The 72,089-nt window shown below is 44.0% G+C and overlaps 1 long non-coding RNA gene across 1 annotated transcript; it reads right to left on the reverse strand.

Moving 5' to 3' along the window:
• Nucleotides 1-22,049: 22,049 nt before the first annotated feature.
• LOC138266975 (uncharacterized) lies at nt 22,050-59,142 on the reverse strand. The gene is made up of 3 exons (XR_011199764.1): nt 59,040-59,142; nt 23,578-23,637; nt 22,050-22,389 (listed from the first exon to the last, which is right to left on the reverse strand). It is a non-coding gene; the product is annotated as an uncharacterized lncRNA (long non-coding RNA).
• Nucleotides 59,143-72,089: the final 12,947 nt, after the last annotated feature.

Genomic DNA, 72,089 nt, shown 5'->3' on the forward strand with positions numbered 1-72,089 from the left:
CTCCACACTTATGAAATGGTGGTGGGCGTTTGTATCAATTTACATTAATCTTTAATACTCAATCTGACTTTACCTACCCAGGACACAGAGATCCTGATACCCCTCTTTAATGTGGGCTAAACAACACATCACTTACTTGGGCATCAGACTCACCCTTCAAATGGTGGATCTTTATCAAGCAAATTACCCCCCTCTTTTTCAAGAACTAAAAATATACCTCAAACATTAGGCCACAATGTACATATTGTGGTTTGGTCGCATTTATAGTAATAACATGACTGTCCTGCCTAAATTGAATACCTACTTCAGGGTCTTCCAAATTAATTTGACCGAATGTTTTTACCTACTCTAACATCCCTTCTTAAAAGCTTAATTTGGAAAGATCACAGAGAACGTCTACCTTACAAATTACTGAGACTACCCAAAGATGCAGGAGGTCTTGCTCTACCAGATCTTCACTTGTACTACAAGGCAGCACAATTACGAGTTGTTTCTGAGTGGTCCCTGCATGAGTCAGGAAAACGCTGGCTCCATATGCATAGAGGCACTGGTGGGCAAATATATTTGGGATTTACTATGGAAACCAAAGGTGCAGCGTCCACCTAATACTTATATTAGTACTCATTTTAGGACAACCCTCAATGTCTGGGAAGTGGTAACTCGAACTCGAACCACTGAACGGACAACTTTTACCTCCCCTTTTACCCCAATCCACTTTAACCAAACATTCCCTCCCACAATGCGTCCAGGACCTTTTGATCATTTGAAAGAGGGTGTTTGCCTCACTTTTTCTGACTTATTTAATTGCTGGGACATTTACACTTTTGCACACTGCCAGTGAGACCTTAATCTCCTAGACTCCGAACACTTCTTCTACACTCAGCTGAAGCACTCAGTAATGCAGCCAGATATCTGGCAAGTGGCAACAACAGATTTTACACACATTGAACAATTCATTAGATGGTCAGGAGGTTCCAGGGGATGCATTTCATTCTTGTATTCTCTACTTCTCTCAACAACACTTACCCTGCAACCCTGATACATGACCTTACAGGAACAAATTCTAGATGGCTCAGTTTCAGTACAGAAATGGCACAAACTGTGGAAAGACATCTCTAAATTTAATCACTCTATTACTATGTGAGAAGCACACTATAAACTCTTATTTGACTGGTACCTCTACCTGACCAAACTGAAAAAGATCTTCCCAGGTATGTCTGACCTATGTTAGTGGTGATGTGGCCTTCTCTGGGACTTCTGACGTATCTGGTGCGATTGCGCGACCAATCGCCTATTTTTGACAAACATTCTCACCTAGATTAAGAACGTTTTGGGTGATTCAATCCTGAGCCACCCCTAGCTCTGTCCATTTAGGCCTCCAGGATGACTCACTCAAGTGTTAAATGATGGGAGACAGGGCAACAATGTGGCTGTGCCTTGGTGCAGCCAAGATGGCCATAGTGTCTGCATTGAAGAAAAAAGGCGTGCCTTTACTAACCCAATGGCACACCCGGGTATCCGTTACCATGGAAAGAAGGACAGATATTTTACGGGACACATATAAAACTTTTCTGTGGTGGAAAAGCTATCAAAGGGACTCCCTCAGTTCACATGCCCGACACGTACACCAGTGCTCCATCTTTTCCAATTTCAAATGTCAGCAAGCACTATCTCTACCCTTCTCACCACTACCTCCTTCACTACACACACTGCCTTCCCAGAACTACCTGGTTTACTCCCTCATCACGCACTACCGTTCATGCCTGTTACAACCTTGATTGGTTTATAGTGGTTTTTCATTGGTGAGGGGCTATTGGGATTATGCCTATTAAGTTGTAGTCTGTTATCTGATTGAAAGAATGTATTGCACTAAGATACAAATATAATCAATGACACTCTGTTGTTACCAAAATTGTTTTGATGCTTTAGCTTCTCCTCTGTCTATCACTGGTGCTGGATGCTGCATATGCTGTTGATCATCATGTTATGTATGGAAAACTGATAAATAAAGTTTGAAAAATAAGGTACTGAGACTTAATTGGGCCTAGTAAGGATTAGTGCCATTATTGCATGAAGAGGTCTACCCTCCACTTCAACTAATAATCCACTTTCTCACATATGATAAATGCCAAGAACAATTTTTTAAACATTGTGAGTATGAATATAACATTTGCACTTTTTCTGTCAGTGTCTCTCTGCACCTGTGGTTTGTCAAACACATACAAGTATTACTAGTGTCATCTCTAGGATAAAAGGTACCGGTGATGTCGGATAAGGAATCTCCTGCTGCATATTATTAGGATATTGCCTGTCACAGAGTAATTCTGTGACTTTAAAGAGGATTGAGGCTGCCTTAAAATGGCCATTTAATGTATGGCAGTGAGTATTTTATTTCTTCTAATACATAGTCACACCATCACTCACTCCACAGGCTGCTTAAATCATTGTTGTCTAACTCCCTCATGTGAAGGGAACTGTACAGGTGCAGACATAATAGCACAATATATAGTGTGAAATAAAACACACCAAAAATCAGTTAGTAATTTGTTGCAAAAACATACAAGCAAACCTTTTTAATTTAAATTAATTCTGTAGCTCAGAAATAGTAGAAACATATAGAGAAATCCATACAGAGAAATGACCATTCATTTCTCATCAGTGCAGATCACTGTTCATTTTAGAAAAATAGATCACCATAATGAAAATCCAGTTCCTATTTCATTTATTAAACTGTAGCTATAATTAACCCTGTTACCTGCTCTTTAGCTTCACTACTGGATCTGGCTCTAGGCTTTATGATGTCACCTTAACTTTACAGTTGAGCAGCTGCACCATTGTGTTACTATAGGTGACTAGAGGAATCAAAACTCAACTGTAATACAAACATTGAATACCGGCTTTTTGAGGATTTGGGTGTACTAGATGATATAACTGTGGAGCTTTATCATGCAGTACACTCTCAAATACTGCCTTGGGTCCAGTCAGGCACGTTTGGTTAACTTTATGCTCAACCCTGAGTAGCTGTGGCTGTGAGCAGTAAGGCTTGGCAAAGGAACATAATGTGACGCATTTAACAGCACCAAACAACAATATAAGAAAGCCACACAACAAGAAAGAAACATGGCACCAATGTATAAAAATAGAGCATATGAATGTTTAGAGTCCTTGAAAATCAAAATCCACTGGAGGGTTCCGGAGATATTGATTTTTAAACATTAAATAACTTTCTAATTCAAGTACAAACAATCATTGGTCAAAAAATGTTTGTAAACTGTTGAATAGTTTGAAAGAGTTTGTTGGACAACTCTGACCAAGTTGGGTGACCACTTCCAACAGGGCAGGAGTCTAGGAGGTCAGTAAGGACACTTTGGAAAGTTACCTGGCCACCAGAGCCTTTTTCAGTCCAGTTTCAGCCTTTATGAGATGACCTCTATGGACAACACTGGAGTGGTCCTGATGCTGGTGATGTAGGAGAAAAAGATGCTCAAGGCTGCTTGTTGGAAATGGGATTTCTAGTTGGCAAAGGTATGCACTTCAGCCAGGCAGAACCCACCACTCTAGTAAGGGCAAGTAAGTTACACATCAAACATAACCTGTGCTCACCTCCTGGTAGCTTGGCACAGAGCAGTCAGGTTTATACCCAGAGGCAATGTGTAAAGCATTTGTGTAATACACTTACACTAGTGACACAATAATTACCCCACAAAAGAGACTCCACACAGAAAAATATATAACCATATGTTTCTTATTGTTAGAAATTGGGACTCTAGTTGGCAGACATTTGCACTCTGTCCAAGTAGGTACCACAATCCTAGTCAGGGCAAGTAAGATACACACTAAAAGTTTACCTGTGCTCACCCTTTGGTAGCTTGGCACAAAGCAGTCTGGCTAAACTAAAGAGACAATGTGTGAAATATTTGTGCATTCACACAAAGTAACACAATTAAATCACAACTAAAGGACTCCACACTAGATTAGAAAAATAGCCAATATTTATCTGAGACAAACAAGACCAAGATGACAAAAAAACAACATTCACAAGTCAAGGTATGAATTTTGAAAGGTTAGATCAAAATTAGTTGCTTAGAAGACAATAGCTCCAACCGGAGCTATCTGGTTGCACTGGATCGGGGCACATTCAAAAGTACAGTTCGACCACAATGGAGCACTGCCAGGTACAGAGGTCATGCAAACCCACTGACAGCACTTTTGTTGCATCGAGGCTCTGTGATGATACGTTGGTCCAAAGGAGGGGACGCATCAAGCTTGGAGGCCATGCATTGTTTCCTGATCGGGCAATGCTGCTGGTGCCTCGATGTCCAGAATCTAGGACTACTAGTTCCCATGTGTCCGCCTTGTGTCAGCCACCCCAGGGACATGTTGTAAGTAGGGGTTGTTGCATCACATGGTTGGCAAGTGTTGTCAGTAGCTTTTGTGCAAGCAGCAGCAAAGCAGTGTTTCTGCAGCGGGTTGTGTCGGTTCCAAGTGACGCACCAGTGTTGTTGCATCAGTTCTAGGTTGCAGCACCACACTAACCTCCAAAGGCCCAGGGATGAATGTGGCACTATTTGACAGAGTAGGACTTACAACAGAGAAGCCCAGGTGCAGGTAGCAAATGCAAGTGAAGCCTTTGATATCCCTTAGACTTCAGAAAAAGGAGGCATGCTCAGTCAGGCCTTTGGACTAACTTAAGGCTTGCAGGATGTAGAGAGTTAGTTCCAGTTCTCTCATTTCCAGGCAAGAAGTAGCAGGCACTGTCATTTTCATGGAGAATAGTTCTGCTGCTAACTTATCCCTATCATCCGTCATCTAGGAGACGTTTCTTCACTCAGTACTGTTCCTACTGGGCATGTACTGTAGCTGGTGCTCAATTAGTTTACACCAGGCCTCTTCTTTAGGCATGTGACCCATATTTTCATCTTTCTGTTTCCCCCCCTAGGTTCTAGACTTACCATGGTCTGGTGCATCAGGGACTACCGTATACCCTGTTGCATGAACAAGTGACTGACTTTAAATCTACCTTCTGTTACACTTTGTAATATAGAGGTGAGTTCTCAATAAATGTGATATTCACTGTACACAGGTGTCACTTATATGCTGTTCGTCTGCTACTGATCACCACTACTTGTCCTGTTTTAGACACACTCTGTTGTGGTTTTTCCAAGTTAGACTTCGAATACCCAACTAGGTACAGCATTCTACTATGGTTTTCTTGATTCTTTGTTTTGTTGGTTTGCAGCAATGCGTGGTATCCTCCACAATGAATCACCACCACCCTTTACAGGCTTTTCTAGTTGACTAACTCCACTGACTTTGGCTTGGGCAGACTGAGCCCATTCTAGACTGGCTTTATTTGCACTGTAATGAGGCAGGCACACATAGCTTTGGCTTTTTGCTTGCACACTCATCACTGGTAACACTGCTCTATCACTAATTGTCTTGCGTGCTTCACACCATTTGACTTCTATTTGGATATAGGGGTGCTTCACCACCTGGCTCTTTGTTTGGATGGACACATACCCAATTATCAGATTTAACACTTTGATCTCTATGCTATCACCCTCAACATCTGCAGATTAGCTTTTGGCAAACGTATTTCTGTATATCTTGCAGCCTTGAAAAAGTCACCTGTTGTGACGAAAAACGTGTTGGATGTAATTGTGGAACGATACTCATCTTATTACTTTGATGTCCATATCTACAAATAAAAGGAACCTACTACAACCAAATTCATCTGGATGACTTGTTGATTACAAACTATTTTGGAGTGCCTCAGTATCTTTGAAAAAAAGTAGCAGGCAGCAGGCCAATACAGCAGAGCAAACAGCAAAGTTGCAGTGACTCCTGACAGCACAGCCTGGTAAAATTGCCTCAGTCCAGAAGCGTTCTGAGTATGTGTCAGAGGACTAGTACTTATACTCAAAATGGTGTTTGATGTAGGGGTAACTTCAAAGACATTTTCCGAAATTCACATAGTTCCCTTTCAACCCGACCATGGCTCCAGACTACCAGTAGGGGGTAATCATCCTTTTGTGTAAGGACAGGACACAGCCTATTCAGATATAAGTGTGACCCTCCTCTCCCTCTCCCAGCCCAGGACGACTATCAGTATGCAGATATCTTCTGTCACACCCAGCACTTCCTGTTTGTAGATGTCTGGAGCAAATGCACAAATGTAGCTGCCAACTAATCCCAGATGTATATTCAGAGACAGGCTTAGGCACAGAATGGTTAAAGTAGGAAAACACCACTTTCCAAAAGTGGAATTTTCAGACCTGCAATTTAAAAATCACCTTTACCAAATTATGTATTTTTAGATTGTGAATCCAGAGACACGAAACAAATTTTTTCAGTCTTTTTCCATTTGGAAATTACACTTACAAGATGTTCCAAGCTAACCCCAACGTTAGTGTTAGACATAGCATCTTTTGGCGTCTTTCCCATGTCTTTTTGCTTTCTGACCTCTTGTTTTTGTGATATGCTGAATGTATTTTTTGCTGGTCTGTTGTCTCTGTACACTTTATCAGTGCTGATTAGTGTTAAAAGTTCAAGTGGTCCCACTGTAAAGTGTGCTACTGATTGATATTTCAATGACTAGCTTAATTGAATTACTAGTAAGTCCCTAGTATTGGGCACAGATGTGCACAGGGCCTATAATCAAATCCTACTATTGCGCCTGCAGCACAACTAGTGCCTCCCACTCAAGTAGCCTTCCAAAGGTGTCTCAGACCTGCCTCTGCAGTATCTGTGTGTGCAGTTGTCGACCTGGCAAGTGTACCCGCTTGCCAGACCCAAACCTTCCCTTTCAGTACAAGTAAGGCACCCCTAAGGTAGGCCAAAGTTAGCTCCATGGGCAGGGTGCAGCATATTTAAAAGGAAGGACATGTACTGGTGTGTTTTACATGTCTTGATAGTGAAATACTGCCAAATTTGGTTTTCATTCCTGCAAGCTCTATCCCTCACAGAGGTTAACATGGGGATCGCCTTGAAATTTGTTTTAAATGTAAATTTCCATTGGGAACTCACAATTTAAAAATACATCTTTTGGTGAAGTTGGTTTTTAAATTGTAAGTTTGAAAATGCTACGTTTAGAAAGTGGGCATTTTCTTCCTTAACCATTCTGTGCCTCTGCCTGATTGTGGAGTACACATCTGGGTCAGGATGACAGTTGGGCTGTTTGTGAATTCACTCTATTCAGTCACACAAAGGGAGCTGAGGTGTGCCCTGCATATCCTGATGGGTCTTCCTGGGCTAGAGTGGTGGGAGGAGCTCACACTTGCACCTGAATAGGGCTGTGCCTGTCCTTACACAATGCAGTCTCCAAACCCCTAGAGTTTGTCAAGGATCAGGGCAGGAATGCAGGGTCTTGTGCACTACAAAGACTTTCCTTTGAAGTTTGCCTACTTCAAAGTTAGAAATTAGTATAAGTATTGGACCTAAAACACCAGACTTTTAGAACTCGATTGGACTATGGAACCTGCAAAGAAGAAGAGCTGGAGAAGGTGTCAGCAGGTAATTCCACTGCGCTGAGTACTTTGCTGTGTTGGATTGTTGTTTGCTGCTTCTGTCTTGGGCAGAGAAAGGACTTGACTGAACTTTCTGCAACTTATTGCCTGAGTTTCTCCAAGTGCTTGAAGTAGAACTTGCCTCCTGTTGGAAGTCTCAGGAACACCAAGGATTTCAAGTTCATCTTCCAACACCACTTTGAACTGTGTGTTTTGTGCTGCAACAGAAAAACAACAATAAGACAACACCAACTATGCTGCTACCTACAGTGTGACCTGTTGGCACCACACAAAGTATCTGCTACTTCACACCACAACCCAGGTCTAACTTCCGCCACCGCCTGACTCCATCTTCGAGTCACTGCTTGCACTACAACCTGTGGGCACAACACACCGACATCGACACTGCTGCGTGCACTGTGGCCTGTGAACGCCACCCATGAGGTACACAAAGCATCGCCCCATTTCACGCCGCAGCCCTGGTTCACTGATGTCAGCACCATCAACTCCAGCCTCATCAAATTAATTCTCTGTTTGCACCGCAATCTGTGGGCACCACATGAGGTTGTGCTTTCTGTCACAACCTTGGATTAACAAATGACAGTGCTTCAGCAACGATGATGCTCTGCCTGTACCACAACCTTTAGATGCCACACATTACACCGCCCACTTCACACTGCAGCCCTGGTCTCACCGACAAACCCAGACACCATCACTGAGCCGCTGCCTGCACCGTGACCGGTGGGGTCCGTGAGTCACATCTTCCAATTTTGCATCGCAGCCCTGATGCCAGGGCTCCTGACTTCACCCTCTCAGAATTCGATATGCAATGTGTGTGACTTGAAGGGCCCAACGACTCCTGCACCGACCTCCAGAACCAACGCATGCGAATACTGGTGAAGCTGCAAGTTAAGCTCTCATCTCAAAGACAGTGATGCTCTGCATTTCAAAAGTACTGTTTGCAGGTCTACCCGACATCATAGCAGGCCTGTGACCTCGCAGCCGGGCTCACATGTTAGATTTGTTGTTCACAATGCTATTTTCTACACAGGTAACAATTGGCTATTTTAATAAAACTGGTATGGTGTCAGTTTGTTGTGTTCTTACTGTATTACTGTGTGCTATGTACAAATGCTTCACATATTGCCTCTGAGATAAGCCTGTCTGCTTGTGCCAAGCTACCAAGGAGATGAGAAGGGGTTATTTTAGGTGTGTAACTCCCTTATCCTGACTAGAAGGAGGGCCCCTACTTGGACAGAGTGCAAGCCACTGCCAACTAGAGACTCATTCCTAACATTGGTTGTCAGTGGTGAGGACAGGACTTGCATTTGTACTTAATCCACAGTGATTGGTGTACACTATTACCATACCACAGACCATTACCTACCACATACATGTATTTCCTTTGTTCTTTTTTGTCTTGAGTTCAAATTTAACTTCCTACTATATCATGTCTCACTCAAGAACTTCATCTGTTACATCACTGTAATTGGTTTTTGAGGAGGATAGGTTGGAAACCTACACGATAAAGGAACTGAAGTCAGTTTGCTAAATTCTCAAAATCCAAGTTAGAGGCCTCACCAAAAAGAAGGAGCTACAAAAGGCAGTGAAGGCCTGGGTAGCAGCCAGAAATTCCAGTGGGCAATCTGAGAATCCAATTGGAGAGGCTGTGGAACCAAATGGAAAGGAAGATGTGCTGAGGGTGCAGGAGTTGCTGGGGGTGGAGGCACCCCCTGGGTCGGGCAGCTGTAGTGCTTCAAAGGATCTGACCCCAGAAGAGCTGGAGGACAGACAGGAAACTAGGAGGCATCCAATAGAGCTAGAGAGATTAAAAATGGCGTTCCAAAGAGAGAAGCTAGACATGGAGAAAAGTAGGATACTTTTAGACCATGAGCCCACAGTAAAGGAGCTGGATCAGAGGAGTAGATCCAGCACAGATGGTGGCAGCAATATCTTGGTGGACTCCAATAGAAAAGTATACATTCCCAAGAATGTACAAAGGGAGTACAAGAAAGTTGATGATATCCAGATGTGGTTTCAGGGATATGAGGCATCTATCCACATGAATGGGGTCCCTGAGAAGAATTGGGAATCAGGACTGTAGAACCGTTTTGCAAAGGAGGGAGGGACACATTGTTAGCTTTGGGTAAGGGGTACAACCTCACCTATTCTGACATGAAGGAGGCCCTTCTCCTGAGGTATGATCTCACTCCTGATAAGGCATGTGTGACGGTCTTTCTGTGTTCCTGGGGGATCCATTTGAAGGTGTTGCATAGGACGCAGAGTGTGTGGAAGCAGGTGGATGTGACTGAGCTGATTTGGTGGTCCATGTTGAGTTTGGCATCCAGGATGATCCTGAGGTTTCGGACTTGGTTTGTGGGGGTGGGCAGGTTTCCGAGGGTGGGTGGCCATCATGAGTCGTTCCATGCGTCAGGTTGTGGGCCCACGATGAGCACTTCTGTCTTGTTTGCATTGAGTTGGAGGCAGCTGTTTTTCATCCAGTTGGCTACTGCTCCCATGCCTTTGTGGAATTTGTGTCTGACTGTGTTGGGTTCGTTGGATAGGGAGAAGATGAGTTGTATGTCGTTGGCATAGGAGATGATATTGATTCTGTAGCTCCTGACGATGGTGACCAGTGGGGTCATGTAGATGTTGAAAAGAGTAGGGCTGAGGGAGGTTTGTGTGTACAACAAATGCTTTGCACTACCCTCTGATAAGCCTAACTGCTCGACCACACTACCACAAAAGAGAGTATTGGTATTATTTACTTTAGCCTCTGTTAAGCCTCTAGGGAACCCCTGGACACTGTGCACACAATGGGCCTGATTACAACTTTGGCAGAGGGGGTTAATCCGTCCCAAATGTGACGGATATCCCGCCTGCTGTATTACGAGTCCATTATATCCTATGGAACTCGTAATACGGTGGGTGGGATAGCCGTCACATTTTGGGATGGATTAACCCCCTCCGTCAAAGTTGTAATCAGACCCTATATCTCATTTTGATATAGTATATTTAGAGCCAGCTTCCTACAGGTGGTCATTGACATAGTAGGTCCTCCGGACTCTAAGATAGCCCTAGGAAACAGGTTCATCCTGTTCTTGGTGGACCACATCATACAGTACCTGAAGGCTATCCCTCTGAGAATAGTTATGGCACCCATTGTGGCCAGGGCACTGATAAGGATCTTTACCAGAGTAGGTTTCCCCAGTGAGGTGGTATTTGACTGGGGTTCCGACTTTTTGTCCGTGTTTATAAAGGCCATGTGGAAAGAGTGTGGGATGAACTACAAGTTCACCACTCTTTACCACCCCCAGGGTAATGGGTTGGATGAGAGATTCAACCAAACCTTGAAAGGCATGATGGGGGTTTGTGAGACTCCATGAGGCATAAGTGGGACATCTTCTTGACATTCCTTCTCTTTGCTTACAAGGAAGTACCACAGAAAGGGGTTGACTTTAGCTCCCTTGAGCTGTTATATGGGCACCCCGTGAGAGGACCTTTAGGTTTGGAGAAAGATGGCTGACAGAAAGCCCCTTGGAAGTTACCCGAGATGTATTTAGTTACATGTTGGCCTTCAGAAACCAGGCTGTCCGCTTCAGGAAACTAACTCAGATAAACCTGGAATATATTAAATGCTAGTACAAACAGCATACCACTCTGGCTGAGCTTGAGCCTAGCCTGAAAGTGTGGGTCATATCCCCAGTGGAGCCCTGAACTCTACAGGACAACTGGACAGGGTCTTTAAGGTGAAGGAATGCAAGAGCAATGTCACCAACCTAGCAATGAGAGTTATCACACTGTTTTTGATGCCCTGAAGGCAGCTAAGTGCTAAGTGCTGAAGGCACCTGACTTCTCCAAGGAATTTGTTGTGCAGACTGGTGCTTCAGAGCATGGTGTGTGGGCATCTCTAGCACAGCTGAATAAAGAGGGCCTAGGCCAGCCTGTAGCCTTCATTAGTAGGAGGCTATTCCCCAGGGAACAGAGGTGGAGCACAATATCAAGAAGGCCTTTGCTTTGGTCTGGACACTGAAGAAGCTAAGATCCTACTTGTATGGGACTCACTTCCAGATTCAGACAGACCAAAGGCCCCTCAGATGGTTAATGAAGATAAGGGGTGAGTACTCACAACTGTTGAGGTGGTCCATTTCCCTGCAGGGGATGGACTTTTTGGTTGAACACCGCCCTGGCACAGAACACACCAGAACTGATGGTCTGTCCATGTTCTTCCCCATTAGTGAAGAGAACTCCCAGAAGGTTTGAGCTTTTCTCCCTACTCTCCGCTGGAGGGAACATGTCTTAGACCTCCAGCCTTGTCAACCAATGTGGCTGTTTGCACCATGACCTATGAGCACCAAATGAGGAAGCGGACCGCTTAGCATCGCAACCTTGGGTTTACCGACTACATTGCTTCTGTAAATAAGATGCAGCTGCCTACACCATAACCTGTGAATGTCGGACCGCCCACTTCATACTGCAGCCCTGGTCTCACTGATGATGCCACCACCGAACCGCTGTTTGCACCGTGATTGGTGGGCACCGCACGTCACATTGTCCAACTTCGCATTGCAGACCAATGATCCTGCACCATCCCCTGGAACTAAGGCCTGCCAACGCTGATGATGCCGCAACTTCAGCTCTCACCGCAAGGGCCACCATGCTCTGAATTTCCAAGGTACTGTTTGCAGGTCTCCCTAACACTGTAGCTGGCCCACAACCTCACCGCCAGTCTGAACTGTTGGATTTATTGTTCACGATGTCTTGATAGCCCCAAACGGAGCTAGAGACTTCAAGGAACTATATTTTAAGCTCACTCATGCAAAATTTGTACCTTTATTGCTGTATGTTGGATTGTCCTCATTTTTATCTTGTTTTACACAGATAAATATTGGCTACTTTTCTAAAACTGATGTGGTATCATTTTGTAGTGTTCTCACTGAATTACTGTGTTATGTAAAAACGCTTCATACATTGTCTCTGAGATAAGCCTATCTGTTTGTGTCAAGCTGCCAAGGGGGTGAGCAGGGGTTAATTTAGGTGTGTAACTGCCTCATCCTAACTAGAAGGAAGGGTCACCACTTGGACAGGATGCAAGCCACTGCCAACTAGACTCCCATTTCTAACAATTAGCCAATGGAGAGATATTCCTTGCAATAGTTAAAAACAAATTTAAGAGTTTTTCACTACCTGGGTATGTTAAACTTAAAAGTACATATCCAACAATTTAAAATTGCTGCACCCTGCTCTTGGGGCTTACCAGGGCCTACCTTAGGTGTGACTTACATGTAACAGCAAGCATTTTCAATGCAACGGGTCTCGCATTTGCTCGAGTTAGAGCTATTAGCTTTGTTCAGAAAAAAAAGCAGCTCGATCGCACTATGTAAAATGCAGCACGATCGCACTGTGTGGAAAATAAACAGATAAAGTAGTTCGGACACCAGCTTTGTATGTTTTTAGTAGTTTACCGATGCTGTGTAGGTGGGATAAACACCGGAAAAGGCATGACATATGCATGCCTTTCCCAAATGAAAGCAAGCGGATTTTAAAAGGCAAGCCCACAAACCAATGTAAGTGACTGACGTGACATGGGCGTGGCTTGAAGCCCAAAGAGAGATTACAGAATAGGCAGAGCGCTTTGCGTTCACTCATAAAAAGGACAATTTGGGCCTGGCAAGTGGGTACACTTGCCAGGTCGAAATAGCAGTTTAAACCGCACGCACAGACTCTGCAATGGCAGCCTTGAAACATGTTTGAAAGGCTACCGTAGTGGGTGGCATAACCAGTTCTGCCGGCCCACTAGTATCATTTAACTTACAGACCCTGGGCACCCACAGTGCACATTACTGGGGACTTACTACTAAATAAAATATGCCAGTAATGGATAAACCAGTGTTAACATGTTTTAGACACAGAGCACATACACCTTAGCACTGGATAGTAGGGGTAAAGTGCACAGAGTACTAAAGTCAGCAAAAATGAATTTCAGTACACAGTCAAAACAGGAGGTCAGAAAGCAAAAAGTCAGGGGAAACCATGCCAAAAGATGCCAGGTCTAATATTTATGTTGTAAATAAGGATCTCAGACCAAACATGACATAAATCATTAGTACTGTGATTAGTATGTAAATAATAAGGTACTACTCATTATCCTGACAAAGCAGGTATCCAAGCAACATACATCATAACATCAGGGCATACAATGCAGCAGTTATAGTAGAAACAAGCATATGAGTTACCAGGTGTAACTGTGAGTACAAAACCTACCATGTGTCCCCATCAGCATATCAACAGCAATGAGCCCACATAGGCACCGGGAACTCTACACTACTATTAGCTTGGTTATGGTAATTGTGGAAATACTTGGTCCCAATTGTAGGGCACAGGATCACCAGCACACCTACTGGGAGTGATACAACAGTCAGGGCAATTTCCTGTATGGTGCAAAGTAATTGCCTGGTGATGAATGGGTCCTCTGTTGAGGATCCAGCCTGTTGTAGTAAGCCATGGATGCAGGGAAGCAAATAAAACAGTGCTGCTCACAAAGGCAGTGTGGGAGAACTGTGTGCCTGCCCCCGGGACTCACAGAGACTCAGAAGGGCCCCTGCATGAAGAACACCAGTGCTGCAGATTTCAGAGGGAACCCTCTCTGAATAAACCAAAGACGACTGCACGCGAGCGTGTTGCAGCTGCAGGGCAATACCTTTCTTGGCAGCAGGAGTCTCTCTTGCCAGAAGATGATGGGAGGTAGCAAGCTTCCTCACTATGGTCCCTCCTCACAGGGGCTTCTGATGTCCCAAGGAATAGCCGGTGTGGGCCCAAGGAATTTTTCATTGGTTTAGCAACGTGCCGGACATTCATGTGCAGTGCAGAGACAGCAAGGTTAGGTGCTGTGGATTGCCAGCAATGTGGTCCTAACGCATAGCTTTTCTCTGTGCCATGGTGCTTCCTTGTGGAGGGCAGCACTGGGTGGAGAAGAACACAGCCACTTAACATGTGCGTCGTTGCACCCATGACAGCGCTCAACACATGCTGTTTAAACTCAGTTAAAGTATTCACTGTATGTTGGGGGGAATGAAATCTCTCACTATGCGCTAGTGATAACATGAGGTGAAACTACAAAGCGTTCACCTTGAGCAGTGTACAGAAGTAGCAAAATGAAGTGCTCTCTTTGCGCAGGTGGCTGGGAAGTGGCAAATGAAGCACTCTCCATGTGCAGGTTGTAGAAGTCGGAAGCACAACCAGTGCTCATGCTGTGATGGGCTCCTGGGAAAGTAATTGGGGGAGATCCAGGCAGCAATAGGCAGTGAGACCAGCACAACAAAACTAGTAGTCCTAATGGCAATCTCTCCTGGCAGCACCACCGAGCCTTGGCAGAACAAAATCAGGGAGCTGCTGGACACATGTCAACAACAGAAAAGCAATCCAGTGAGTTCTTTAGGCCACCCAGCAAGTAGCAGGTAGGGCTGTCAACAGTAGAAGAGCAGTCCAGATGAGTTCCTTGGGCAGTGCAGCAGTCTTTCTGACAGAGATTTGGTTCAAGTTGAAACAGTGATCTGAAAAAATCGGGTTGGAGCCCCTGTACTTATACTCAAAAATGTATTTGATGTAAGGGGTGACTTCAAAGGAACCCTTGAAAGTGTGACACAAATCCCTTTTAACCCAGCTGTGGCTCCAGATATCAGTAGGAGGAAAATCAGCCCTTTGTGTGAGGGCAGGACACAATATACTGATATGTAAGGTGTGAACAACCTCTTCCTCTCCCAGCCCAAGAAGACTATCAGTATGCAGATGGATGCAGATGTATCTCCTGTCACACCCAGCCCCTTCTGTGATGTGGCTGTCTGGAAAGTACGCACAAAGTGTAGCTGTCACTCTTCCCTAGACACGGATTGGAGTCAGGCTGCAAAACCCATAGAGATATAAGCACTGAGAAATGCTCACTTTCTAAAGGTGGCATTTCTAAAATAGTAATGTAAAATCCAACTACGCCAGTATCCAGGATTTCTCACTACCATTCCTAACATAGCAAACTTGGCAACACTACTCTTTTCAGATGGGAAATTACCATTTAAGTCATATATGGGAATTCCCAATGCTAACCAATGAGATGGCCAGCCCTCAAAGTAGTGAAAAGCAAAATAGGCTGTATGTCAATACAAGGGCATGTAAAACATAAAGGTTTATATCTTACTTTTTACTTAGACAGCACCCAGCCAATAGGGCTACCTAGGGTCTACTTCAGGGTGACTTAGGTGCAATTAAAGGAGAGTTTAGGTCTTTGCTAGTAGTTTGAAATGCCTAGTCAATGTGGCAGTAGCTGCCCATGCAGCCACTGCAGCAGCAGGCCTGAGACAGGTTTGAAAGGCTACTTCTGTGGGTGGTGCAATCAGTGCTGCAGGCCCACTAGTAACATTTAATGTACAGGCCCTGGGTATATGGTATACAACTTTACAAGTGACTTACGTGTAAATTAAATATGCTAAACAGGTGCAAGCCAATCATACTTTGTTTAGGGGAGGGAGCATATGCACTTTCCACTGTACAGCAGTGGTAAAGTGTGCAGAGTCCTGAAGCCAACAAAAAAAGGTCAGACAAATTGGAGGAGGAAGGCAAAAGGTTTGGTGATAACCCTGCAGAAAGGGTCATTTCAAACAATGCTCCTTCTGTTGTGTGGTCAACAGGGGTAAATTCCAGGTGATCCTTTGGTACATGGGTTATTTGGAGCAACTTTGGCCCCTGAACCTGGGGTCCCACGAAGTCCTCTTTAAGATGCTCAGTTCTCATGACACAGCAGTCAGGCTGCAAAACTTTGGTGGGGGCTAGTGAGGAAAGACTACACACACCAGTTCAGCAGACATTGATGCAACCTTTGGCTATCTAAAAATTAGTCTCCTGAAGTGTCCACATCTAGTAGGAGCAAAACATCTTTGGTGGCAACCGACTTGGCAGTTTGGGCGGCTCCTCCAGCAACTTCAATGTACCTGGTGGTGTTCCAGGGAGCCAGCCATTGACCCTTGGAGTCACTGCTTTGATCTGGGAGAGGAAGTCAACATTAACAGCCAGGAGTCATATACATGAACCAAACTTTACTAGCCTAAAGTGCAGCAGGTGCACTCCTTCTGCTAGTGCAGACTCTCTTTGTGCACATTCAATACCAGCAGGATTGTCCATCTTTGGTTCTCTCTCCAAATCTGTGGTGTATTGAGGGGAAGGGTGTCAGGGGTGCCTTATGTATCCCTGGAAAGAGCCCAGAGGGGACAAAGTGGTCACTAGCCAATGGGCAAGTAGGCCCCTGTTTTGCTTAAGTTCAAACTAAGAGGTAACAAAGCCAAAGAATGTAGCACTCTTAGGGCTATATTTATACTTTTGACGCAAAACTGAGCCAATGCAGTTTTGCGTAAAAAAGTTTAACGCCAGCTAACGCCATTTCTTTGCTCAACCCGGGCATCAAATTTATACTCTGATGCTCTGTGGCGCAAACCACGGGTTAGAGTAAATTTTTTTACTCAACCCATTGCGCCATGTCATAAAGAAAAACAACTTTAACACGACGAAAATGAATTTAATCCGGTTTATAACATAGCAAACCGGATACGCAACTTTTTTCCCCACAATAGCATCAAAAAGCGGCACAAAGACAGCAAAATGTGCTAAGGAGCCCCAAAATGGATCCCAGAAGCCATGAGAGACCCCAGGAAGACTCCAACTGACCAGGAACCAGCCAGGAGCACCCAGACAAGACTCAGGAGAGGGAGAAGAAGAAAAGAAAGTGTCAGTTCAGTGCAGAGGAGCATGAAATACTGGTTAAAGAGGTGAAGAAACACCAGCATCAACTTTTTGTCACCTCAAATTTGCCAAAAGGGAGGAGAGAGGCAATTTGGCAACAAATTGTCGACAAGATAAAGAGTGTGGCAGAAGTAAGGAGAACAGTCACTGAGTGCAAGAAACGCTGGCATGACTGCAAGTGCAGGACCAAGGAAAAAATGGCAAGGAACAGGAAGGCAGCACTGCAGACTGGAGGTGGGAGTCCAGCACCACAGGAGGCCCTAGACCAGATGGAGGAGATGGTGGCAGCCGTCATCCCAGAGGAGATCGTCACAGGGATTCAAGGACAGGACAGTGCAGACTACCAGAAAACCACACAGATGCAGGGTAAGTTGCATGGGGGACAAAAATGCCTAAATGTTAACTGTAAGCGGGGGGGACATACCTACTACACAATGCATGTCAGCCATGATAATCAGGTAGTGCACAGCACGGGTGCATGGGCTGTGCAGGGAAAACCAGGTGCACAGCACAACACTACACCAACAACCTTTTCATGGGGGTACTTTGCCATGCCATGGCTGTTGGAAAGGCAAAGGCAGTCCAGGAGTGTAGGGTACAATGTAAAACTGGCCTGCTGCCACACAACAGCTAGTATTGTCGCTACATGAACTAGGGATAAATTACCAGTCTCAGGCCATATCCGCAAGTGGTATTTTCAATTGACAACAGTTGCCACTACCACCTGTGCTGTGTGTGCAGGTCAAGTAGCTAATGGCAGTTACGTGCCCATTGATCAAACACACCCAAACTAGAAGGTTCAGGATGATAAGGTTATCAATCCCCTGTAATTCCTAACAAAGTGCAAATCCTGTCAAATGCTCATGTCTATAGGTGCAATAAACATCAGGTATTGTTACTTACATTATGAAGTACACAGCCGTAATGTCATACCGATGCTGCACATTTCAGGGTCTACGCTGTGCCTGTGTTACAATAACTGCAATGCCACATTGCAACATCCCAACTGTCATACTGCTAAGACAACAGCAATGAAGGGGAGGACATATGTGTCTAGCTAGTTAAACACACCCACACAGTCATAAGAGGAAATGGGATACTGCCAGGACCATCACTGCAATCTAATGTAGCACACATTCCCCAACATCATCGTTACACACTACCAATGCTGACACCTGTATCGTGCCATGCCAATGCTATACATACTATATGCTAGGTCCCAGCAACATATAGGTGGATATGAAATATCTGAGATTTGGTCAGTTCCAGATTGTTAATTGTGGTGCAAGTGCCATCAGAACACCCACAGCCAGTGCTAGGCCACACCATACTAATGGAAGTACACGGAGGGTTGAGTAGGACAATAAGGTGGCAACATACAATTTGGATAGAACCTACACCTAGAGGATGTGACTCAGACAAGTCCCCAAACTGCCCACACTACATGTGACATGCAGGTATGGCATAGGCCTGGGACAATGCTAATCTTAATGACAGGATCAATGAACAGGAACCAAGATTACAATATTCCACTAATAGGAAGTCAGTAACGTCACATTACAAATGCCACAACACAGACACACTAAGGGGGTGATTCTGAATCTGGCGGGTGGCAGAGGCCGCCCGTCAGACTTCCCCCTCCAAAATACCGCTCCGCAGTCGAAAGACCGCTGAGGGTATTTTGGGTTTTGCACTGGGCTGGCGGGCGACCGCCAAAAGGCCGCCCGCCAGCCCAGTGCAAAACACCCTTCCCACGAGGACGCCGGCTCAGAATTGAGCCGGCGGAGTGGGAAGGTGCGACAGGTGCAGTGGCACCCGTCGCGTATTTCAGAGTCTGCAAAGCAGACACTGAAATACAAAGTGGGGCCCTCTCACAGGGGCCCCTGCAGTGCCCATGCCATTGGCATGGGCACTGCAGGGGCCCCCAGGGGCCCCACGACACCCCATACCGCCATCCTGTTCCTGGCGGGCGAACCGCCAGGAACAGGATGGCGGTATGGGGTGTCAGAATCCTCCATGGCGGCGCAGCGAGCTGCGCCGCCATGGAGGATTCATTTGGGCAGCGGAAAACCAGCGGGAGACCGCCGGTTTTCCGCATCTGACCGCGGCCAAACCGCTGCGGTCAGAATGCCCTGCGGGGCACCGCCAGCCTGTTGGCGGTGCTCCCACCAACCCTGGCCCCGGTGGTCCATGACCGCCGGGGTCAGAATGACCCCCTAATTGTACAATATCTCATTGCAGAGGACAATGGCTCTCCTGGGGATTTGACTGTCCTGGACTTCCCTGATGACATGGATGACGAGCTGACAAACATTAGCCAGCAGACCATGCAAGATGTCCTTGGATCCCTCCAGACCCCGCCTTCAGTTCCAAGGAGGAGCACAGAAGTAGCAGCCATCACAGAGGATCCACCCACCACCCCAATAGTACGACCTGCCAGCTCCAACCCAGCTGAGGACTCTGAGGACACTGGTACCACCTTTGAGAAGAAAGTAGTGGGAGTACAGCGGGAGCTGGCCAAGGAGGTGTGGGTGGGGATGCAAAATATGGCAGCCAGCCTTTCAGGTGATGCGCATGTGCATGATGTCATCTGCAGAACAGGCAGTAGCCAGGCAAGCGCTACCGTCCATCCTGCAAGGACTACAACAATGTATAAGAGAATTCACCACAGTAGTAAGGGAGTTGCCACAACAGCTGGCATCCCAAACCTTTCACTGCGTGCACAAATGCAATTATGACCCCCTCAGGGCCAACCTGGCTGCCCACCACGGTGATGTAGCTGTTATACTCAAGAACCAGCAGCTCCACCTTGCTACAGTAATGCCCTTAATAGCCCCACAGTTGGCAGCTACCGGGAATTCTGACTCCACTTTTTCAGAAACTGAAGTGTGTGTTGCCCCCTCAAACCCACCACCACCCAGGGCAGAGGAGACAACAAACACATCAGAAGATGAAGACGTGGAACAGATCACCTTCACTCATAGGAGTACCCGGTAGCACAAGTCCATGCCACATGGGCACTGATTTCCTAGGTCCTGTGCTTGTTAACATGCCAGTCTTGCTACAGTTGGTCACATGCACTGTTCTCCAGCACACTGTTTACCTTGACACTATGCTCTGTGATTGTCTCTCACTACCTCATTGGCAATTCATGTTCCTCTGCACTGTATGACACGTCACCCCAGCATGTCCAATGACATGTCCCATTGCACTTGTGTGGCATCACAATAGAAGGTGTCACACTAATGGACTCACAATCCTGGACTATGTAATTATTGCACTACAGCACTTTAATATAAATAGCACTTACACAACCACTTTGTCTCTGTTTAATGTGACACATCAACTGTGTAGGAGATTAGTGATGTAAGTTACATGTCATTGGCTATAGAATGTCAATACAACAGCGTTGAAAGATTGTGGGCTGATAACTATGCACTGGGGTTTGGATTGTATCACTGTCTGCGCTTCCTGAGGCTTATTTCTGAAGTGAAACGAAAACAAACAGTATAATGCTTTGTAGGACAGAAAAAGTCAGCTTTAAGGCATGTATAAGCTGAAACCCAATGTGGATAACATTCCCTTCAAGACAATCTTTATGTATGTGACATCTGACTATAAACTTTCATCACACATACACACCAAACAGCAGGAATTGATGTGTACAAGTGTAAGGACAAATATGTAACCTGGGAGTATAATGTAAGAAATGATAGATGTGATTTATGTATACAATACTACATAAGATTATAACATCACTCAGCTTATCAGGGTTCACATGAACATCAGGCTACAAGCAGACGTACCACAGTGCCCAAGATTCCAAATCAGGACTCAAACGATGACAGATTTAAAAACACATCCGAACTTCACAACACATTGGGAACCATAGTAATCTTGAGTGGTGGGTGCAATGGATGGCAGATGCATAGAGAAGTAGCTTTGGTGTAGCTGCCAGTGTGACAGTACATTAGGAATTGGTAATAACCATGTCAATGATGGAATTCTGATGCAGGATGGAACAAAAATGCAAATACTAAATTGACACTGTTTACCCATGCCAAGGCCCTGATCCCCAAGCATATGACACATACTGTAAAGGAAAACCTAAAACTTTATTTCACAGTAATAAACAATATTTAAACTAGGGGAAACACATAAACTAACCTAACCTATCCTAACTACACATTACCCACAACTGGTCCTAACTGCCCTAACCTAAACTTACCTATCACATTTAACTAAACACTCTAAACATCAACCCCCCACCACCCTTATATGATGGGACACATGTAGGACAATATATACTAACCTAAACACATGCTAACTTATCCTAAACAAATATATATATATATATATTCTTTTGATTAATATTTTTTTTTACAACAATTATTTTTTTATTTTACATAAATCCCAACATCATCCCCCACCCACCTACCCACAATTTTTTTAAATAATATAATCCCCCCACCCCTCAACCCACTTATACTAACCAAACTAACATCCTACTCTAACCTCACACTAAGCCCCCTAAACCCACTAAAGATAAGAATGAGGAAAGAGGAGGGAGGGGAGGGAACCATGGGTGAGGATCCAAAAGTCACAAATTTGCCCTCTGCAGGTTCTTCTTAATACCCTGCAGTCTCCTGCTATTGTGGGGCACCTCCTGCTGCAGCCTGTCCATCCTGCGCAACATCCGTTGCATGTCACGTCTCATGTTCTGAAATTCAACATTGTCTATCACAGCAGCTGGGGTTGTCTGTGTTCCACTTATTGATCCTATTGCTGGTGCCAGTGCTGTGCTTGGAGGGGGAGGTGCAAGAGCTGCTGCATGTGGGCCTGGAGCAGATGAGATTGAGGGACCTGCAACAGTGGCTGTCATCCTTTGGGTGACTGTGGTCTGAGCTGTAGTAGTGGTGGTGGATGTTGTGGTGGCTGTTGTGGGCAAGGCTGGCCCCCCTTGGGCAAGTGCCCTCCAGACCCCTGTGGCTCTCTCATGGCGATACTGGTGTGCCATATTGTGGAACCCAGACTCCACATCTAGTATGCATTGCCCACCTCAGGAATTCCCTGATCTCATAGGCATTCATGTTGGCAGCTTTAAAAATAGAGAAAGCCAAACATTAGTGACATCATTATGTGATACATCCACAGATGATATTGTAACACTTCCTCAAAAATAGCTGAAACAGTCCAAATCACCGTACAGATCATAGAATGTTTCTGAGGAATGACAGGCCTACGCAGCCTACACATCTACTATCTGACAGCACAGCAATGCACAAAAAGGTGTGTACCTACTTAAATGATCTGTGCATCATTGTACTGCTATTAATCACATAACAAATGCTGCAAGTACTCCACATGTGTCAGGCCAACTAATGACTATCTTCTGGAAGCCAATCAAGGCCCACAATACCTGTGATTTGTAAATGGAATTGCCTGTATGGTATTTAGTTGCTAATCATGAGGGGGCATCCTAGGTTGGAACAAATGAATGTTTGAATTACATGTCTGTCTTCTACACTTGTATCCTCACACCTAGGTACACATATCTCCTATCCCTAACCCTGTGCCTCGGAGGAGAGATGGACATGCAACACATCCTTTCAAACATCAAGGACAGCCAGGAAGCTTTGGACAGCTGTCCATGGGTTTAGTCAGTCCACCATAGGTAAGGAGGGCTGCCGACTAGGATTGACTCAAACATTGGACAATCACATCCACATTTAAGTTTCTAACTGCGGACAACTGTCAACATCATTAGATCTCACTGATACCTTTCCAAAAACAAGCATAGATGCAAGCACCCATGTGGGCTTGAGCTGCATGCACACCTATGACATTTCACTCAAGTGCCACATAAACGGAGCACAACATGTGGAGCTAGATGCTGCTAGGAAGTCAAACATACAGTCCTACATGTTCATTAGTTAACAGGGATGCTCAAGTTTGTGTTAATACTTCAGAATCACTGGTCTGTGTGAATCAGGGTATGCCTTGCTGACTAAATCATGAAATTGGCCACCTCCAAATTAATCATTGGCATACATGTAGCAAAAAATCACCCTGTTCATCTGCCCATGCCTATAGCGCAGCACTCAACTCCCGATAAAAGACTCTCTACCACAGAATGTACAGCTCAAACATGGAACCAAATGTCAACCTCCAGTCAAGTCACATATCAGATCATGTGCCAGCACATCATACTGTGTGAGTCCAACACACAGAAGTCAATCACACAACAGCTACAAACACAACACAGGGCAAACATATCAACACTTACTGGATACATCTGGGTCCGCAAATCGAGCCACTTCACCAATTGTGTAGGGGGCTGGTCCACCTGTAAAACATGGAAGGGTGAAATGTGCTCAATGTCTGCTCCCTGTACAAAACCTGGATAAACAAATTACTGCATGTGACATTTAATATGATAGATCAGCACATCAGGCATGTAGACACCCCAACAGACATATTACTGCAAACATGCATTGACACTGTCACTCCAGTGAGTGTTAGACACACATATGCACACATGCACTGGCCCTAACAATGATGTGGTGCCAAACATGATTACTCAATTTAGTGCAGAATTCATTCTAGAGGGTACTCCATTTCATCATTTTTTATTATGAGAGACATGCAAAGCCACATTCTTTGTGCACTGTAGTACCAGTGACTCAGGTATTGTGGCTTGTGCATCAAAGGCACAATGAGTTACTGTGTGATGCTCATGTGGGTTGAGTTTAGTTCTGGAATTATTGTGCTTTCAATGGTCCATTATATGTGTGCCTGTGTTGTATGTAGGTGCATGAGCACAGGTGTAGTCATTGCACCTGAAATGTTTTATTCTGGGCCCTGTGTACCTATATCAGGTATTGTATATCACAGTTTGCCACATTCATTAGCTTACATTTGCCAAGTTGGGTGATCTGTGGTTATACAAGCGGACTGACTCTGTCCCCTAATTGAAACATGGTTTAGCAAATGTCCTACGTCTGCAATCTTTATGATGTAGGTCTCTATTTGTAAGCACCTTGGGAATGGTGGCACTCACAGGAATGCTGGCCTGCTGATCTTAGCATACAACCATGTCTGTGATAGCCTTCATACTGAGAAGGTAACTATTGTGCATATGCTGCACTAGATCAGCAGGGGCGTACCAAACGTAAAGTAGCAAACTATTTTGTGACTTTAAATGTATGATGGAAGCAGTCAGTGGTCCCTTGCACAACATCATGCAAATACAGATTTTCTGACCATGCATTCACAAAGTTCAGGGATCCCATGACGACCCATTGACTTTAGAAAATTGTTTGGCTATAAAGTGACACAGATGGCAAGTGCACCAGATCTGTACCAGCAATTGTTCCCAAGGCAAAATCGTTGTTGGGCCATGCTACTCAATGATAGGAATTCTACACCTACTCCTAAAAGCCACAAGAGGAACCTGTGTACTGCTACTGCAATCTGGTAGAATCCTGGCACAAATATGTTTGGCTATGTGAAAGATTATCTGTCCAGACGTAAACACACAGAAACAATGAACTTAGGGCCAGATGTTATTGTTTTTTTTTTTATGTGGCGCATTTGCTTCACTTGTTTACGCTACAGCTATGGAAAGTAGCGCAAACAAATAGATATTATCATGTGTGCAATACATTGGCATCCATAATTAATTTAAATGCTGCACAAACCAAGTCGAAATATTAGCCTAAGACACTAACAGAGGTTAGGAAGATATTTGTACGTAGGGTCATGGATACTGTGCATACATGTATTAAAAGATTTGGGAACGAATACGGTTACATGCATTAGCATGTGAAATACATCTCTTTCCTGGTACACTCACAGGCCATAAATAATACTTTTGTTTGTGCAGAATTACCATCATCTATTGACTTAAAAGCAGCACTTATTAACAAGATAAAGTTGTCTTATGTAAGTTTGTTCAGCTTTTGCGTCAACAAATGACAGTAATGCATAGCAAAAATAGTATTCATCAGGGCCACAGTGTGTTCAACTTGCATTCCACATGTCCACAAACATTGCATGCAGCATGTCACAAAATCTGCAACTTTCACTACAGAACATTTAACTCTGCACATTAGTCTAATTTGTACTCGCCAACAGGGCCACCAATCACCACACCCAGGTGGCCCAGCAGGTCTCTGGCCACCAGGTCGGCCCTACGATGTTTCAGTTAGTGGTTGTTGCGCTGGATGTTGAACAGTCTTTTTTAAGAGGAACAGCACCTTTGACCACCTGAGCCTCCTAGCCTTGGTGTGATACCCCTGTATCACCCTGCCACCAACCTCCAACATCAGGGGGAGGAAGTAGCACACCAGCCAAATAAAAGCCCCCAGCTCCTCCTCACCCGTTCTCCCCAGATGTGGCCTTCCCAACATATCAGAAATAACAGGGATAGGAAAGGATAAAGAGGGAAATACAGGGAAAGGAGGTATGGAAAGGAAACTTAAAGAACCCACAAACAGCCCAACAATACCCCAACAAACAATACCCACTAACACACTCCCAACAGTACAAAGACAAATCTAACTCTCGAAAAATGACAAAAACACACTTATACTGGTTTACACAGACACTTACAAAAACAACAGATGACAATGGAAATGACACACAGGAGACAAAAGCACAATATTGACAGACACAACTCTATACACAGCCACACAGTCTAGAAGAATCACAGACTGCAAAGTGAAAGTGAAAGTACACCCACTGTACCATTTCTGTAAACAGGATATCCTATTACATCACTTCCTGTCTCAAATGCAGTGCGTTTTTATTCTGATGCATGAAATTTAATGACGCTTACGGACTTTGCATCAATATTTTTTGATGCGTATGCTTAAAAATTCCCCCCGCATTCAAGGATCAATATTTTTTTAATGGATAACCGATTTCATGGGGTACAGTGTTGGAATTAGCGCTAGGGACCAATCGATGTATAATGGGTGTGAGCGCCATTTATTATCGCACATGCGTCATATTTTGATGCATATGCATCTTGTTTGACACATTTGCATCAAAATAACTGTCTATAACTGTGTTTGTGTCATCTTTTCTTTCTTAACATACATGAAGTCTATCACTATGCAAAGAGAGGATGTTATGACCTGCTGTGTGTGTTCTAGTGTTTGGGCACATGTGGCAGACCACACTACTGTGGACCATACTATTCAGGTTGTTGTGCCGGATTAGCACTCTTAACTGACGCAACAGCAACACAAACTTTTGAAATAAAATTGGTATTTCCTAGTTTGAGCAGGTTTTGTATCAATAGAGGATAGCAAGGCTACGCAACTTAAAAAATTCACTCATGGCCTGTGTCTTTATGTCTGAGAATTGCCTATTTCAATTGTTGTTGTGCCTCTGTGTTAAAGTCACAAGAAGTGTTTTGCATAATGTGCTTGTATTAATGTGTTATAATTGTGGATAACCATCAGATGCCATTCATTGAGGTACATCAGTCATGATATGTGTTTGTTAAATCTGTTGCGTCTTATGCTGTGTGAACTTCCCTGACTTTGGGGACAAAACATCTCCCATGACAAACTATACACAGGATAGATAGAGGACGGTCGATAATGGCAATGTCAGATATGTAACCCATCACATGTAATGATATGTTGGATACCACTTCATGGTCACTTGTGTGTATACTACCCATGAGTCAGGCATTTGAACATGCTAGGTATGTACATTGTTTGTGACACAGAGTCCCAAATCCAATCCAAAAATATTTTGGTACACCACAGTTTGACTGTGTAATATGTAAGTAATTAGTAATAGGTAACAGGCAGCTTTCATCACATCATGTGTACACAGGGTGGTCTTGAAAATTCCCACTGCAACAGGGAACATCGGTGCCTCTGTGCTAATTAATCTGTCAGCTAGTCACCACGCAAGCACCATCAAAAGGTGGCGGCAGAAGTGATTCAGTGTGTGGACCGTCAGGGCACAAACATGTTTTGTCCTCACATACACATTGGCAAGCCTTGTTTGTTGTGCTGGAGACACCATACGGAATCCATGCATACAGCCATAGCACACTGTCACTGTTTGGCAAACATAATTGCAGGCAGCACCAGACAAGGGATGGGGGCTGGATTAGGCCATTTGAATACACGTCTCAAAACTGATTACGATGAGTAACATGAATAAAATATACTATCTATTTGAGGATTAATTGAAGACCTACCACACACAATAATCCATGAGGCAAGAGAGGGCATGGAAAGAAGCTATGAGACAAATGTAGCCACAGGGAACCTCTATGTTGAATGCAAAGCCTGGAACGAGTCTGCCTACCAGGATGCTGGCTCTGTCAGGAACAAACATGAACAAGGCAAATACACAGTGAGCAGACTCAGACTGGGACAAGCAGGAACAACACTGTGGGAACTAAAAACAGTTTGTGCTGTGGTCTGCAACGTTACACAATCCCCCAAGGGCTCTGGCACACAAGTGATTTGTGTGCCAAGCCACAAAAAGGAAATTCTGAAACTGGCAGCTTCTAAACAGTTCCAGGTGGCAGCAAGGGCAGGACAGGTTCAAATGGCTGGTCTGCATGGTTGTGCTCGCAGGTGTGTGCAGCTTCAGTCTCTCACAAGTCATGGAGTTGAGACTCAAGTTCAAAGGGCCAAGTGGACCTTTCACATGGGAAGCAATGGACAGCGAATACAGGTCTTACCGACTACCAGACAGTGCATTATTTGACCTGAAGTCCATGCAGACTGATGCACCATGACTTTGGCATGCCATCCTGAAGTGGGAAGCACACAGGAGTCAGAATGGGAGTCTGTGTGTGTGTAGCTGAGTAATCTCAGGATACAGATAGTCCATTTACAGGGCCCTCTAGAGAAGGGTGGGGAGAGACTTAAAACATGGCAGTGGCAGGACTTATTACCTGGGATGGACTGCGCAGGGCATGTTTTGTGAGCAATGCTTGTCATACTTGGGGCAGTCGTGCTATCCATTTTCAGCTTAGATGGACTTCTTGTCACACATGCTCCTTGCAGAGATAGCTGATGTCACACTTACTGCTGTCAAGGGTTTGGTCATACATTTCTGTTACCAATGCAATAACACATCCACTGCCTTATGCATGAGACACTTTTTTCATTATGATTGATGGTGTCTTAGTTGTGTGTCATGTGCTGCAATGGACCATGTTGGCAACATGGATGTGTCTCATGGCTGTGGTCCTCTGATATTGCCCTTCACATGTGAAATATACAGGATCTATGTCATTTACACTGTGTGTGATGTTGGCTGTACATTCATACCCATCAAATGTGATGTGGATTTTCCAGTATCCTAATCTGTATTTCTGCAATGATCCATGAATCTAAACTCTGATTATGATTCCTAGGGATCATGTGATGCATACAATATTACCCAGAGCATGATTGAGTGATGAAGGTAGGTGTTTAATGACATATGATAACAAAGTGGAGATGGTGACTATAGTTAGAAGAAGTTTTGTTCGATGTGTTGTCTGTGACACAATCCTGCAGCAGTGTTTGGATGTTCACCCTCATTTTCACGGACAGCATCCTCCTCTTCCTCCTCTTCAGGCATTTGTGGGTCTGGTTCGTAGAGGGAAATGTTCCTCCTTACACAAATGTTGTGCAGGATGGCACAGGTCAAAATCATCTTGCAGACCATTTCAGGTGCAAATAGGAGGCTGCCTCCGGTGATGTAGAGGCACATGAATCTGGACTTTAGGATGCCAAAAGTCCTCTCAACTATGGTGCATGTCCTACGATGTGCCTCAATATAGGCATGCTCTGCTGCTGTGCTTGGGTTGGCAAATGGGGTCATGATCCATGGCTGGATCCCGTAACCCTGATCAGCTGAAAGAGAAAATGAGGGTAAATAGTTGGTTGTTGGTTGCACCTTGATTATCACTTTGCATGGCAGTTGTTATCTTGTGTCGTCTGTGACTCATCTGTGTTTGTGGCATTGTGTGGGATCCTAGGCTTTTAAGGTGTTCTTTCTGTATTGGGTTGTTTAACTATCAAAACTAGGGTTTGGCTGATTGACCTGATATCAGCTGTATATTTCTAGAATTCCAGTTCATTGTGTATCTCCCATGCATTATGTCATGTGAAAGAAGTGTCCATGTGCCTTCACTGGAGGTGACATGATACTTCCACACACACAATCGATTCCACTATGGTGGTAACATGGTTGCACTATATGGGCTGAACATCCCATCCAATTAGACATATGTAATTGCATGTGAAATGCAACAGCGAGGCCCTATGATTTGGCTAGGTGACAATGTACAACACATCTCCATAAGTTGGCAGCACTGAAGTGTTCACAATTGACAATGCACAATTATCCCATGTGTGATAAGTTCTATGCAAACCTATGTTTGTGCCCTCACTGAGTTGGCTCATGTGCAAACATGTACCTACACTACTGAACCTGCTCTAGGTAAGTTGGCTAACTTGGTTGTGACGGTGAAGGTTTTAGTGTCACAAGGTCCATGTGCCTGTACATCTGTTATGTATATGTGTAATTGTCTCAATCCATATGTGTAGCAGTATGCACTTTGCATTAGTGTCACATCCACATGTTTTCATAGCACAGTCCACTTCCTTATTACTAGCGGGCAATGTCACCCCAGGAGTGATGTGATATGTTGATACTCAATGATTCCATGTCATCTTCATTAGAGTCAGCATCATCATGCTATGTGTCTCATGGTGTTTGACCTGCAGCGAAACACATTATACTCCCCTTACACAGTGCGTATTGCTTGGAAGGGTGTGTGATTGAGTGTTATTGATGTGATATTGGAAGATTCATCTTCCAAGTTGTACTGCCAGTTAAGGCCCTGTCATTGTCACTGTGTTGTTTTAAATTGGTCCTGTGTGGCCCTGGAGTGGCATCTGTTGTTATTTGCATCTGTCATTTGTCCATAGGTGTGTATCCCTTTGGCTCAGGATATCAAACATGACTACCAGTGTCACTACATCAGTGTCTTCTCGGCCACGTGTCAATGTAGTGGTGTATGTGTTGTGTGTCCTGCAGGGTTGCTGTGCTGTGTGTATATTACTAGGTTTCTGTACTTACCAACAAGTAGGCCATTGCCATATCGTCCATCCTGTGTTGATTGATGGTACTGTGGCCGAAGATGAATGAATCATATACACTCCCAGGATACTTTGCCACAATGTTGGTGATCAACCCACGGTGATCTACAATGGCATGCACATTGATGTAGGGTGTGTGCTTCCTGTTGCGGTATAGATGCTCCATTGCAGCAGGTGGCACAATCCGTACATGTGTGCAGTCAATGGCACCATGCACATGCGTGAAGCCATTGATTTGATTGAAGCCCTGTTTGGTTTCCTGCTGCTTCTGCTGTGTGTTGGGGAAGCTGATGTGGAGGGGTGTGAGAGAGATGATGGCATCCAGTACTTTGGGAAGGAAGGCAGAGAATGAGGGCTGTGAAAACCCGGCAACCAGGGCACCATTGGTTTGAAAAGAGCCACTTGCCAACATGTGCAGGACAGCTAGCAGCTTGGTCTCCGGTGGAATGATGTGCGGTGTATGCAAGTTGGGAGCCAACTCTGGCTCAATGTGGCGCAGCAGCTGCTGTATGGCTTGCCAGTTTAGTCTGTACCTCTGGATAATGTAATGTTCCCTGAAGCCCTGAAGGGTTGTCTTGGTCCTGAATATCCTCTCCTGTCTTCGGCGTTGCCTTTGTTGCTCCTGTGCTCTGCGTCTTTGTGCATGCTGGATGGATAGCACCTCCATGTCTTCCTTTTTGAGTTCTGATGTTGCTTCTGTGGGTTTTCCTTAAGTACTAGTGTGTTTGCCCCATTTTACCGCCTGCCCTGACCCAGGCGTTAAACTTTGGCTCAAATCAGGATTTGCACCATTTTCCGGCTCCGCCTCCAAGCCGTGCGCCATTTTTGCGTGGTTGGATAAATATGGCGCACAGGTATTTAAGTCATTTTTTGGACGGGAACGCCTACCTTGCATCTCATTAACGCAAGGTGGTTTCACGCATCCAGAAAATGTCGCACACTGGGATATTTGGACGTTAGATGGGTCTAGCGTCAAAGTAGAAATATGGTGTTAGCTGTACGCCACATTTGCATAAAAAAATGACGCAAATCCGGCACAAACAGAGTATAAATATGGGCCTTCATCTGAGTAATGAATTTATTAAGGCATTTTCAGGATCTCATATGAAAGCACACAAAAATATGAACATGAGCATTTAACTAGAATGTAGTAAAACATGTGCAGATACCAAAATAATCACAGAGTTAAATAATGTCAGGCATAAAATTGCAATGACAATGAATGTGTACACAGTGAATATATATATATATATATATATATATATACATATATATAGATACGTGTATATATGTAAATATATATGTATATGTATGTATATATACATATCTATACATAGATATATATATATATGCATCAATATGTATATATATACATATATCTATGTATTATTATATATATATATATATATATATATATATATATATATATATATATATATATATATATATATATATACACACAAAAGTATGTGCACAGCGAACTAGATAATTAAGAATAAAAATGCATCACCAATGGGGTTGACTTCTTCATCCTTGCCAACATGAAGCCGAGGAGCCCTGGACGGCTGACGAGGAGCCCTGGACTGCTGAGGCACTAGGAGATTCTTCCAACCTGAGAACTTTAACCTGAACTGTGCGTCCACGTTAAGGAGAACTCCTTCAAACTTATTGCCAAGCCTCCCCAACTTATCTACCTTAAACAAACCCAAGAGAAAGGTACTGGCAACCTCCCCCTTCCTTCTCGTAAGTTATCAAATTCAAGTGCTGGCTGTGCTCGATCTGTGTCGAAAACACGCAAAGGAATGGGCCCTGCCCCAATGCGCATTCCCAAGACAGAGAAGCTGTACTTTTCCTTGATGGAAACATTCACAGGCTGAAGCTTTCTCTTATCATGTACCTTCCACATCCCCCTATTTTGTTCAACACGGTGTAACCTTGTGCTAGGAAGAAGAGCATATGCACATTCTGCATAGAAAACAACCTGTGTGGGAAAATACCTGCATCACCGATGTGAAGGTATTTGAAGCTTAGCACAAAATGGAGTAATTAGTCAAGATGGAGTCGTTAGTTAAATACAAGTAGCATTACAGCCCCTCCTCTTTGGTGATGTACTTCCTGCTTTCTGTGTCATCTGGCTATCCCAGAGTTCAACATTCTTGCCCCTTTCAAGCTGACACGACCCTTCCTTTGTCACCCAGAGATTGGTAGCCAACCCAGAGGTGTCGCTACCTAAGGGCTACACGTCCACAGGAAAACCAGTCTGACACTGAGTTTCTCTCTCTGTCTCTGTCTCCAACTTGTCTAGAAGAACAAAAGGCAGCCTGCTCTGGAGTGTTATCAACAGTTCCCGTTCAAAGGCTGTTAACCCTTTGAAGCTCGCATTGTGGGTTAAAACTATGAAAGGCCACCTTGGGGGAGGAGACCACAACTCACTCTCTGGTGATTGCCTATGTTCCTGAGCCTGGGAGTTGTTCACATGTCTTCCAGGGAGTCAAAAAGCTGTCATTGTGACAGACCCTTTGTGAGGCCACTGGACTAGCCAGTGTACAAAGTAGTAACTTTCTAAAAGTTGCTTAACTTTCAAAGTGACAGAAATGTAGATGTGGCCATCAAGTCACATTTAATGCCACAATTAATTTGATACCTTATAGTACCCAATTAGGTATCCACATTCAGAAGTTAGCCAGGCTGGGATGCTAGGGGGTAACCCTGTGTTAGCCAATGGGGCTTGTAACTTTCCTCAGCAAAATGACAACGTTGAGGTTTTCCTGCTAAGACATATATGAAACTGATAACGCAGATATACTAATTAGAAATTATTAATGAATGTTTAAGTAGTGTGAGTAATTAATGTAGAAAAATAATGTGCACGTTTGAAAATGTGCCATCAGAGAGCGATCACCAGGATTCACAAATGTACTAATAAAATGAATAACTTATACGAAATATAGAAAAACATATTGAATAATGTAGTAGTATGTCATATTGAGATATATATTGTATATTTTGCATTATATTGTAGAGCTAAGTTAGCCGAAGTTGTGGCCTAGTTGCCAGGCCTTGTGCAGAAATCGAGTATTAATGCGGAATGTAGAAAAAAAGCGAATGTGCTGGACTGACCGTGTACCGCTTATTGTTTAATAAAATCTGCTCAGCAAAGATCCTATGTGTGAACCATGAACAGGAGATGACAGAGAAAAGTTGTATCCACATCAGTGTAAAGTATGCTGGATGTACATTCCCAGGACTTGAACGATGGAGATACTGACTGGAGAAGAAGATGCAACATGTTTGATACCTGACGAGCTGGACGATGAGGACATTGTACAGCGAACCAATTGACATCTTGAGAACTGTGTAATGTTAGACTTCATAGACTGGGAAAATAGGGACTATTGGATAATGCAAAATCATGAGATTAATTGACCAATTAGGAATTGGGGGATAGTCTGAGAGACTTTGATATAATGGCGTGTCAAAAGGAGAAAGAAGAGACATTAGAGGTTAGGCGTGGATGTTCGAAGAGATTCAAGATCTGTCATAAGGCTTATTCCCTTGAGAGCCTGATGTGATACTAATCGATTGATGACCTGAAGACGAAGACTGATTTTATTGCTGATCCATATCGTGGATAGGTAGCTATGACAATGTGACTGAATTACCTTTTGTGCCTTTTCTTTCTAGGTACCAACTGCGCTGTTTAATAGTTTTCTTTTAGCTAGATGTTTTCAAAATTCACGTTCTAAATTGTTTTCGCATGAAGTCCCACATGCAGATGCTAATCTGTGTTAGGTGAGGTCCTTACCTTATGATATTGACAATCGCAGAGACAATTGATTGACAAACTGATTGCTGAACTTCGCTATTCATGTTGACTTAATTAATTCCTGATTCACTTATTGACTTATGCTACTGCTTTAGAATGCACTCTGATGCAAGTTTTGATTAGATTATGTTTTTGTCACCGTCTAATGAATTAATACGGATTTGCTTGAATAAAGTTTGAATTTTTTTGAATTAACCCCATGACTTAATATTGTTACTAATAGGGAAATAAAATTACAAAAAATATATTAAGTTGTGGTATGATGATATTAACTGCTGATTAATGTTTTGCTTAATGGTTATAGATTGGTGTACTGATTATTGATGAACATTGGTTACACCGTAGCTAGGATACTCCATGCAAATCAAAAGGTTCATCGACCTATACGCGTCCCCTTATAAGTTTACTTATTAAGGGCCAGGGGTGATAGCAGTTTTTGGTAGCAGCTTGATAGTTTATTTCCTTGGAGAACTAGTTATATGGTGACCAATGGTTATGGTGGTACTTTGAATTAGGGTTAGTTGTTCATTATTATTGTGAATTGGATTTTGTTTTTCGGAATGGCAATTGTAGCAAGAATTATGTCCTCTTAAGACCAGAAATGACTTTCCCACATCCGGGATCCTGCAAGTAGAGACGTATATGAGGAAAGTAGGGAGTCTGCGTACTCCAGTTGAGGTTTAGTAGGAGTGTGCGTACTCCGCACTATGAGAGTAGGGAAGTCGTTGAACTTCACATAAGTGTGGCGCTTTGTGCTAAAAAGAAATTGTCCATGTGGTTGTTAGTGATGTATGAGCCCTGCGTGTCTAAGACTCCGGAGTATATTGACAAGTGTAGGAGACACTTGGTTACATGTTGTAATCTGTCTGGTTTAGTAGGTTGATTGAGCGTGGTCAACAAGTCGGTGTGTGAGTTAAGTGAGTTAGAGAAAATTTCGACCGAGAGTCCTATGTGCACCAGGACAGACCCATTGATCAGTTGAGAGTAAAATTTGCAGGTCGAATTTTGCTTGCGAATGTGGGAGACTGAGAAAGAGGAATAGCTGCATGAATGAAAGGGCCATCAGTGAAAATATGTAAGGTCTCTGAAGCGTTTGTGCACCTTCCTGCAGTAAACCAGCAGATTTGTTTTTGGTTATTGTTTTTTGGTTAGTGCTTGCAATAATTTGCATTAGTTTTGTGTGAGTCGGAGAGTAGGAGGACGAGCCGCAAGACTTTGTCAGCGGCAGTGTGTAAGTGTGACATGAGAGTGAGCCACGCTTGAATAGGTTGGTTAGTAAGAAGATTCGCAAGCGGATTGGCAGCCGCCTGTAAGAGACAATTGGCTGAGAAAGCAGGTGTAGGGAATCCTGGGAGTAAAAGTCATTTCCTTATAGAATCAAATAAATACAACAGAGAAAGATGAAGTTTTTCAAATCATTGAGGAGTGCCATGAAGGGTGATACATACATTAAGGCGACAGTGGGGGAGCACACCCCACCGGAAAATTCTTCAGCTTATATTGTGATGGAGGAGTGAGGTGGTGTCTTTGGTTAAGGCAGTGGTGCAAATTGACAGAGAAAAAAGGAGCTTTAGCGTTTCCAGAGCATGGAGCGTTTAATTTGAGAATTTTGGATCAATTGCGGATGACATTGTATGAGACAAAGCCTCTTCCGGGACCAGCACGGTTTGAGGCATTAGCAGTTCAGGAGCTGAAAGTGAGACAGCAACAAGCAATCAAATTCCAAAAGAGAATAAGGAAGGTTGAGAACTCTTTAGCAGAGGCACGATGAGAACAGAAGAGGTGGACAATGGTGACATTGCAGGATGTTAAGTTGTTTCCTGCTATCACAGAGGAAGATGAGTCGGAAGGGAAAGAGGAAACTAGCAAGAGTGATAAGAGTTTGTCAAGGAGTAAGAAGAAGAAAAAGACCTACATAGAAGAGGAAGATTCAAATGTGAAGGATCTTATTACTCAGGTGTTGAGAGACCGAACTCCACCATATGCGGTGCATGGGGGGGTCCAAGTATTAGTTGTGCTCCAACTGCTCCAGCACTAGTGTTAGGGACAGCAGAACCAGTGCAAGCAGATAATGGACAGGTACAAGGGGTACTGCAGAGTACTCCTAATGTAGTGACTACATTGGTGGTCCAAGCACAGATGCACCCAACACCGGTACAGAGAATTTATCCAGAGATACTGATTCTCGAGACAACCTCGAACCTAGTGGTACATGCAGAGCAAGTGGTTCGAAGTCCGATGCTAGTTCAGACTGAGCCGACTCCAATGTTGATGCCTCAGGCACAGCCACAAGGTTTACTGAAGTTCATACCTATGACAGGGACACAGTCAGATGTGACACCAGTAATGAATCAGAGTATGGGAGTAGCCTTCCACAAAATGCGGGTGTCAGAGCACACCAGATGCAACATCGCTGCCAATTACTGCTGGTCCAGCGGTACCATTATTTGGGCAGAAGAAGCCGATTGCAGGAGAACAGGGTGAAATGTCACAAAGTCTCTTGAGGAGGGGGTGAGAGAGCATGTGCAGATGGTTTCATCTATGGGTCAGACCTTTGATGGATCTAGTTCATTAATAGACCTTAGTCCCCTTGTTGCACTTCCAGATGTCGTAAATGGCCCAAGTGTAAGTCAGAGCTTGAAGCTTTTCACATTGCAAACTCCAGGTGCTGTGGTACAGCAGGTGCCATTGCCGAAAGGAAATAATGTTTCATTACAGGGATTGATTGCACAGCAAATAAATTCGTGGATAGATAGTCTGAATACCCCACGAAACACATCCAAGGGTGGAGAGCAAATTGATTGCGTAAGGCTGGCTACGGAAATGATTGAACTGGTTGAGGGATCAATGGGAGTGAATAAGATAGTATCCTATACCTAAGAAGAGCTGAGATATTTATGCCAGAGAATTACGAGAGAAGTGGGCAAGATACATCAGAAATTAGCAGATTTGGGAGAGAAACATGATATAGAAATTGAGAAAATGAAGCATTTCAAAAGGAGTTACAGGTTAGATTTTGAAGCCAAGGATTTTGAGCACATGAGGTCAGCTGGAATGAAAGCGCATCTTAAAGAATTGTTGCAGAGTGCTCAGATCTGGGGAGCATTAGAAAAGGTGGGATGCAGATGGGCAAAGAAGGATAAACGGAAACGAGATTCACAAGAAGGGTCTCAAAGTGTTCAGAAAGAAAAGGATCCAGTAAAAAATTTACCAATGAGGGAGATTCCAGGAGGGCAGTTTGTTCATGTTCTGTGGCACAGAAGTGATATTCTGTCATTCACAAATGATTATCCGAAAATGAGGGAGAAACTGATTAAATGGTATCAGCAGACAGATAGATTTGTGAAGCTTTCAAAATGTCCGTGGGAAGACCTGAATACTCTTTTGGAGATAGTAGTGCCCGCTGATTTGTGGGTTGAATGCAAGAGAGCAGTTGATTGGCCAACGAGTGAACCGGAAAGAGATAGAGTTACAGGTGCACAATCACCCGAAGTGATGAAACATTATTATAAGGTGATTGAATTCCTGAAGATGAGAATCTCGCCTAAAAATATTGATTGGCAGAGAATTGACAGGACAGTGCAGGAGGTAAAAGAATCGAGACATGCGTACTATAAAAGTTTGTTGAAGGCATTCAAGGAGTACAGTGGCAAGGAAGCGATTGACCCGAAGGACATGCTACACTTTGTGTTTAGGTTTGTGGAAGGACTGAGACCCGAAATAGGTCAGATGATTAAGAGTCATTTGATTTGTTGGCAAGCAAAGCCGATTGATGAGGTGTTGCAGTATGTGAAATACTGTAGTGATGAAATTGAGTTAAAACAGAAGAAGTTGAAGGAAAAAACGATGGTGATGCAGATTAAGGCAGCTCATACAGGAGTGAAGGGAGCTTTAGTGCAGCAGATACCGCAGCAGCAGGGAACTGTTCTGTTCCAACCGCAGGTGAGAGGTAGAGGCGTGGAGCTAATATGAATCGTAGTCCAGATTTGAATACGGAAGTGGTTCAAAATGATGTGCAAGGGATGAAAAAGATGTTGCTGTGTCATTTTTGCAGAATCGTGGGACACTGAAAGCGGGAGGGTCCGATGATGGTGCAGGATGGTGTTGTTCAGCAAAGTGGCGATGTCAATACGTTTAAAACTGTAAAAGTTCTAAGAATGAGAGGACTTAATCCGAATTTCCAGAATAATATGAATCAATTGCAGAATTTTCAACCCATGCAGCAGATTCAAGTACCTCGTGCAAAAATGACACAGCTGCCACCAATGCAGCAGCAGGTTCCTATGGTACTTAGACAGCAAATGCAGATACCTCGAGCCCCGATGGAACAGCAACAGATGATACTTACTGTTACACTTAATCACTGTATGTCAAGTCCAAATACAAGTCCAAATCCCAACCACTGATCACCAATGTTAGAAATGGGGTCTTTGGTTGACAGTCAGGTTACCCCCTGTTCAAGCAAGGACCCTCACTCTAGTCAGGGTAAAAGAGAATCACGCTCAGCTAACCCCTGCTTATCCCCTTGATAGCTTGGCAGAGCAGTAGGCTTAACTTCAGAGTGGTAGGTGTAAAGTATTTGTACCAACACACACAGTAACTTAATGAAAACACTACAAAATGACACAACACCATTTTAGAAAAATAGGAAATATTTATCTAAACAAAACAAGACCAAAACAAAAAAAAAAACGACGTACACAAGTCAAGCTATGAATTTTTAAAGATTATACTCAAAAATAGCGCTTAGAAACACAAAATGCTATGAGGTGTTAACACGGTGTCATGACGGAGTCGTTCCCAATAAGCCGACACGAGCGGTGCCGAACACGGAGTCGCATAGACCCCCAAGTACAGTACCTTTGGTGAAGAGTGAAAACAAGTCGATGCGCGAAGTCGGGGATCGCGGCATCAATGCGAAACGTTGAATGCGCACACTTTGAGCGGCGTCGGTCACGACGTGCTGCGGCGACTTCCACGGAGTCGCGGACTTCAGCGGGGCTGCAGCGGCGTCGGGCCTGCGAAGGTCATCGCGTTCCAGCGAAGATCACGGAGTCGGTTGCAGGCAGCATCACCGGATTCAGCAGCGGCATCAGTCTGGAGCCGTCCGACGTCGATTTCCTTGGATTTCCACCAGCTTTCCTTTCCAGGGCCCAGAGGCTGGATAGGGCACCACTTGTCAGAGGAGGAGTCTCTCCAGAGACTCCAAGTGCTGGCAGAGAGAAGTCTTTGCTGTCCCTAAGGCTTCAAACAACAGGAGGCAAGCTCTAAATCAAGCCCTTGGAGATGTCTTCACAAGATGGAAGGCACACAAAGTCCAGTCTTTGTCCTTTTACTCTGGCAGAAGCAGCAACTGCAGGATAGCTCCACAAAGCACAGTCACAGGCAGGGCAGCACTCCTCCTCAGTTTTTCAGCTCTTCTCCAGGCAGAGGTTCCTCTTGTTTCCAGAAGTGTTCTAAAGTCCGTGGTTTTGGGTGCCCTTCTTATACCCAATTTCTCCTTTGAAGTAGGCCTACTTCAAAGTAAAGTCTCTTTTGAATGTGAAATCCTGCCTTGCCCAGGCCAGGCCCCAGACACTCACCAGGGGGTCAGAGACTGCATTGTGTGAGGACAGGCACAGCCCTTTCAGGTGTAAGTGACCCTTCCTCCCCTCCCTCCTAGCACAGATGGCTCATCAGGAACTGCAGACTACACCCCAGCTCCCTTTGTGTCAATGTCTAGTGTAAGGTGCAACCAGCCCAACTGTCAAACTGACCCAGACAGGGAATCCACAAACAGGCAGAGTCACAGAAATGGTATAAGCAAGAAAATGCTCACTTTCTAAAAGTGACATTTTTAAACACACAATCTTAAAATCAACTTTACTAAAAGATGTATTTTTAAATTATGAGCTCGGAGACCCCAAACTCCACATGTCCATCCACTCCCAAAGGGAATTTACACTTTAATCAAATTTAAAGGTAGCCCCCATGTTAACCTATGAGAGAGACAGGCCTTGCAACATTGAAAAACGAATTTAGCAATATTTCACTGACAGGATATATAAAACACATTACTATATGTCCCACCCCAACCATACACTGCACCCTGCCCTTGGGGATACCTAGGGTCTACCTTAGGGATGTCTGACATGTAAGAAAAGGGAAGGTTTAGGCCTGGCAAGTGAGTAGACTTGCCAAGTCAAATTTACAGTTAAAACTGCACACACAGACACTGCAATGGCAGGTCTGAGACATGATTACAGAGCCACTCAGTTGGGTGGCACAACCAGTGCTGCAGGCCCACTAGTAGCATTTGATTTACAGGCCCTGGCACCTCCAGTGCACTTTACTAGGTACTTACTAGTAAATCAAATATGCCAATCCTGGATAAGCCAATTACATACACATTTTGTAAAGGAGCACTTGCACTTTAGCACTGGTTAGCAGTGGTAAAGCGCCCAGAGTAACAATAACAGTAAAATCAGAGTCCAGCACACATCAACAACCTGGGCAACAGAGGCAAAAAGTTAAGGGAGACCACGCCAAGGATGAAAAGTCTAACACTTACTAAGCAGGTCATAGGTCAGAGACAAGACAGAAGTAGTGACACAGTGCATCAATTCCCATTACATAGTGAGAATGAAATAAACGACGAATGGATGTGTGATAGTTCGGATGAGGAGCCATGCATCCTTGCAGCATCACTAGAAGTAGACCAGAGAGGAACTTTTGTGAAAGGAAAAGTAATGAGTCATAGGGTGTCATTTCTAGTGGACACACGAGCTAAGCGCTCTACAGTGAGAAGTGCAGATGTTCCGAATTTACCTCTTTCAGGCAGAACAATTCAGGTTGTGTGGGTAGCGAATAGACAGTTGATAAATCTGATCACGGATTCAGTATAAGTTGGGATTGGCAACTTTCAGGGACTGCATAAGTTTGTAGTCTGTGATTCAAGTCCAGTATCCCTACTGTGAAGGGACTTGTTGTGCAAGACCAGATGTTCGATTAATTGTTCAACTGCTGGAATAGAGGTTCAAATGAATAGTGATGATGAGAAAGAACAAACTCCTGAAATTGAGAATGAAACCACTAATGAAGAGTACCCATTGATTCAATTTCTCCCCATGTTTACTGTGAAAGAATTACATGCAGACTTTCAGTGAACAGTGCAGGAAAATGTGTGGGACCTGACAGGTAAAGAAGTGGCTTTGATCAAGGGAGTGGAGCCCATTAAGTTCACTTTGAAGCCGCATATACTGTTTCTGCAGCTTCCAGAGTATAACATGGCACAAGATGTTCTTATGAATGTGGCACAGATAATTGCAGATTTCCTGAAACAAGGGGTTTTGAAAGAAGTGTTGAGCATTCCATGTAATTTACAGATATTGTGTTTGAAGAAACCTTGTGGGAAAGTACGAATTGTGCAAGACATGCGAAAAGTGAATGACATGCTAGTCAAGTGTTGTCCTGTGGTACCAAATCCAGCGGCAGTATTGTTTCAGATTCCATGCGATGCAGAATGGTTCACAGTGGTTGATTTGTTACAAGCTATCTTTTATGTGCCTCTTCTTGAGGATCGTCAGTTTCTTTTTAGTTTCAAATTCCTAGACAGAGTCTACAGCTGGTGGAGGCTTCCTCAAGGGTACACAGAGTCACCGTCTTTGTTCAATCAGATTTTGAAAAAGAATTTGGAGTCATTGGAATTGCCATACCAATCGCTTCTGATGCAGTACATTGATGACTTACTGATTGCATCCAAAACAAGGGACGAGTGTAAGTACGACTCGATTGCCCTGGTAAATCATTTGGGAAAATTCAGACATAAAGTGTCACCTTTGAAATTGCAGTATTTTCAGAAGTCAGTGAAATACCTGGGACACCAAATTGAGAGGAGGTCAAGGAGAATTTCCAGAGAAGGGATAACAATGATACTGCAAAGAAGTCCCCCGACTTCACAGAGAGATGTCAGGATGTTTCTGGGAATAGTAGGTTATTGTCATCAATGGATTCCACATTTTGCTGAGATTGCCAAACCGTTGCAGAAGTTGACACATAAGGATGTTACAGATCCCATTACTTTAGACCACGATCAGATGAGAGCATTAACTGAGTTGAGAGAGAGTTTGTGCAGGACCCCAGCCCTGGGAATGCCTGATTACTCAAAACCATTCACATTGTTTTGTTATGAACGTGATGCTTGTTCTTTGTCTGGCTTGACACAGGTCCATGGAGGTGCTTATCGCCCAGTAGCCTATATTTCAGCTACCTTGGACCCAATTGCAGCAGCCTTACAGGGTTGTTTGAGTGCAGTTGCCGCAGTTGGTCAAAGCCTTTCACAGTGTGAGGGAGTAGTAATGGGATACCCTCTGACGGTAATGGTACCTCACTCTGTTGAGATCTCACTGACAAAGACAAAAACACAGTATTTGACTGGTTCCAGACTGACAAGGTATGAAACGAGCATTCTAGGTGCTCCAAATGTAACACTGAAAAGGTGTACAGTGCTGAACCCGGCAACCTTACTTCCAAGTGGTACTGTTGAAATTGAAAAAGAAGAAGACATTGAGCATGATCGTCTTGAGGTAACCTAGTTGTGCACGAAACCCTGACCTGATATCAGAGATAAACAATTGTCTTTATTCATGGCTCATGTCTCAGAGATAGTACAGGAACGTTAAGAGCAGGATATGCTGTGTGCACAATTAAAGGTACTTTAAAAGCTTCTTGTCTTCGAGGTTTATATTCTGCACAAGTAGCAGAATTGGTAGCTCTTACTAGAGCGTGCCACGTATCTGCAAGATTGAGAGTTACCATCTACACAGATTGTCAATATGGATTTGGAATTGTCCATGATTTTGGTCAGCTGTGGTCACAATGGAGTTTTCTGACCTCTACTGGTACCCCAGTAAGAAATGGTGACAGAATAAAAGAGTTGCTGTCTGCAATACAGTTACCTGAAGAAATTGCTATGGTGAAATGCAGTGCACATCTAAAAACACCGGATTACGTGTCACTGGGAAATGGATATGCGGATCAAGTCGCAAGGTTTTGTGCATTGAACTGTATATCATTCAAGGATAAGTGGGAATTGATGTTAGAAGAAGATAATACATGTAAAAGTTTTGCATTGAGGGTGATCGATACTATAGAAGAGTTGAAAACACTACAAAATAATGTTGACGAAGAAGAGAAATTACTTTGGCCCAAAATAACATGTGTTCAAAGGCCTGATGAGATATGGGTTTCCGAGGAAGGTCAGATGGTCCTGCCAAATAGTTTACTGTCACAAATGGGCAGGTATTACCATGGCCAGGCACACATTGGAAGGGATGCCATGGTACGTCTGTTTAAAATTGACTGTTTCAATCCCAAGTCTAGACAGGCAGCGGAAGTAGTGTGTCATCGTTGTATAATCTGTCAACAACTAAATGTGGGAAAAGGGACAGTGGTGAATTTGAGCCACATTGGAGGAGCAGGAGGTCCATTCAGCAAAATGTAATTGGATTTCATGGAGAAGCCTGCATGTGGAGGTTTGAAGTATGTGATTGTGTGCATTTTTAGTCACTGGATTGAAGCATACCCCACAAGAAGGAATGACAGTCTCACAATAGCAAAGTTCTTGCATAGGGAGTTGATACCACGTTCCGGGTTTCCAATCTCTTTAGAATCAGATAGGGGAACTCACTTAAACAACGAGGTAATTGAACTTGTATGTGCAGCGCTAAACATTGAGCAGATGTTGCATTGTAGCTATCCCCTGAAGCATCAGGACTGGTGGAACAGATGAATGGTACCTTGAAATCAAGAATTGCTAAGGTGTGCACAGCTACAAATCTGAAAGGACCAGATGCATTGCCTTTGGTGTTGATGTCAATGAGAAATACACCTGACAGGAAGACAGGGCTATCGCTTCACGAGATCCTTATGGGCAGAGCAATGAGATTACCAGCAGTTCCAGCCAATGCACTTGTGATTATTACAGATGATATGGTGTTGGATTACTGCAAGGGTCTGGCTGATGTGGTTCGCTCTATCTCTCAGCAGGTGCAGGCCACTACCCTGCCACCCTGCCACCCATCCACGATCCAGGGCACAATCTCAGAGACGGCGACTGGGTCATTGTCCGAAAACATGTTCGCAAGACATGTTTAGAGCCATGCTAGAGAGGGCCTTACAAGGTGAGCCTAACAACTATGACAGCTGTGAAGTGTGCAGGACTCCCAAACTGCATTTGTGCAAGCCATACGAAGAAAGTGGCATATCCACTGGATCATGAAGAAGCATTGTTAAGGGCACCAACACCAGTGAAACAGGTTGCCACACCTGAGAAAGAATAAGAACCAAGAGAGCCTGAAATTGAACAAGAGCTTGTGGACGACGGTTCTGTTACCCCTGTAAGAGACGAAAGTGAAGAATTACAGGAAGGAGTGGAAGAAACAATCTCCACAGATACAGCAGGAGAATCTAGCTCAGCAGGGTTTCTCCCAGGAGCAGACTGTGCTGAAAACTAGCCAGAGCAAGTGCCAGACCAAGAACGGGAGGGAGTTGAGACGGATCAAAGTCAAGGTGCTCAGACTCCTCCTAAGCCTGTTGCAGGTCCATCAAGAGAAAACACCATAGAGAAGGAGAAGGAAAAGAGTCCAATTCTGAAAAGAATATTAACAGAAGGATGGAGAAAAGGAGATAATTGGCCTGAATCACAAGTAGTAAAAGGAAAGGAAGTGGTCATAAATGAAACAATAGAGGAAGAAGTAGATACTATGAGAAAAGAAGAATTGAGTGAAGAAGGAATAAGTGGTGATCGAAAATTGAAAAGAAAGAGAATAGCAAGCCGGCGTTACGCAGGTCCGGAATGGGCGTATGCAACTACTAATGAATGGCAACATGAGTTTATGTCCTTTTGTTTTGATAGAGAGGTTAGGAGTCAGTATTTTGATGTAACCTGAAGAGGAACAAGGAACTGAATTGTTGAACCAATCTGAAAAACCTTAAAGAGACTGTTGGAAATAAACCGGAGAAGACATTGATAACCTGATTTGACATAAAACCGAATGTGACATGCTGCTAATCGATTTTGACAAAAGAAAAGGGTTCCTGAAAGTGAGATTGAACTGTGAGAGAAGAACTTTTCTAGATTTTACTGCACTTCATAAGAAATTACTTCTGCTTTCTGATTCTTTACAGATCATGGCTGAGTTGAATAACCAAGTTAGGGATGCGAGGCGCTGTAAATATATAAGCATTTGATTGGCAATTATGTGTGCGATTTTGTTTATTGTACTGAATGTGGGTATGTCTGTTCATGATCCAAGAGGAACCATCCATACTACTGCTTTTGAAACTACTACACTAACAGCTTTAGAGAAGTTTAAGTTGGATGAGAAGTATTTGCATGACTATACTAATGCTCGAGGAGAGCTTTCTTCTGATGTCTTCTATCACTTGTTGAGTGAATATGTTGAGACGATGGATGCAAGGGATTGTCTTGTGTGCACACAAATTCCTTTGTCAGTAGAGGAAGGAGTTACGTACCACAATCTTACACTAACCAACGGAACAAGCTGTAGTCTGCTACTAACAAGGTTCTATAATCAAGAGTTTATACAGTATTTTTATTCCAATTATGACTTAGGCCCTTATTTCAACCCTGGCAGTCAGTGTTAAAGCGGCAATAATACCGCCAACAGGCCGGCGGAAAAAACAAATGGGATCACGACCACGGCGGAAACCGCCAACACGGACAGCCACTTTAACAAGCCGACCGTCAAGGGGGTAGCAACAAACACCACGGCGGTCACCGCCAACAGACAGGTGGAAGACAATGTACCGCCTACGCCATCACAACCCAACAATCTGCCAGCTTTTCCAGGGTTGTACCAACGCTATCAAAAACACACCGGAAACAGTCTTTGGAAGGGAAACCACTCACCACTCAACACTCAACGAAGAATTAGGACGCCATGGAGCCTGAGTTACAGGTCCTGCCCATGATGGTCTACCTCCTCATCTACCAAGAATACGACCACGGTGAGTCTTGCACCTAGTACACAGGGGAGGGGGGAGGAAAAAGAGAGTGACACACACATGCAACAACCCCACCCCAACACTCACCCACAACATCATACACACAAATACATGCAGCAACAGTACATTTACACCTCGTTACCCCCTGGAAGAAGGCAGGACAAAAGGAATAGAGTAAAATCAGTGTAATATTAGAAATAGGCAGATCTACGTAACGATTATAAAAACAGTATCCACAAAAATGTACAATATGTACATAAGGCCGTACATTGTCACTTCCAAATGTCTGTGGGCCACTGGGCCAAAAATCATGGGCCAAGCCCACACTTGACTCCTGCCTCAATACTGACAGAACACTGCAGGGGCATCAGGTCGAAAACACACAGGCACCTGAGGGGGACGGGGAAGAGGGGGCACCTCAGCTGGAAGATGGAATAACACCACTGCTCCTCGTGGGGGCTCCATTCCCACTGCTTGGTCCGGGGGAGTACAAGGCCATAGTCTCTCAAGGGGGTGATTTGCCCATTGCTTGGTCCTGGGGGTGCAAACCCACAGTCTCTCAAGTGGGTGGTTTGCCCACTGCTTGGTCCTGGGGAGAGCAAAGCCACAGTCTCTCAAGTAGGTGCTTTGCCCACTGCTTGGTCCTGGGGAGTGCAAAGTCACAGTCTCTCAAGCGGGTGCTTTGCCCACTGCCTGGTCCTGGGGAGTGCAGAGCCACAGTCTCTTAAGTGGGTGGTTTGCCCACTGCTTGGTCCTGGGGAGTGCAAAGCCACAGTCTCTCAAGTGGGTGCTTTGCTCACTGCTTAGTCCTGGGGAGTGCAAAGCCACAGTCTCTCAAGTGGGTGCTTTGCTCACTGCTTGGTCCGGGGGAGTGCAAAGCCACAGTCTCTCAAGTGGATGCCTTTTTCCACTGGTTATGGAGGGGGCCTTGTGCCCAGTCTGCTTCATCCTGCCAAGGATAGGGTGAGTGGATGCCTTTCTCCACTGGTTCTGGAGGGGGCCTTGTGCCCAGCCTGCTTCATCCTGCCAAGGATAGGGTTAGTGGATGCCTTTCTCCACTGGTTCTGGAGGAGGCCTTGTGCCCAGTCTGCTTCATCCTGCCAAGGATAGGGTGAGTGGATGCCTTTCTCCCCTGGTTCTGGAGGGGGCCTTGTGTCCAGTCTGCTTCATCCTGCCAAGGATTGGGTGAGTGGATGCCTTTCTCCACTGGTTATGGAGGGGGCCTTGTGCCCAGTCTGCTTCATCCAGCCAAGGATAGGGTGAGTGGATGCCTTTCATCACTGGTTCTGGAGGGGGCCTTGTGCCGAGTGATGCAGCACTTGGGTTGTGCCAGTTCACATTCCCTCACCTGGGTGTCTAAGGCACGAGATTTCCAGGGACCAGGTTGCATGATAGTCCATGGAGGCAGGGCTAGACTCCATGCTGCGACGCCTAAGGCTGCAAACTGGTGGTGTTGCTGGTGCTGGTGGGGGTGCTGCCAGTGGTGGTGGGAGTCTCCAGCCCATCTCCTGCAGCCTCGGACGGCTGCCCACTGGGGCTGCTGGTGGTGGTAGTGGTCCTACTGTCTGCAGTGCAGGTGGTGGTGCTTGGGGCGGTGCTTGGGGCGGTGCTTGCGGCGGGGCTGCTGGCGGTGCTGCTGGCGGTGCTGCTGGCGGTGCTGGCTGTGGTGCAGGTGCCGGTGCTGCCAGTGGTGGAGGTAGGTCCCAGCCCTTCTCCTGCAGCCTCGGACGGCTGCCCACTGGGAATGCTGCTGCTGACAGTAGTGGTGGCAGCAGCAGTGCAGGTGGTGGTGCAGGTGGCGGTGCAGGTGACGGTGCTTGCGGCGGGGCTGCTGGTGGTGCTGCCTGCGGTGCAGGTGGTGGGGCTGGTGGTTCTGCAGGTGGGTACCGGGCCTTCACATGCAGCCTCCGATGGCTGAAGTGCCTTGCCTTGGGTTTTCTGCCCCTTCTGCGCCTTGGCAGATGCTGTTGTGACCTTGGCTCTGGCAGCTGGAGTTTTGAAGGAGGCCTTGCTGGGTGGTTCGTGCTCCTTGCCCTTGCTGCATGTTGTCCCCTTCTTCACCTTGGCAGTTGGCGGAATGGTTTGGTCCTTTGCAGGGGTTGGTGGCACACTGGCTGGCCTGACGGGTGCCGCCTTTGAGCCTCTGGGAGTTGAAGGTACCACGGCGGACGCTGACTTGGTGGCTGAGTTGCTTGCCTGGGTTCTGGACACACTGGCCCGAAAGGGAGGACGGGGGGAGGGGTAGGGAACAGGTCAATGTTTGGCAGGAAAAGTTTTTTAGACACACTGGGGCAGGAACTTCACTCTTAAACACGCACAGCGGGAAGAATGAAGTTTCATGTGGACATTTCAATAAATAAAAACGTTTCCAGCGCATCAGCTTCTAGTGAATTACAAACAACACTACATTTTTTGCAAACTCACTCCTTTCTTTATGCTTATACAGCAACAATTAATGCACTCTAGAAATAAACACATATCCATTTACACTTCCAACGCGGAAAAAACAGCTGAGTCAAGAGTGAAAAGTCAGCCTGTTCAATGCAACATTGAATTGTGTTTTTCAACTGGGCCTTGTAGCAATGATTAAATGAATTCACAATTTTGCATTTCTTAAAACTAAAGTACTTAGGGGCATAATTATACTCCATTTGGGCCGAATTTGTGGGGTTTTTTTTTAAGCAAATTCATGGCAAAACTAACTCCATATTTATATTTTGACGTTAGACCTGTCTGCCATTAAAATATGAGAGTTTGCACCATTTTTTAGATGTGTGATCCTACCTTGCGTCACTGAGATGCAAGGTAGGTGTTCCCATCTAAAGAATTGAGCTAAACCCGTAGCCCCATATTTATCCCCCATGCTAAAATGACACACAGGTGGAAGGAGGGGCTAAATAATGGTGCAGAGCTTGCTTTGCACCAGTATTTAACACCTGGATCAGACTAGGGTTAGGGGACCTGTGGACCCATTTCCATGGTTAAACACCATGGAATTGGTCCACAGGTAACCTCCTCAAGCCCCAGGAACACCCCACCCACACCAGAGGGACACCGGGGGATGAGGGACCCACATCCCAGGTAAGTAGGGTAAGTATAGGTAAGTATTTTTTTTTTTATTAAAGTGCCATTGGGGGTCCAACTTGGGTCCCCCCACATGGCACAGGGTACAATGGCCATGCCCAGGGGACGCTGGTCCTCTGTGCTGGCCATTGGAGTGGTGGGCATGACTCCTGTCTTTTCTAAGACAGGAGTCATGTGGTATGGATGGTTTTGCATCAGAAAATGACGCTAGGCTGGTTAGATGCATTTATTTTGCATCTAACCAGCCTAACATAATTTTTTGGTGGAAACCCCCCTTCTCCCATACCGCCACCCCCACCCGGCTAACGTCATTTTTTTTACTCTAGCCTACCCTTTTGCTCCGGCTTGTGCAATTCCATAAATATGGTGCCCGGCTGGTGCTCAGGAATGGCGCAAGCATTAGTGCAGTTTTGCATCAAAAAGTATAAATAGGACCCTTAATTGTTTTGATAGCGTATCTGTCTAATTGGAAATAATAGCAACTCCAGATCATTCACTGATTGCTTTCTTGCACCATGTGCCAACCACTTGTGCAGTATGCAAACCAGAAAGCTCAGGCCTTACAATAAGGCTCCAGTGTCAAGGCTCCTGCTTCAGCCCACTGGCCACACAGGTTGTGAAGTTGGAATTTCAGTTCCCGACTGCAGAAGGCAGGCAGCGCGATTCCCACTGGACAGCTTAATTCTGTTGCTCGAGTCAGGCATTCGACAATGATGTCACCTGCTACTGCCAGCTCTGCCTCAACTAAGCTCAACTGAGCCAATCAGAGCAGCTTGTTTATTTGAGGACAGGCAAAAGCTGCACAGAGCCCTGAAATTAATAAAAATAGTAAAGACTGAGGAGATAATGGGTTGCAAGCTACTCACAGAGTGTCTGTGAGCTACCAGTAGCTTACAATCAACAATTTAGAGACAAGGGAGTTAGAAAAATACACAATTCTCAGTGTGTACTGCGCTGGTTACACTATATTAGAAAATATTATTGTCTAATTTGTGACATTATTAATTTTCTTTTTGCTCTAAAGTTGTTAATATTCTCTTGATGGAAATGCATTTTTATAAAGGCAGTTTGAGTAAATGGATTAAACCATGATGTGAAGTATCCCTTGATTCTGAGTGATCCAAAATGGTGTTTTAAAGTTCATCCAAACTTTAACTTTACCAATGTAGAGTTATCATCTTTAAAGTTAGCTCCCTGCAATCTACCAGATTCCTACATCTAAGTAATGTATTCTTTATCAGAGGGAATATTTTGGACTCTTGCTGCAGGGTTGAATTATTGCAAAAATATTGCACCGAATTAATATTTTCCTCTACAAGTGATTGAGGCATCAAATAGTGCAACCATTTTTACTTCTCTGTTATACCTAAAGATGGTATTTTGGCCACTGGCCTAACATATCATAACGTCTGAGAAAATATGACTCAATCAGCTTTGCTAATACATTCTGATGTAAACTATATTTTCTCATCTCCGAACATACCATGATGAGAGTCATTGCTTTTACACAATACCTAAAAACATCTCCCACAGCCTTTAGTAGGAGGGAGACTTGATACCCCATTCCCATCCCTTTAGAATGGAATTGAACATCTGTGTATATAAGAGATGAAGCTGCTACTGGTACCAATCTTATATACCACTCACCTCATATCCTGCTGTCCCTTGGATATGTCCCACTTGCTAGGCCCTGGACTGCCCAGAGAGCCTCTAGTGTCATAATACCTTTTAATTACACCTCTCTGAGCAAAGGAGAGTGTTGGAAGAATAATTCCTACTAAGGACTTCCTTTTATGTCCCCATTATCACCTTCATCATTTTTTATGAAGGGCCTGGCATACAAGCCCTATGATTGTTTGTCTATACTAGTACATCTCCTGTGTCTCTTCCTTTATTTCGTGTTGACCCCATATAATCAGGACAACCTCTCTGTTTGCCACAGTTTTGTGAAATGTGTGCTGACCCCTGCAGCTTCCGTTAAGAGTTTATAGTTTCTGACCCATGGTGTGTTTCTTCTAAGAAGTATATATTAACACTGCTCCATATTTTCATCCTATTTCTGTCACTGCACAATCTTCAATGTATCCTTTACATATTTCAAGATTCACGACCCACACCAGCTGACGTTTTGTCTCTGCAATTCCTCACTCACCAACTTCATTTCCTTTTTCCCTCCTTCCCTTTTGAAGATGAGAGGATTGTGTTGAGGAGGTTTTCCTCTCTTTCCTCCCCTTTCCAATCCTTGACGAATCATACTTTAGAAGATAGCCTAACAGTATTCCTCAGGTCTCCTGTCACCATGCATAAAAATATATATACCTTTTTTTACTTGTCAAATATTTTATTTCTAAGAAATACATTCTTACAGAAATATGACATCAATTTTCCAATTCATTTATGCATACAATTTAAATATATCAAAAACATGTACTTAACATTTAGATATATCATAAAAGCACCAATGAATAGCTTAAATCACATTATTACTAGACACAACACAAACCTTAAACAGATAAAAATAATTTATAAAAATACTTTCCAAAATAAACACCTTAGTAGTAAATACACCGCATCCAATTCATTGACATACTTACACAGTACCCAGTACACAGAAGTTATATCCTATTAAAAAACAATCAGCAGAAATTTACAATTACTTGTGTATTAAATGAAAGGGCATTTTGCAAAGCAGAGTATGGGGTCACTATGTCCAAGCGATGCAGGGGTAAAATGTCCTTACATTGCACAGGTATTGGCCGGTAGCAATGGCAACATCCTGATGTGTCACTCCACACAACATATTTAATCCCATTTCTCTAGTCCGGATCCCATATTTTTTAAAGATTGGTCACAGAATCTATTTTCTTTCCTCATGGAAAAATATACAATCCACCAGTAAGTGGCACACTGAGTACCCCAGACCCAAACTGCAAGGGCATTGCCCTCTCTTCTCAGCTTTCTGCACTTTTAGACCTGGCATCTGCCATCCTGTATCAACTCCCATGCTCAGGTGCAGAATTTCATTCCGTAAGTGTCTGACTGGCATTCTATAAAGTTAGTGAAAGAGATCATGGCCCTCCTGGGTTAGTACAAAGGGGACAACAGAGGTCCTGTTGTCCAGATACAATTGCTCTTCATTCCAGCTGCTTTCCTTGACTCAATGCCTGAAGGTGCTTTTTGTTTGGTCAATTTTTTTAAATCAATCCCTTCAAACTGCATAATTGAGCCCCCTAAATGTTTCATGATATTTTCTGCTGGGTTCCTCTTACCAGGGATAGTTGCCATAATCTCAGGGAAAAATTGCACAGATAATTCCACACAGGAAGCTTTATCAAAAAACAATATTTAAGGACCCTTACATTGTCCAAAAGTTCCCAAGCTACAAATTACAGTGTATGTCTTATCGCTTAGATTATTGCATTTTTTGGTGAATCAAGCAATGATTTCAAGGTACTACTTTCTAGCATCTCTCATGCGACCCATCTACCCAGGACCAGCATGTCCACTCAATACAGGGCCTGAGAGTGGAACTACCCAAAATAACTTTACTAAGCAGCTCAAAGGTATACCTGCCATAATTACAAACTGCTTCAGATCATTAGCTTCGACCATCAAAGCAACCCTTCTACTAACCAAATGCTTGTCCCATTGTAAATCATCTGAGAAAATCAACCCAAATAATTGTAAACTCACACCTGCTCCAACTGCATATTGTCTAGGAACCAAGAAAAACTCCTCTTTTGCTTTGCAAATGACAAAGCTGTGTCATCAATATTAATCAACAGCTTATTCTCTAGACAATCAGTACTTAGTGTGTTTAGTTTACATTGGAGCCCGTATGGGCGTGAGGTCCATCACCACCATGTCATCACCATACTTTAGACAGGTCATATGCTTGACCCCCAATCATAGGGGAGAAATTCGATGTAGCACTCACTGCCGAAGGGAGATCCATGATGAATAGGCTGTATACCAAGGGTGCTAAAATGCAACCTTGTCATTAGCCATTCTCCACTGGAATTTTCTTTGACAGGCTCCCAACACCAACCAGGTCAACTCCTACCAGGTTAGTTATTAGTCAGCCTCAACCAGGTCAGTTATTAGTATCAAGTTCAGTCAAGAGACCCAGCAGTGCCTCGTGGATGTTCGACTAATGGAGCTTAAGCCATAAAATGCCTCTGTCCACGCTGTCCAAGGCCACCCAGAAGTCAACGAAGCAGCAGGAAAGACAACCTTTCAGCTCAATTGATCTCCTTGCTACCCCCTACAGAGTGAAACAGTGGTCAGGTGTCGAAACATGCGGCCTAAACCCTTCCTGCTCCACAGGGATAACCTAACACCCAGGCACCTAGATGCTTTAGTAAAGTCTGGGCAAATAACTTAGGGGTGATATGCAATAGTGATCTTAAGCAATAATCAGCTGGTGAGTAGGATTGACCTTTTTTGTGAATAGGCTTCATTGTGGCTCCCATCCATGAGTCTGGGAGGGTCCCCGTGTGTGTTACCCACTTGAAGAACCTACTGAAAACTAAGCCCCACTTCTTGGGATCCTTCATAAAAATAATTGATGGAAGGCCATCTGGTCCTCCAGCCATAGAGGATTTCATATAAGAAATTATTTCTGATACTACGACAGCTGTTTGAGAATTTGTGATAGCCTCCTTGTCAGCTTGCAAAGCACCAGAGACCATATCTACAAATAGAAGAAAAAGAGAGAAAAAAATACAATCTGAAATAAACATCCATTTACGGAATCCTACATCCTTCTAATGAAAAATACCTATCTATTTGGCAGATTTCACTTTGGTCTCATTCAGAAAGACTTACATCTTTTCATGTTGAAAGAAGATGTGGGAGAACCTTGCCACCTCTCTTTCATCTTCTATATGGGCACTACCATGGCCTGAATTGTCAGATGCTTCTAGTGAAGTAGAATACAACATATCTGCTTGCTATTTTTTAGCAATGTCAAAATACAATTGAGGGAAGAATAAACAAGAGTACTCAAGAGATGTTGCAATCTGTCTATTCACATCAAAAGTTCTAATTTTGCAATTGAGTCATTCTAATGACAATTCACTAGTAAAGATATGAATAGTTTACATAATTAGATGGGCAGTAATGTGAATAATGCATTGTCCTGCAAAGTAGAAAAACTGGAGGCTGTCTCATTTCCACATGCCTTATGCAGAGTGCATGTGTTGGTGATGACAGTTTTCCCAATGACAAATCTTCCACTGGCTTCTCCATCTAGATAGCAATCTCTAGTGGGAAAGGTGTTAGAGGAACTGATGTGTTTAGGCATCTCCTCTGAAATCAGTCCTACTTCAGTATGTCTTGTTCGGGTTTGCACATTAGGCTACAGTGGACGCTGACAGGTTTGTTTCATAAATATCTCCCATTCATTCTATGAAAGCTCTCAGCATGTGGTTGAAAAAGATGACACCCTGAAGGGTGGGCAAATGAAGTTGGTGTCTGTTGTGGAAAGAAGTGCTGGAAGGTTGCTGTGGACCTGATATGATTATTTTCTCCACAGAATCTCAGGCAATTGACATAAGCGCCAATTGAGGGAAAAAAGGCTGCTGCCATGTGAGGGAACTCTCAGTGCAGCATGCTTGCTTCATCTGGGTGGTGGAAACAGCACCTCTGCAGCACCAGTAATATCACTCCTTGCCTGGCAAGGGGCTAATTGAGGCCCTCAATCACTTGGATTCAGAATAAGTAGAACTAATTTTCATTGCATACTTGGCATTTGGATAAATATTTTTTAACAATGTTTACTTTGTAGGGACTCCATATGAATTATTGCAACAAATCCATCAGATGTATATACATTTCTTTAAGTAGGGCTCTAGTATATTACACTTCATATCCAAAAGGTCAATCTAAGTTGTAATAGTACGATTATTTCCGAGACATGATAAAGTAAGAAATAACTAAGTAAAAAAGTTGTCTTCAAAATATTCTACTCCATACTACATATGTCATAACATTTTGCCACCACATTCCTTAGACTCTCCTGTAACCATAGCAATCTCATTTCTTAGACTGCTCATCTCTAATTCACTGTCCTTCAAAGGTCTGCGGACAGTTGCTAGGCTGAAAACAACAGTGGGAAAAGAGTTTAACACCAGCAAAAGAGGTAGATGAACATTCTTTAGAAGATAAGAAGCCATACTTCTAGATCGGTTCAACTCAGCTGAAAGTATCTGTTGGAAAAAGCATCCTGTGAATATTCATTATTAGACATGTCACCTAAGGTTGGAGAATTTACAGATGTCTGTATGGAATTATTTACAAGATAAATGCAAAGTTATCTGTGCCCACAGCTGTAAGACCTCTCTTCTTGTATTAGGGTTTGCTTATTTCAACAATTGGATCTCGACTAAGGTAATGCTATCTGCAGGGCTGAGTTTTCAAGTACATTTGAATTGAATAAACCTCAAGACAGACGGTATATCGAATTTGTTGATCACAAAACAGCACAAAGCATACAAGGAATGCAGTAAGCAGGCTTCATGCCTTGCCTCCTTGATGCACTGGGTCTAGGAGAAAAACTAGGTTTGGCAGTATGGTGTACAGGGGAAGCATTTCTGGATTGCCTTTCCTTTCTGTTTTCCAGACTAAGCTTGCAGATAGCCTTGAACAGAGCTACGTCCTCCATTGTGAGTGCAATCACCCTCATATCATCAGTCTTGTAGATTAATTTCCCAGAACGCATGTCCCAATGGCCACAATCATTAATGTGTAACATGCCTGCACATTTTATTAATGCACTTGTGACAATAAAGTGAGTAAAAAATAAGGAAAGAGTAGCCTACATGTTAATATTGGAATAATCAATGTTGATGCATACAACAATACATTCATATATACAAAGTTGCATCACCATTATTAGATTCCCCTGTCATGAACTTTCCACCAACCCCGTCACAAAGGTATTTAGTCAGGAAGGTGCTGAGACCTAGGCCTGAAGATGCTGGCTGACAGGTCACAGGTGGGGTAACATGTAGCTAACAGGCAAACGCATAAACAGGAAACTTTGATCAGATCCCACAGATAGGTGCAACAACACCACAATGGTCCCAGGAGTTTGCCCCCATTAAAACCCACATGTCAGGTGTGTGTGTTTATTCACAGAAACGCCATAAAGTAAAATGCTGCATGTAGTTAGGAAAGCTTAACAAATCAGACCACAGCACACACCACACACACAGTGACCACGCGCTTCTCAGACCGGACATCTGGACACATTACAGACTGGCCCACATTGTGTCCACGCACGGTCGAAGCCCAGCTTCATTTATTATCAGGACCTTAGTTACAACTTCATAGCAACTGTTTACATTCTTAACTACAAAAGGATGTTTTTTAATACTTTATGGTACTCAGAGAAATGTATAAAAATTGCTCCAAACTGATGTAAATTGAGGGATAGTCCTCAGACCCTGGTTCTGTAACTACTCTCCTTGCCATAATGTTTAATTAAACAAGCCTTTCCTGTTTTACCAAATGCCTCTTGTCTTCCGTTTTTTAGGGTACATTCTCATTCAAGCAAATACAGATTTAGATTTTTTGTTTGCCTTCTTTTGGTCTTAGGTAATACTAATATTGACTTCCTTGATTCCATTAACAGTTCTTCTGTGGTTGAGGATTCTAATTACCAGCCTCTTCCTAGACAATCTGGACCCAATTCACAAAGGTACAATTTTAGTGAGTTTACATTTCGTAGTAATTTTCTCATTAGCAGCCTCGTCCTAGACAATCCAGACCCGATTCACAAAGGTACACTTTTCAGTACGTTTACATTTCATAGTAATTTTACTACTTTTGGTATTCGCAGACCTTGAGAGTAAATTTGCTACAAATGTACAAGTTACATGTCTCCACCCCAGAGTAATGCAATTACTTACTTCTATGTGGGAGGGTGGCATACCTCCCTAAACCACCTCCCCCCCGACGTTTAAAATCCATACTTACCTGTGCAGAGACTACATGGTTGGGGCAGAGAACTAAGCACATAATCGTTTAGGCAAAACATAGACATTGTAGTATGTTTTGTAGTATGTTTAGCAGTATTTGCAAAACGTACTACAACATTCAGTTTCTGAGTCCCTGTCATGTACTACATGAAGTTACATGTAAAAATACAGAATTTAGACCAAACAAACTTTTTAACCCATTTAAGATTTTCAATTACAGTTGTTGCAAGACAGTTGTATCAAATGGGATGCTGCCAAGCAAGTCATCATTTTCATATATAATGCTTTGGGCCATCCCAGGATAAGCATTTCAATTTCTCTGATATGGTTATCGGTCTACTTCTTGGATCATACCTTCGGAGCAGCTGAGTAACATTCAGCTTTACTATGTGAAGGTCTTAGAAGGAGAGTTTGTGTATCTTTTCTTTTTTCCCCGTCACCTGACCTAGAGGAATCAGAAAAAAGCTCCTGTCGAGAGCCGCAGGCACAAACCAAGATGCACCATGTGGGCATTTGGTGGCTGACTCTGCCAACTGACCCATGTCATGTTAGCTTACCTTTGGCCTCCGGGCATCTCTTTGAAGTGTCTCACAACAGAGATGTTTTGAAGCACAGGCAAAGTGAGCTCTGGCCCAGGGCCACAGGTTTTGGGAAGGCCCCTGATAGAGCCAGCTCAGTTCTGCAGAGTCTTGTCCAAATGAATTTGAATAATTCTTAAACAGATTGCTTTTAACACCCTTTCCCTTTAATTTATTTTTTAATGTCGGTGACGTGTGAGTCTATTACAGACATTCTACACAGAAATGCATTTATGTTTCATGCAACAGCCATTAAAAAAGTTTCTTTAAGATCAAAACAGGACCTCACATATGAGAAATGAGAGAGTCTCACAGAGATTGTTTGCGTAATAATAGCGAGCTGCTGTTGCGTTACAATATTAAAAACACACATCACAATCCCTGAATATTAGATGTAAATGCATTTAAAATTTGGACGATTGTGTCTGTGTACCCTCTGTAACCTGGCCAAAGAGTAGTCAGCTGAAATTGGATCATACATTTAAAGCTGTTTTGAACAGGGCCCCCAAAAAACTTTTGGCCCACGGCCCACAAATTCCTTAAGATGTCCCTGTCTCACAACACCGAGTGGTCAGTGTTTGGCAGTCAGCCGACAGCAATCAGCTGTCAGTATTTACAAGGCAAATGTAAAGTCGCTCACTGACGTCCACAAGGAAACTGTGGTAACAGGATGCTGGCAGCTGGTTACACTCAGTAGGAGCATAAAACACCCAAGGCAGTCCTATTTGTCCACTGCACAGCGGCTCTACACCTTCAGTGAATCTACTCACTCTCCCTGCTCGGGACACATGGCAACAACTTGCAAAGCCTCTGAACCATTGACTGGTAACCACACGTCAGTCACTGTCGAAGGGGAACTGGGCGACTGCCTTAGGTGAGCCGTACAGACCCACCACACCAGCAGGCAGCAAGAACTGGAGCGACATGAGGAAAATGGAGTACCCTGGGAAAACACTCAAAGCCACAAACCGACAATAAAGAACCAGGCAGATGGTAAAAAACCTCCCACGGCACTACTCTTAACCATACAAACTGTGTCTTTGTCACTAGAAATATGAGTGGGAACAGAGGCGCAGTTTGAGAAAGCAAATCTGCATCAGGCTCATTACATAGTCACTGTGAGATAAATAAATACTTACCCAAGAGAAAAAACAATCCGGAACATGCCAGCATCTAGCAATGATTTTCTATTTTTTCCCACTTCAGCAGGATGAGTTTGGTTCGCGGTACAGCAATAGTACGTTAATTGTTATCACAGGGCGCATAAGGCTCTCGAGCCTTTCACAGAGTAAGCACGCATTATAAGTAGAATTACACGCCTTAATAATTTGTGGTTTTCATTATAGCTCTCGCAGAATCCCCCTGCAGTCACATCAGTAGGAGGCCAGATTTTTATTCCAGAATTATGAAACATTTCTAAGTATCATTGGTTTCCTCGATGAAACATTCACGGCTCAGCTGCACATGACGCGGGTTATTTTTCTTGGGGACACATAGACAATTAATCTCTTACTACCGCAGCTAGAAAAATAGATGTGAACGTTGCTGGTTTCCTTTGCAGTATTTACTTCAGAGCTTTGCATCCCCTCTGGGACTTGGCGCGTTTCATATTATTCTGCAGACTTGAGCTTTGTGGTCGAAGAGCGTCATTATAAAACATGTGGACTGTGAACGATCATATGCTACACATTTACTCTAAAGCACACAATAGAATTTTCTTATCTGTGTGAATGCCCACTATCCTTAAAATGGTGTGCCTTTCAGGAAAGCTACCCAAAGGCAACAAGAGGGATTGGTACCTGGGGAGTAAAAGGTAACACGACAATCAGATATTACAATTTAATGAGCTCTTTTGTGACACTATAATTTGTCTCAGCACATTTTCCCAGTGAGTCCAGAAGCAATATGTAGATGAGTTTTCTTGTGACGCGTTCTTGCCAGGCTGCTGCAGGGAATTTTGCACTGATGAAACGATGTGGCTGATAATGGAGCCGAGGAAAGTAGGAGCCATTGGCCTTGGGGTTAGCGCGCTTTGTGAATATTTAGGGAAGTGGGTTTGTGTTGAAAGTAATGTGTTCTGCTCTGTGTGGATAGCCTAGATAGGAAAGCCTGGCGCCGTTACAGGGGCCTGTGGGTATCAGTGCTTAATGTATATAAAAAAATACAATGTAATATTAAATATATAAAAAACGTGCTGGGGGCAAAATATTTTCCTAGAGCCCACCGGTATTGCTGCTGAATGCCAATGTCAATGAATACTAAAGCTCCCTATTATTGATCCATAAAACCTCATGCCTCTTTATTCCTCCACCCTGCACTCCTTATTTCTTTTTTCTACTCCTATGGGTCTTCTATAAATATTTGCACTCACCCTTTGTCACTGTTTCCTATCTTTCTCTTTCTCTTCCTCCTCATTTCTTATTTTTCCGATCGCTCACTTTGGGCCTGATTACGACCTTGGCGGATGGGATACGTGATGGATATCCTGCCTGCCATTTTACAAGTTCCATAGGATAAAATGGAACTTGTAAGACGGCAGAAGGAATATCTGTCATGTTTGTGACGGAGTATGACATCCGCCACGGTCGTAATCAGGCCCTTTCTCAGGTTCAAAGTAAAAGAGGAAAAATAAGGGCCTGATTCTAACCCTGGCGGGCGGCGGTAGCCGTCCGCCAGGCGGGAACCGGCATTTGGCCGCCATGCGGCCAAAATACCGCTTCCCCCATTCTGACATTCCCGCTGGGCCGGCGGGAATGGGGGCCGCAACACAGGAGCCTGCTCCGAATGGAGCCGGCGGTGTAGCGGCGGTGCGACGGGTGCAGGTGCACCCGTCGCGCTTTTCACTGTCTGCTAGCCAGACAGTGAAAAGCTTCATGGGGCCCTGTTAGGGGTCCCCTGCACTGCCCATGCCAGTGGCATGGGCAGTGCAGGGGCCCCCAGGGGCCCCAGGACACCCCTTACCGCCAGCCTCTTCCTGGCGGTGAAAACCGCCAGAAACAGGCTGGCGGTAAGGGGGTCAGAATCCCCAGGGCAGCGCTGCTTGCAGCGCTGCCCTGGCGGATTCGCCCAGCCGGGGCAAAAACGGCGGGAAACCGCCGGCCCCGGTTTTCTGACCGCGGCTTTACTGCCGCGGTCAGAATGGGCTTGGAAGCACCGCCAGCCTGTTGGCGGTGCTTCCGTCATTCGTGGCCCTGGCGGTCTTGGACCGCCAGGGTCAGAATGATCCCCTAAGTCTCGGTGCCCAAAAATGAGTGCCGGTGCCTACCACCTGCAGTCATTTGCACAGCCTATACTTTAATGGCTCCATATTCGTTATGCTTTGGTGTGCCTGTGATTAAGTAGCAAGGTTATATTGGAGAAATATTCTGGAGCTCTATCATAAAATCTTTTAAACATATGAGCTAAATTTACATCAGTCATCAGATTTCATATACAGATTGCATTGATGAATGGGAAAAATGTATCCTGTAGGTGAACGTTCCGTTTTCATAGGTATAAGCTGGTGACAGAAAAATGTGAGCTCCAATTGAGTGGCTTGAGATTTGAGAGTGTAAATGTAGTGAACATTCACAAAGTTGTACCACTGTGAATAGTCATAACATTTGCAACTTATTCTTTTACATTCATTGTCCTTCCCTAATTCATTTAGGCATGAGTGGGTAGGGGTCTCAATAATCCCTAATTTTTAGGTGTAAGGAAACTGCTTCACATGGAGTAATGTTTTCTATCTGAAAAAAATATATGCATGTCGCTAACAGAGTCAGCCCTAGAATCAAGCTTAATTCTTTAACTGCCATGCTGTTCAGTTGCTAAATAAGACATAATAGATAGGCTACTATTGGCACACAAAATCAATCAATCAATCAGGTGGATTTATATAGCGTGACTAATCACCCAACATTGTATCCAGGTGCATGAGAGTCATGATGGTTCAGGTGCCTCATTCAAACAGGTAGGTCTTGAGTGGTCTCTGGAATTCCAAAAGAGATGCGGAGATCTATAGCTCCAGAGGAAAGTTGTTCCAGAATTTTGCTGCAAGGTAGGAGAAGGAGCATCCTCCACTGTTGCTTCAGTGGGTGCGAAGGGTATGGACGAGTGAGAGGGAAGTGGAGCATAGTTGTCTGGTAGGGTGGTGAAAGTTCAGGCGACTGTTGATGTAGGCTGGTCCTTGGTTGTTCAGTGCTTTGTCAGCATGGATCATCACCCTGAATTGGCATTTTCTCTGTATGGGGAGCCAGTGGAGTTTTCTGAGGTGGGGGGTATGTGGGTCCATCTGGGGAGGTTGTGTATGGTATGGAGTCTCTGAAGAAGGGTTACGAGAATGTGTTGCCATAGTCAAATCTGCTGGTGTTAAGGGCCTGAATGACAATATGGCTGGTGTTCACAGGGAGCCATTTGAAGCCTTTTTGTAACAGGCAAAGTGTGTGAAAGCAGGCAGAGGCACTTGCATTGATCTGGACTTTATGGTCTTTTTGATGCCCAGGATAAAGCCAAGGTTTCTGGTATGGTCAGGCGGTTTAGGTGGTGTTCGTAGTTCCAAAGGCCTCCAGGATTCGTTGCAAGAGGTGGTGTTGTTGGTGAACATCAGCACTTCCATTTTGTCCTTGTTCAGCTTCAGGCAGTTCTCCTTCATTCAGTTGACAACTTTGGTCATGCAACTGTGGAAGTTGGTTCTTGTGTTGGTGGGATCTTCTGAGACCGAGTAGATGAGCTGGGTGTCGTCTGCATAGGATATGATGTTTAGTCCGTGGGATCCAACAGTATTGGCCAAGGTGGTCAAGTAGGTGCTGAAGAGGGTGGATCTGAGGAAGGATCGTTGACGGAGACTGCAGATGATGTCTTTGGGTTGAGAGGTAAATGGAGGTTGGTGGACCTTCCGAGTTCTTCCGGTGAGAAAGGAGGCGATCCACTTGAGGGCATATCCTTGGATACCAATGTGAGGCAGTATTCTGATCAGGGTGTGATGAGTTACGGTGTCAAAGGCCATTGAGTGGTCAAGGAGGATCAGGGCCACTGTGTATCTCCAGTCGAGGAGGGCTCTGATGTCATTGGTGGCTGTGATCAAGGTAGTTTTGGTGCTTTGGTTGGTGCAGAATCCGGATTGGGAGGTGTCTAGGAGAAGGCTCTGCTCCAGATATTCTTTGAGTTGTTGGTTGATGGCTTTTTCCAGGACTTTAGTGGGGAAAATGAGATGGGGATAGTTTTTGAGTTCGCTTGGGTCAGCAGATGGTTTCTTGAGGAGTGGTTTGACTTCTGCATGTTTCAAGTCTTCAGGAAAAGTGGCCAGGGCATGTGAGGAGTTGAAGCACCATTTTATTTAAAACCAGCACATTTAATTTACTTAATAATAATAATAAAGTAATTTATAGAGCACCTAGTAACTCCCTACAAAGTATCCAAGTGCTAATAAATTACTCCCAAAACTGACCAGAGGAACTAGTCACAGCCAACCACACCTAAATCGATCTGAATAGCAGGTTTTTACATTTTTAAGAAAGAGAGTTCCACATTTTAGATGCAGCCCCTTAAAGAACAGCCCCTGAAACCTACTAAACAGGCATGCAAATCTGATGAGCCTTTGCTGGTCTTAAATTCCTTCTGGGGTGATAAAGTATAACCAAAGGATGCAGGTAACAAAGGCCTTTGTTGTTGATAATCCGATGACAGTGACACATTGCTTTAAAAAAGAGCCTTTCCCTCACAGGCAACCGATGCAGCTTAGCAAGAGCAGGGCTCAAAGGCAAGGGAGCTGCCGCATTCTGAGCACGTTGGGATCTTCTCAGTCGAGCCTGTGAGAATCCCAGATGCAAAATATTACAATGATTCAGCCTAGATATAATTAAGGCCTGGACCACTGTCTTTCTTGCAGCTTGTGAAGAAATCTAAGAATGTTTTTTAGAGTTTTTAAAATTCCAAAACATTTTCCAGACAGACAAGTAATCTGGCTGTCAAACTAAAGCTTTGTATCAAACCAGATGACAAGATTCATGACTTTTGCCTTAGTGATTGGTAACACCCCTAATGAATCCAGCCATCAGGAAGGGGACCAAACCGAAGGCTGCTTACCTATGGCAAGGACCTCAGTTTTTCCTTCATTCAACTTTAGGCAGTTGAGATCCATTCACTCAGCCACTTCCGACAGACATGACTTTAAAAGAGCCGCCATATTGACAGCATCCAGAGATAAAGTGATGATGATTTGGGTATCATCGGCGTATAGCACCATATCGAAAACCAGAAACGCTCAATTATGTCAGCTAGGGGACCCATATAAAGATTAAATAAGGTGGGACTCAACATGGTGCTCTGAGGCACTCCCTGCTGCAATGGAAAAACCTTAGATGTAAACAGTTTCAAGGCTACCTGAAAGGTATGGTTCTACGAGAAAGAGTCAAGCCACCACACAGCATTAGAACTGACCCCTTATCCCCAGAGATATTCAAGAAAAAGACTGTGGGAGAAGGTGTCAAAGGTTGCACTGAGATGCAACAGCACCACCACAGTTCCGCCTCTGTCCATGATTTGACAAATAGATTCAGAGGTGAACAATAGCGCAGACTGTGTGCTGTACTAAGGGTAGAAGCCCGACTGAGGTCTATGAAGGAGCTCTTTTACCTCAATAAAGGTTGACAGCTGTTGATTAATATATTTCTCAGCTACTTCAGATAAAAAAGGAAGCAGAGAGCTGGGTCTAAAATATCCCAGTTTAGGGAGATCCAATGATGGTTTTTTAAGAAACAAATCTATGGCAGTGGCGGCTCCTCCGCTATGGCGGAGGAGCATCACCCCCCCCCACACACACCAGCTGCAACAGCTGCAAACCTTTTACTACAGAACGATAATAAACTATGTTTATTATCATTTTGTACTAAAAAGGGTGGGGCATTGGAGATGACAGCCATGGAGGGGATTGCTCAGCATATGTGAGTTAGGCCGGCCGTCTTGAGCTGGACAAACACACAAGTGCAGTGTGCCCTCTCCAGCCCGGCACTGTGTTGAGAGCAGGTACAGGCTCCCAGTCTGCCTGGGGGCAACCTGGCTGGGCGCTCCCAGCCATTCCTAACGCTGCTCTGAGCAGCATCAGGATTGGCTACAGGGCAGACTGGGAGACTGTGCTGCCTGCTGAGGAGACGGAGGAGCGGCAGCTTGGAGCAGAGCAGAGCAGAGGTAAGTTTTTTTAATTTATGTTTTAAAGTTTATTAATAATCCTCCTCCCTCCCGGGTGCCACCCCGCCTCCTGTTAGACCGGCGAGCCGTGACTGAACTATGGTGGCATGTTTCCAGCATTAAGAGACCCGACCTGTTTAAAAAAAGCTATTAAATATCTCAAAAAGCACATGTAATATAACAATCATCCCTAGTTCTAGGACCGCAGGAGAGGTGGGGTCAACCAGGGCACCTGATTTAACAGCTGAAGTTACCATAAGCAATTCCTCAGTGGCAATGGGGCCAAAATTGGAAAGTCTAGAGCTGTCGGGAGAAGATTCAAACCAGACCTCAAGACAAGGAGTGTCTCCAACTTTCTGTGGAAAGGAGTAATAGATGGAGGCTACTTTATCAAAGAAAAACTGACCAGTCACACTGCATTGTCCTCTGACAATGGAGAAGTCAGTGTAATTCGCTCCAGGGTTGTTAGTGACTTCACAACTGAAAAAAGTTCACAAGAGTAGTTCTGAGTCATCTAAATTTTCCAAGCATAGAAGGTACGAGTAACACTAATCCATCTGTGATAATCCTACAAAGCCACCCGATAACTGACATTGTCCATTCGGTCCAGATTTTTGAGCCAGATACGTTCCAAACCTTTACTCTTTCTCTTCAAAGCAAGTAGCTCATTGTTAAAGCATTTCGCCGAAGGTTTGGTTCTTCTAATAGTGTTGACAGTGACAGAACAATTTGGTCAAGAGCACCAATCCTTCTAATTGTGAGTTAGCTGTAACAACACATTCATTAAGAATGGGGCAATTGGTAGCCTTGGCTTGGGTAAAAGCAACAGGAGTCACTGACTGACTGACCAGAGGTATGTACAGCTACAGATGCAGTCATAGGAATCTGGAACAGTATGGCAAAATGGTCTGACCAAAGAAAGGGGAGGGTGGAATCCACTACTAGACTAGTTACATTAGAAAAAACAGGGTCCAGCATGTGTCCCATCTTATGAGTAGGAACATTGACTAGTTGAACTAGCTGAAGGGCCTCCAGGTCTGCAACCAATAAACCTGCACTCAGACATGCAGCATTTTCGAAATTGAGATTAAGATCTCCAATGACTGTAAAATTTGAATAGCAAGGAACAAAAGGCAGCAATGTCTGCTAGTGACTTTATAATGTTAGAAGCCGGGCCCGGAGGACGGTAAATCAAAAACCCAAATAGAATAAAATTACTACAAAGGGCGAGAGAGAAAAAAGCTGCCTCACTTCCTGCAATTTAACTTTCCATGAATGTGCAGTGAATAGACTGTTTAAAATAATCGAAATTCCACCCACTTTATGATTGCCTATCTAATCTAGCAGTCGCATATGTGCAGTGATTTAAACAGTAATAGACTGTTTAAAAATAATTGAAGTTCCACCCCCCATTTGCGATTGCCTATCCAATCTAACATTCGCATATCCTTGGGGAATGGTTGTCAAAATATCAGGTGCTGAGTTTTTGGTTAGCCATATCTCCGATAAAAAGATTGGATCAGGCAAATAATCATTCAGAAAGTCAAACATTTCTAGTTTGTGCCTAACTAATGAATGACAACTAAAAGAATAAAAGTTTGGCCCCAAAGAGGGCTGTAAGTACTTACTCTTATCAGCATTATCTGCTTAACCAGGCCTGTGGTACAAATCTGCATTTTCCACAAAGGAGGTTCCCTTTGGTTAAATTAAATGTGTGACGGCATTCATTTTGCATAGTTGGGTGTGAATGGGCGCTGACAGGCTTGCCTTACACATGCCAACAGCATGCCTGCGGCATGCACACTACACGCATCCATGCATTGGCCCTGTTTTTATACTGGATTGGACCTATAGCAGGATTTGCACCCGCACTGAAGTGCTGACCTGTATTCCATGTAGGGCACCCAAAATGGCCACCAAAGATTCCCCACTCTAAACTGGAGCACTGTTTCCAATGAGTACAAGCTATAACAGGCTTGCAACTCCAGTACATGAAAATATTTAGTGAAAAGTAGACATTCTATCTACTTTTATTGTAAAAAAAAAGAAAGAAAAAAAGAAATGGAAATATTTCATTTTGGATGCCAAATTACATTGTGAGGTGTCAGGAATCTTCACCGAGGAGTCTAAGCTAACCAGGGGTATTGGCCCCATCTGTTTTAACTTGAGTCTTTCACTTCTTTTTTTTATTATTATTTTTTTTTTTCATTAAAAGAACACAGAGCGGGTTACATGATTGCAACATAAAAGAAGAGAAACAAAAATAAAGAAAAAGTCATAAGTACATCAATGTTGTCATACATATAGGGGAACCATGCATTCTATTCTAAATCAATAGTCATAGTTTCTGGTTTTAAAGATCTCATATAAGATTACTTATTTAATTAACATATTCTCGAGGCCCCGAGAGCCATGCAGAAAAGGGTGCCCAAACTCTAGTGAGTCTTTTACCGGCCGCTGCTCCTTTTAGTTCATACAGGCTATTCTCCAAGTGATACATAGATAAAAGTCGTGAAAACCATTGATTAAATCGTGGGGGATCTACATCACGCCACAGAGATGCTATGCAGCTGGGAAATACCGACATTGCTATGAACAGGAAATATCTATCTCGACTATTACAGACTGCATGATCTACTCCCAGCAAAACCATTTGAGGTGTCAGATAGATAGTCTGTTTCAAGATTTTCTTCAATATATCGGATATCCCGGTAATCAGGCTATCCAGCTTTACGCATTGAAAAAACATATGACAGAGATCTGCATTCGGGCAACCACATCGTGGACACATGATTCCCATCGTTTTACCCCAGCTCGCAATCTTAGCAGGTGTATAATATAAATTATACAATACCATAAAATGTTGAGCTTGCGGGCTTGCAGACAATAAAACAGTCCGTGCCATTTCCATAGATTCACAAACCTCTATCTCTTTAGCTCCAACCCGTCCTTCCCATTTTTTAACAAGTAAAACCCGGTCGTCCAATATAGCATTTAGAAGCAATGGATACAGGTTTTTAATGCCGCAGCTAGTGGGGTGTCGTGAAACTTCCATTAATTTAGTCTTGTCTAGATGCCAACCTTGGGTCATACTAGTTAGTAGAAAAGCTCTAATCTGTAAAAATTTTAAGAAGTCTGTTTTTTCCAGCGCAAATTCCACACTCAGTTCCTCAAATGATTTGAAGTGGCTGCCAGAATGAAAAAGGTCCCTGACTTTATGAATGCCCCGGTTACTCCACCTCAAACAATAATGGTCTTTAAATATCGCCGGAAACGTGGGAGTAATCCACAAGGGAGTGTAGTAGCAAATTCGTCCTATACCTATCTTGCGCTTAACCTGGGTCCATGCCTTAAATGCAGCATAAATTACCTTAAATTTAACCTTTTTGTAGTAGCTGGGTTCCAGAATCCCCAGAAAGACTGCATCTGCTTCTTTGCCCAAAATCAGGGTATATATCGAAGGGAGAGCATCTTGCTCAGATCTATCTGTGACATAAAGTGTCTGTGCATACTGAAGCACTGCTGCCAGATAATAAAGTTTAAAGTTGGGAAGTGCTCACCCCCCTTTCACTCTAGGAAGAGTCATATAGTGGAAAGCCCGGCGCGGATTTGCATAGGACCAAATAAAACTATTAACCAATCCCTCTATTAGTTTGAACCAGTCTTGCCCAATCTCTAGGGGGATTGTTCTAAAGAGATGGAGTATTTTGGGTAGAAAGACCATTTTTATCACGTTGCAACGTCCCATAAGTGACAAATGTAGATTGTTAATGCGAGCAAGATCTTTCCTAGTCTTTGTTAAAATGGGGCCCATGTTTATTTTCACAACTTCGTCAAGGTTTACTGTGAGTTTAACACCTAAATATTGTACCTGTGTCAGCGCCCGCTCATCCTTAAAATCTATTGAGTCGTTCACCAACATTTGGCATTTACTTTTGTTCAGCAAATAGCCAGATTTTTTCCCAAACTGCAGGGCTTCCTGCTCTATTTCCAATATAGCAGTCCTGGGGTCCGTGGTCACCACCGCAATATCATCTGCATATGCTAAAATCTTAGTACACCCTCCTTTCAATGAGACTGGAATGATCCGATCATTCCTGATCATTCTCCTGATCAAGGGGTCAATATATAGCGCAAAAAGCAGTGCTGAACACGGGCACCCTTGTCGCGTACCTCTCTGGATACTGATTGAGGTCGACTTTAGCCCGGCAACTTGTATCGTGGCCGTTGGTTTGTGATAAAGCTGTTGAATTGCTTTAACAAACCCGGGACCGATGTTATTTTTACGCAAGACAGACCATAAAAAGGGCCAGTGAACCCGATTGAAAGCTTTTTCCGCATCTAGCAAGATTACTGCCATAGGAAGCTTGGCTGTTGCACTAACCTCAAGTAACGTGATGACTCGTCTTATATGATCTGCCGTGCTCTTCCCCGGGATGAAGCCATGCTGCCATGGAGATACTAAACCTGAGATTACCAAACTCAGGCGACTGGCAAGTATTTTAGCATAAATTTTGGCATCACTGTTAATTAGAGAAATTGGGCGATATGAACCAGGCTGCGTGGGTTCCTTGTCCTTCTTCAGCCTCCCCCCCAGGAGGCCGGTTGAGGAGCCCCTGCTTATACTTCAATAAATAAATTAAGCAACTGTTTACATATCTCCACAAAAAAAACTTTGTAGAATTCCAGTGGGATTAAATCCCCCCCTTCCGCCTTCCCGCTTGCCAAGGCGCGAGTTGCTATCTCCAATTCTTCCAATGTCATAGGTGCTTCTAAAGCTGCCTTATCTTCCTCTCTTAACTGATCTGATATCTCATTGCCCGTAGCATCAATCCCTTCCTCTTCTTGGGGCTGTTCTTCCTGGGTATATAATTTTTGATAGAATCGTCTAAAAACTTCCATAATCTCTGGACCGTTGTGTACCATCCGCCCCTCTTCATTCACTAAACTTTTAATGCTCCCAAATACCTGCTTTTGTCTTATTCTTAAGGCCAGCTGTTGGCCCACTTTCCCGCTATACTCATAGCATTTCTGGCGATATACAAAAAATTTTGCAGCAGCCTTATCCATAAAAATCTTAGTGGCTTCTGCCTTAATGATATTCACCTCACACAGAATGTCTGCGATCTCTACTCCACTGCGGATCACTTCCCCTAGTCGCTGCTCTGCTTTAACCAGCTTTGACTGAACTAATTTTAACTGATCCATGCGTATTTTCTCCTTTCTTAACCCATAGCTCAGGGTTTCTCCTCTGACAGCAGCTTTGAATGTATCCGAAACTGTCTGGCAAGAGGCAGAGTCCTGATTTATCTTAAATAATTCCCGGATCCATTCCTTCATTTTTTGGATATACCCTGGATCGGCTAATAGTGCCCTATCAAATGTCCAAGATCTAGGCTGCGGGCCCTTTCTCCCAATCTCTAAAGCCAAAACCAATGGGTTGTGGTCTGATATGATTCTAGGAAGTCTGTTGATCCTTATTTGGTTTTGTAGAAAGGCTGTCACAAAAAAGTAGTCTAGCCTGACTAATTTCTTATGTGGGGCAGAAAAAAAGGTGAACCCTGAATCCTGCGGGCAACACAGCTGCCAGACGTCAATCAAGCCATGATTAATGGCCAATGATTGAAGTGCCCTAAAAACTTTATTCTTTCTACCCAGGTAGAGTGTTTGTTCCTGAATGGGTTCTTTAGTATCTAAATGTATATTGAACTCTCCACACATTATGATAGGTGTTGCCCAGGTCGCAAGTTCTAAATTAAGCCAATCCAGTATCTCTGGATCATCTGTGTTGGATCCATAAATAGAACATAGAGTGAACCTTAGCCCCTTAACCGAACATTCCAACAGAACCAGCCTGCCGAGTTTATCAGCGAATTGTTTATGTATAACCAAAGTACTTATCCGAGTTAATATCGCGACCCCTCTAGTGGTTGTGTGTTGTCGTGTAAAAACCGCTAGCTTCCAGCCATAAAGCTCCATTAGTTGCTTTTGTGTAACTGGGATATGTGTTTCCTGCATACAAATAATATCGACATTCCATGACTTGAAAACCTCTCCTACAAGCTGCCGTTTTTTGTTATTGTTGAGCCCACAAACATTCACTGTGGCAATACGTATTTCACTTAACTGTCCCATTTTCATGGATGTTGGTCCTTCTGGCTCCCCTGTATGCCCCATTCAAATTTGCTGCTTTCACACCCTGTCCCTTTTTCCACTGATGAGAGCCATCCCCACTCCCCCCGCTGTGTCCCATTATCCTTTTTGTCCCTGTGACCCCCCACCCTCCTTTAACCCACCCCCCAACCCTTACCCCTACAAATGGAATCGCCAGGCTTCTGAGCCTGTAAGATGGTATTAGCCAGTCCCGCTCCCGTTAGCCCACCCATACGTTAAAAAAACACCTTCCCACATCTATTACCAATCCTTGCCCGCGGCCCCTCTTCTTCACCTTCCCGATCGAAACCCTTGACCAATACACAATTCAAAAAAGAAAAAAGGCCAAAATAATTAAAAAAAAAGATACAAAAAAAAAAATGGGAGGGTAAAGAGCGGAGTGAGGGGGGAGTTTACCTACCCCCAATCAATATCACATACATTTACATACAGTATAAACAGCTATTTACGGCAAGCCCTCCCCCCCCTTCTCCCGTACCCCCTGCACTTGACCAGTTTTCAGTTGCTGTACATATTCCCCTGCCTTAATTTCTGAGAGAAAAAATCTTATAGTTGTTTTATAGACAACTTTTAGACGTGCAGGGCTTAACAAGTAGGCTTCCGACCCCAACTCTTGGAATTGAGCAATCATCTGCCTGAGTCGCCACCGCCTCTCTACCGTGGCGTGTGCAAAGTCTGGCCTACTAAAGAATGATACACCTTCCACCATCACCTTTGAATTGGGGCGAGCTTTTTCAAACACAGCCTGTCTCAATAAAAAATTACCAAAATACACTATAATAGCCCGTGGATAGCTCTGGTCTCTACCGGCAGAGGTCAAGGCTTGTTTTTTCCTCATTAACGGAAAA

Source organism: Pleurodeles waltl, chromosome 12 (assembly GCF_031143425.1).
Source record: "Pleurodeles waltl isolate 20211129_DDA chromosome 12, aPleWal1.hap1.20221129, whole genome shotgun sequence".
In the NCBI taxonomy this organism is placed as follows: domain Eukaryota; kingdom Metazoa; phylum Chordata; class Amphibia; order Caudata; family Salamandridae; genus Pleurodeles; species Pleurodeles waltl.